This window comes from Cetorhinus maximus, chromosome 26 (genome assembly GCF_964194155.1).
Source record: "Cetorhinus maximus chromosome 26, sCetMax3.hap1.1, whole genome shotgun sequence".
Classification (NCBI taxonomy): domain Eukaryota; kingdom Metazoa; phylum Chordata; class Chondrichthyes; order Lamniformes; family Cetorhinidae; genus Cetorhinus; species Cetorhinus maximus.
In genome coordinates, this window is record NC_135904.1 from 39,268,714 (window position 1) to 39,340,802 (window position 72,089).

The 72,089-nt window shown below is 46.3% G+C and overlaps 2 protein-coding genes across 2 annotated transcripts; one reads left to right on the forward strand and one right to left on the reverse strand.

Annotated features, from left to right (window-relative positions):
* Positions 1–10,552: 10,552 nt before the first annotated feature.
* LOC144668446 (uncharacterized) lies at positions 10,553–48,251 on the forward strand. Its single transcript, XM_078530502.1, has 3 exons — positions 10,553–10,589; positions 36,443–37,337; positions 44,746–48,251. Exons 2-3 carry the CDS (start codon positions 36,476–36,478, stop codon positions 45,039–45,041), a joined length of 1,158 nt encoding a protein of 385 aa, XP_078386628.1. The 5' UTR covers positions 10,553–10,589; positions 36,443–36,475; the 3' UTR covers positions 45,042–48,251.
* A 10,094-nt stretch (positions 48,252–58,345) lies between these two features.
* slc39a1 (solute carrier family 39 member 1) lies at positions 58,346–69,540 on the reverse strand. Its single transcript, XM_078530503.1, has 3 exons — positions 69,412–69,540; positions 62,720–62,850; positions 58,346–59,461 (listed from the first exon to the last, which is right to left on the reverse strand). Exons 1-3 carry the CDS (start codon positions 69,518–69,520, stop codon positions 58,778–58,780), a joined length of 924 nt encoding a protein of 307 aa, XP_078386629.1. The 5' UTR covers positions 69,521–69,540; the 3' UTR covers positions 58,346–58,777.
* Positions 69,541–72,089: the final 2,549 nt, after the last annotated feature.

A 72,089-nucleotide genomic window follows, 5' to 3' on the forward strand; every position in this document is an offset into this window, starting at 1 on the left:
ACCCAAAGCACATTACAGTCATGAAGCACTTTTGAAGTCTAGTCATTACAATAATGTTTGAAACACGGCAACTAATTTGTGTACAGTAAGCTCCCTTATAACGACCAAATAAGGTGTTTTGTGATGTTGATTGAGGGATGAATATTGGCCTATTATATATTATTCTTCAAAATGATGGTATTAGAAGCTTTTAGATCTAGTCAAGAAGGCAGACGGCTTCAGTTTAACATCTTATCTGATAGCAGCTCCTCCAACAATGCAGCAATCCCTCAGCATTGCACTAAAGTGTCAGCCTCCATTTTTATGTTCAAGTCCTGCAGGCAGACTTGAACGCACAACCTTCTGATCCAGAGTTGAGAGTGCTCCCCACTGAACCGCTGTCGCACAAAGTAACCTGGGTTCCATCATTTTGCTGTTTATTTAATTAATGAAAAGGAGACACTGGGATGTTCCAGTGTCATCAAATGAGAGATAAAATCCAAACAAAAACACCCTTTTTGGAAGGGCACAGCTATTAGAAAACATGAACAAAGGATAATTTAAATGCTAATATTTACACTGTTCATGACACACTGCAGTCCCTGCCAGTGCTCACCTGCCATGGAAAGCCTCGTTTGTACTGGTGGATATTCCATATTCCTTCTCAAGACCACCCAGACACTGCTGCAGATAAACCATGGTGATACCACCCCAACTTCTAGCAGCTAGCCTATGCCCATGAACAGCCAGTCGCAGGAGAAGACACACAAGCAGATCCTCTGAACCAGCTGGCCAAAAATCAGGAGCCTGGGACTGAAATACAGCCAAAAATTGAAGAGCAACCCCTTCAAACACTAGAAGGGGATTGCAACCTCTCACACTCTCTGTGCGCATAGAACATGGACTCACCAAGCTGCTGCAATTAGGCTTAAAAACCTATTAGGTGGAATTGTTCTGTGCAAAATCTCTCCGCCCAGGATTCCCAATGGGCCAGTGCGGACTCTTGTGTAGAGAGTGTCCACCGGAGACCACCACCTCCACCTGAGGGCAAGATGGTGTATCAGAGAGTGTGCGGACAGTGTGGTGGGCATCAGGGGTGTCCAGATGGTGGCATGAATGTGAGGGAGTGTTTAGACAGTAAGATGGATGCCAGGAAGTGTCTGGACAGGAGACTAAGTTGAGGAAGTAGAGTTTAGGAGCAGTCCATTCAGAAAATCCTGCTATACAGAATGGAATGGGACAGAGGGGATTTCCATGAGATAGCTCAAGCTGCGAGGTGGAGGTCCCCGAGGGAAGTTTCAAAGCCTCAGACCAATGAGACGTTCTGCCTGATGAGGGGTAAGATGGGCAGGATCACTCCACACTCTTGAGCTTCCTGGACACATTGAGTGGAGTCAGAGCCAAGTGCAGCTTTAGTGTTTCAATGACATAAGATTCAAGCTGGATTTAATGCCCACATGATGTTCAAAATGCTCAGACACCATGAAGCCCTCAAGGGTATGTGTCATTGCTAATTAAGAGCACACTTCAGCTTCAGTACATCCTTGCTCCTAAACCACTGCTCCCGTCCACATTGTCTAAGGCAAGCATGTGTGCCTCCAGACCTTGCTCAAAGCCTCTATTGGCCGTCAGAAATCACCATTTGGAATTAGCATCAGTGACCTCAGCAAGTGCTCAGGTGAGAGGATGCACAGTGCTTCATCATTAGTTTGTGACAAGAGCCTTGTCCCCACAATACACACAACTACAGGGTGACAGACTCTCCAGGTTGGACGTTCGAGCACCAGGACAATAATGTGGCTGAGGGGGGCTGAGCTTCATCACCTTGAGGTGGCAAAATGCCCCCACTTATTGGTGAGTTTAGCATATGTACATCTGAAAGTAGACAACACAATTGGCTGACAGCAGCACACACAAGCTCTGAGTATGGGCACATAGCATGATAGCCCTACTGGAAGATAGAGAACACATGGAATTGACAATATATGTCCCTTCTCCATGTGTGACCACATCTCTCCTTGTACACTGCATCTTCACCTTTCAAGAATGCAGACGTTTGGAGAACAGTTCTGCCTCAATCTTACACAGCCAATAATAAACATAACATGACCCTGCAAAGCACGTGAACAAGGGTCATTCCACAAGCACACTTAGCATTAAGGTCGAGGCATCACTGATATCGAGAATGATGTGCAAAAGGGGCACACGCTCAGGTGATATGGGAGCACACTACATAGATAAGGGGCCCAAGAGAGTGACATATGCGATAAGGGGAGGGACCGTGGAATCACACTTGATTGACAATATCACAGCTCATCATAAAAATGAGGAATACACAAGAGGAGTTGTGAAATGGGGCAATTCTATTTATGTTTGTGAATGTTATATACATGTTATGAAGACCCATGCCACCACTGTGCTCCTAAATCTTTATAATTTTCCTAACCCTCATTGGTGCTTCCCCGACATCCAAAGTGGAGGTGGAGATGAGACGAAAATCCACCATTGCAGCTGACGGGTAGAATGTCATTTGTCATGCCTGCTCCCACACTTAGGGCAGGATTTCCCCCCCACTGCACTAAGTGTGGTGGCGGGCAGGTTAAGTGGCATGTTTCCCACTGTGCAGAGGGGCAGGATTTTGCACCTAATTTTACACTTGGAAGCTGATTAATTTTGCAACGGTGAGCAGCTCTCCAAATCACATGGTGGGGCAGGCACTGATTCATCCACCCCACTGTCACCTAATGGAGTCGAGGGCCCTGGTGCCATATTTAAACACCACCTGAATGTTCACTGTCTGCAGCCCAGCTCAGATGGTTCCCAGGGCAAAGAAGAATGTATCCCTGAGGTTTAATCATGACTCCCTGGAGGCTTTAATAAGAGGTGTCCGCCAACACCAAGATGTCCTTTGTCGAAAGGATGGTTCCAAGAGATCCACCAACCTCACCTCACTGGCATAGGAGGCAGTTGCAGAGGAGCTCTGTGTCACGGGCAACTACCAACAAAATGCCCTGCAGTGCAGGAAGAGGATCTCATCCGCACCACCAGAACAAGTCAACCTTCAGCTCACTCCCAACTCACACTCTCCGAACGGCATCAGGCACTCCTCAGCGATCTCACACAATATTAGCAGGGAAGATATCAGCATTGAATGCCTCACTGACAGTTTAACATCACCAGCATCTCACCCATCATCCTGCACAAACAGCATCTTCAGCCCTTAGTGGGGGAGGGCTCAGCACACAGGGCAGGCATGGATGCTTCCCAACCTCTCCTCCATCTCTTCTCATCACATTCCACCTATTTGTCTTCATGCAATCCAAGCTGTCCACGCCAGGAGGGAGAGATCCCAGACTGGAGGAAGGACAGCCGACAACATTTTGAGGAGGTTGCCACTGAGTTGGCAAGAGAGGACAGGGATTGTTCCTGTGGCGGTGATGAGACTGGCCTCTCCCCGCAGGCCAGTATGGATGAGCCCTCCATTAGTTGATCACACCCTGACATTCACAGTGAGTGATATGCAATGCTGTATTCAGCCTGCTCATGAACTAAATCCATCTTCCCTCGCACCAACAGGTCCAGACAGACACCAGAACAATCATAAACCCCAGCCCCAGGCCACCTCAGAGGAAGATGCTCTGGATGAAGACGTGTCACAGTGTCCATCTGCGCCCTCCAACAGCGCAGAGACACACCCCAGCGGGTCATCATTCTAGATTAGGCTCGGGGTCACATTCTGGGGAACACCTCACAGACACGTCTCCACAGCTATCGGAGGCAGTGACAGCCCAGGTCCCTGGCACTCAGAGGACTGCTGGAGATCAGGCGCCTGCTGAGTCAGATTATGAGCCTCTGGTAATGACTGTAGCACAGATGCTGGGGATGCAAAGACAGGCGGCAGAACATCAGGTAAAGCGGCGAGAGGAAGTCAATAGACTAGAGTGAAGGACGGAGGAGTCTGTCTGTGTACTGTCTGAAGTCGTGGCTCCGACATGCGAGCACCTCGAGGTATCCATGGGAAGGGTGGCAGCGTCTTGGAGACCTTGGTCCAGTAGATTCTGCCGGATTTGTGCTCAGCCCTGCACTCCATCACGATAGACGTTGGTGGGATCCATCACTGGCCAGGCGAGATGGGGCCTGGGCACCTCAACTTCCCTCCAGGAGCCTCTTCTCCTCAAGGAGTCAGCCAGGGGCCCTTGGGCACCCACAGGGAGGAGGACCATCAGCTGGACACCCCAGGGGCATCACCCAGGTGATTCTGGGAGTGTCCAGTTGGTCCTAATCTCCTCTGCCTGTGACCCCATCACCTCCAGCTGTACAGTCTGAGGATGGTGCACCTGCTTTGGCCCTCCAGGGAACGTCCACCAAGGTCATCACAGTCAGCATGCTGCCTCCACCTCTGCTGCAGATATCAGGCTGCACCAAGATGTGGCAGTAGAGTTTTAAAAAGTTATATATTTTGAGATCGCTATGGGGGCATGGGTGTTCACTCACTGTATATAAAATGCACTTTTGTATATACATCTCCTGTTCATTACAATGGTCTTGTGATTTGAATGCATGATTCATATGTATCTATGTTGTCCCTTATTGCGAGTGTGACCCAAGACCCCATTCTGTGATTGGCTCCTTTTGTAAGCTGTAGATTCACGTGATGTTTTGAGGACTCATGTTAGTTACTCATCCCTTGTGTAATGTCAGGGAGATGTGTCAACCTCTTTCCTGAAAGTGCCTGTACCTTGAGTTTGGAATCTTTAGGCCTTAAAACACATCATAGAGTTGTGTCAGCTCATGTGTCTTTGGGGGATTACAAGTGATGTTGTTTGCTAGGAACTAGAGATAGTTTAAGTAAGTTATATTTGTATTTGTGGGTGTTAGGAATGAGTTTTAGCTTTAATGTTTAAGTTTGATTTGTATTTCTGTATGTGTGTGTTAAGAAAAGGAGAACTTGAGTTTCAGTTTCACTTTAAAAGATGCCGGCATTTTAATGAGGTTTACGACTCTTGAAGGGGAGTTAAAACAAACAAACGAGATTTTTTTAAATTGTGCTGTTGCCTAGCAACAGGGGTCCAGAGAGAGAGGCCCCACACAGACAAGGGAACTGAAAGCAGTTTGAGTTCAGTTGGTCATTCTGCTCTAAGGTGAAGGGAGCAGTTTCAGTCTCTCTCTAGCTGGCATACTAGCAGATTGTGGAGGAGAATAAGTCTAAGAATCTTAGATGAGTTGGTCTAAAGTTAAAGTAACAGTGAATGTCAAGTGAGTTCTGGATCTCAAGGGAGATACCTAATTGTCAGCAGCCTACGGAGTGAGGGAACTATAGGGAGCAGGTTCTAAAGGAAAAAGAGGCCCAAGAAGCCCTTTAAGTTCAGTCATTGCGGCGTTAGATCCTCACACAGAATGTGGCAGATATAAGTCACTACATCTCTTGACAATTGCAGACATGTGTGGCACTGTCTGTCTCTCTCTCTCATCTCCAAATGGGAAAAACATCTTCATATAACCTTGGTATTGCCACTCGCCTCTGTGGGATGAGTCTGACTTCCCCAGCCTCTGGTTCTTCTCGGGCCTCCCCTGGACAACGCACCTCAGGCTGGGGCTCCTCTCTAGGCAGTGCTAGATGATCTTCTCCTCCTCAATCTGAGACTGCCATCAAGTAGGCAGCATTAAGCGCAGTCTCCATTATTAAATCCTCCTTCCTGTAGACAAATAGATGCAACAGATGAATTTAGATTGACCAACTATAGAACACCTCCCACTCTCAGCCAGAAAGCCACTGCGATGGCCTATTGCTGCATCTGCACAACTCGACTTTTCCTGTTGCAGCCTTGTAGCTGAGGCGCTCCCTCACAGGTTACAGATGCCCAAGGAGCCACCCCAACAACCTGATACTTCAAACCCATAGAGGATGGAAGATGCTGAGCACAGCCATGCTATGGTCACCCTCACTAAAGGCACTCATACGATGCCTGATTTGGATTCAAGATTAAGCCTGCCTTGCACTTTCAGAATGACTGATGCCTTTGGGCCCCTCATCCATTTGACAAGGGCAATGCACTTTATAGGGTTTGACTGAACATCTTGCAGGTATCCAGCAGCTGTGGTCCCTTCGTGGCTGGATGCCTCTTCCCTTCTCACATCCCTGACACTTAAATGCTCAATGAGACCACCTCTAATGTGAGCCCATTGACTATTGCTGTCTTGTATAAAAACGCAACATTGCTTTGTGGTTCCAACTCTCAGTTCTCAATAAAGCATTCATGAGCTCTGTAAGGTGATTCTTCATGTTGAGAATTTAATAAGTATGAGGCTGGCTCCTGCCACACTGCCTCAGACCCCTCCCGTGCAGAATCCTTTACAGTTTCATTTTTAAACTGCATCACTGATCCGGACTCTCAACATGGTGGTGCTGCACCAGATTTGATCCTCCCCCTGTCACCGTTCATGTCCCTCTGCTCATCCTGGAACACCATGATGTTTTTTTTTTATTCATTCACAGGATGTGGGCTTCGCTGGCTGGTCCAGCCATTTATTGCCCATCCCTAGTTGTCCTTGAGAAGGTGGTGGTGAGCTGCCTTCTTGAACCGCTGCAGTCCATGTGGTGTAGGTACACCCACAGTGCTGTTAGAGAGGGAGTTCCAGGATTTTGACCCAGCGACAGTGAAGGAACGGCGATATATTTCCAAGTCAGAATGGTGAGTTAACTTGGAGGGGAACTTCCAGGTGATGCCCATGATCCTTTGTTAGGAGAGGCTAAGCAAAAAATTTGGCAGATGGAATATAATGTGGAGAAATATGAGGTTATTCACTTTGGTAGGAAAAACAGAAATGCAGACTAATTCTTAAATGTTGAGAGGCTGGGAAGTGTAGAGCTTCAAAGGGACTTGGGTGTCCTTGTTCAAGAGTCACTGAAAGCTAACATGCAGGTACAGCAAGCAATTAAGAAGGCAAATGGTATGTTGGCCTTTGTAACAAGAGGATTTGAGTATAGGAGTAAAGATGTCTTGCTGCAGATGTTTAGAGCCTTGGTGAGACCGCACCTAGACTATTGTGTGCAGTTTTGGTCTCCTTATCTAAGGAAAGATAACTTGCTAATCCTTGGGATGGAGGGATTGTCCTATGAGGAAAGATTAAATAGACTGGGCCCTTATTCTCATTCAAACTATAAAACTTTTACATGTCTCAACAGGGTCGATGCAGGAAGGATGTTTCCCTTGGCTGGTGAATCTAGAACCAGACGACACAGTCTCAGAATAAAGAGAAAGCCATTTAGGATTGAGTTGAGGAGGGATTTCTTCACTTAGAGGGTGGTGAATCATTGGAATTCACTGTCCCAGGGGGCTGTGGTGGCTCAGTCATTGAGTGTGTTCAAGACCGAGATAGATAGATTTCTACATATTAAAAATATCAAAGGATACAAGATAGTGCAGGAAAATGGTGTTGAGGTAGAACATCAGCCATGATCTCATTGAATGGCAGAGCGGCTCGAAGGGCTGAATGGCCTCCTGCTGCTCCTATTTCTTATGTTCTTATAATTCAGAGTGCACTTTGGGCAGGGGAGAAGTGCATGGAGAAGACTACCACAGAGCTCAGTACTAGCCCCAACACTGTTCAACATATATACCACCTCTCAGCAACCACGTCCCACAACATCTGTTGTGTCAACCAAGCTCCATCCTCCTGGACTCTAGACCAGATCCTTTATGAAGATGTTACAAACTTGATGGACTGCTGGACCACATGGTGTCTGATGTTGATTCCCTCTAAAACTATATCCAGTGTATTCCATCTCCACAATGCCAGTGCAAAAAAGAATTGCATATCTACAGGGATGGCCAAAAACTAAAGAATGATCCTAAACCAACCTACTTGGGAGTGACTCTAGATAGGACTTTGTACTTCTGGAACATCTGAAGAAATCAGCAGCATAGGTCAAAACCAGAAACAATCTACTAATCAAACTTGCTGGATCCACATGGGGCGCTGCTGCCATAACACTCAATGCTTGCACAATCACACACCACAGCAGATCACCGTGCACCTGTCTGGCAAAGGTCATCTCACACATACACACACATGCACGCAAACACACGGACACAGATACACACACCACGTGCACCCACGCACGCAAGCATCATAAATGGAACTCTATGCTCAACACCCCTCCCCTGGCTTCCTGTCTTCACAAACATGATTTCCCCACACATATGTCAATCGATGCAAAGCCACAAGCTGGTTGAAACCATCTGTGCTGTAACTTATTTACCACTCCATGATGACCTTTTTAACCCACCTACTGCTTGCCTTCTATCTCAGCACCCCATATGGAGAACCCTCCCTGAACAAGCTCTACCAGCAAACATCCTTGGGATCAAGGAATGGGAAAAACAGGTCACTAACAAGTTCCTTGTAACAAAACCCATCTGTCGAATGGTAGGTTTTGAACTACCATGACGTGAGTGGTCCTTGCTAAGCAGATACAGGACAGGACAGGGCCTCTGGAGGCAGCCAACCTCCACCATTGGGGTCTCAGTACAAACCCCTTATGCACTTGTGGAGAGGCACAAACAATTCTGTACATTACCCTCTAAAGACTAGGTGGTAGACTAATCACCTTAAACTCAACAAGTGAGGAGGCTATCACTTATCTTTAGGGATGTACATTCGGTTAATAAATCATTGGGCGGAACTAGTCGCAGGTCATATGCCCCATTTTCATTGCTTCACTTTACCTTGATTTAAGGAGACAGTTTAAAACATGGCCATGGTATAAAACATCACATTTGTAACAATCACCAGCTTCTGGAACCCCAAGCCTGTCTCATTCATAGTCATAACCTCTTGTCCCTGAGCATGAACCAAATCTGAAGTACCTAAGGCATACCTAAGACTACCTCCTGGAACAAAGTGCCTAGGTAACTTCCCCTCCCTGGTGCATCACACTGAACTGCAGACACTTACTGCAGGTGTGGTTGCTGTGGATCACACTGATGTCCACCTGCTCTCACGTGCTTCCTGCCAGAAGAAACAGTTCTCCTTATCTACTCTACCAACAATGTTTATAATTTTAAATCTCCGCCATCTCTTCTATACCTCATTTGCTTTCAGGAGAACAATTCCTGATCTTTTAGTTGGTCCACACTACTGAAGTCCACTTGTCTCACTTCATATTCCAAACAAGATCCAGCACTGCCTTTCTTCCTCATTAGCCTAGAAAAATACTGATCAAAAAAGTTCTCTTGTACACATTGCAGAAATTCTTTGTACTCTTTGCTCTTTACACGATTGTGGGGCAAATGGAGCATGTTTCAGTGTGTGTGCAGTGGGGAAAGAGTATTCATAATATCATTAGGTTTAGAGTATTTATAAAAAGTTATGAGGAACAATCAAAGATGAAGCTACTTGGTTGGAGGAGGGCTAATTTCAATGAATTACAAATAGATCTCCTCCAGTTTGAATGGAATCAAAGATTTTAAAGGGAGATGCTGGTGTGGTGGTAATGTCACTGGACAAGTAATCTCAAGGCCCAGACTAACGCTCTGGGTACCCCCTTTTTATCCCCTTTTTTCAATATTCATTTTCATTTTTATTTTTTATCCACTTATTTTTATTTTATTTATCTTCATTTTTATTCATTATTTTATCCCCACCCTGTATCCTGTTTTCAATCTTTTTCCCCCACCACCGTCCCCTCCCCATCCCACCCTCACAAGGGCCATCTGTCACTTGTTCATGTTGTTCTTTCCAGAGTGATTACCCTCATTCTGCTATTATCACATCCTACTTTCTGACTTTAATGCCACCATCAGTACCTCCTCCAGCCAGTATCACCTTTTGTCCATGACATCTCTGACAATCTCTCCTTTGCCTCTACCTATCACTAGCCTTCTACCCAGCTTAACATGTTCCACCCCCCTTAAACAATATAATTTCATCACATCTTTACTTCCCTTTAGCTCTGAAGAAGAGTCGTATGGACTTGAAACGTTAACTTTTTCTTCTCTCGAGAAATACGAAGAGATAGTTGTGGAGATGAAGGTGGGGGTGGCGGGAGAAGAGCATCTACAATCAGATATCTTTATCTGACTAAAAAACAGAATAAAATAAAGCAGTAAAACATTAGATTCATGATTAATGTTAGTTTCATGGCTCATTGGCATACCAAGCTGAATGCAAAAATCCACAGTGCACGTTGCAGAAAACAATGAAAACCAAAGATTCTACACAGAAAGAAAGAATTGCAATTATATAGCGTTTCTCATGGACATCTCAAAAAGCTTTACAGCCAATCAAATAGTTTTGAAGTGTAGTTACGAATGTAGGAAATGTAAGGGGAGCGAAATACACATTGATAAGTCAAATATTTATTTGGTAATCTTTTAGGCTGGAGTAGTTTCGTAGCAGTTTTTCCTGTGCTTGTCCTGTTGCAGAAGGGAAATATTCTCCAACTGAGCAAACCGAATGAAGCATCAATGGAAGCATGTTATTCCCAGAGGGCCGAGCGCACGGGAACGTGCTCCATCAATTAACTAAAAGGCGCATGCGCGGCAACACCAGGCAAAGGGAAAGTGCGCATGTGCGGAGAGCTGGACCGGGGCTGGCGCCATTTTGAGGTAAGGAGGCGGTGGCTCAGTTCCCAATATCCAGGGAGGGAGAGAGAGAGAGAGAGAGAGAGAGTATCCCCAATACCCATGGAGAGAGTATCCCCAATACCCATGGAGAGAGAGAGAGAGTATCCCCAATATCCATGGAGAGAGAGAGAGAGAGTATCCCCAATACCCAGGGAGAGAGAGAGAGAGTATCCCCAATACCCAGTGTGAGAGAGTATCCCCAATATCCAGGGAGAGAGAGAGAGAGTATCCCCAATATCCAGGGAGAGAGAGAGAGAGTATCCCCAATATCCAGTGTGAGAGAGTATCCCCAATATCCAGGGAGAGAGAGAGAGAGTATCCCCAATACCCAGTGTGAGAGAGTATCCCCAATATCCAGGGAGAGAGAGAGAGAGTATCCCCAATACCCAGTGTGAGAGAGAGAGTATCCCCAATACCCAGGGAGAGAGAGAGAGTATCCCCAATATCCAGGGAGAGAGAGTATCCCCAATATCCAGGGAGAGAGAGAGAGAGTATCCCCAATACCCAGTGTGAGAGAGAGAGAGAGAGAGAGTATCCCCAATATCCAGTGTGAGAAAGTATCCCCAATACCCAGGGAGAGAGAGAGAGTATCCCCAATATCCAGGGAGAGAGAGTATCCCCAATATCCAGGGAGAGAGAGTATCCCCAATATCCAGGGAGAGAGAGAGAGAGTATCCCCAATACCCAGTGTGAGAGAGAGAGAGAGTATCCCCAATATCCAGTGTGAGAAAGTATCCCCAATACCCAGGGAGCGAGAGAGAGAGTATCCCCAATACCCAGGGAGAGAGAGAGAGAGTATCCCCAATATCCAGGGAGAGAGAGAGAGACAGAGTATCCCCAATACCCAGGGAGAGAGAGAGAGTATCCCCAATATCCAGGGAGAGAGAGAGAGTATCCCCAATATCCAGGGAGAGAGAGAGAGTATCCCCAATATCCAGGGAGAGAGAGAATCCCCAATACCCAGGGACAGAGAGTATCCCCAATATCCAGTGTGAGAGAGTATCCCCAATATCCAGGGAGAGAGAGAGAGAGAGAGTATCCCCAATATCCAGAGAGAGAGAGAGAGTATCCCCAATATCCAGAGAGAGAGAGAGAGTATCCCCAATATCCAGGGAGAGTATCCCCAATATCCAGGGAGAGAGAGAGAGTATCCCCAATATTCAGGGAGAGAGAGTATCCCCAATACCCAGGGAGAGAGAGAGAGTATCCCCAATACCCAGGGAGCGAGAGAGAGAGTATCCCCAATACCCAGGGAGAGAGAGAGAGAGAGAGAGTATCCCCAATACCCAGGGAGAGAGAGAGAGTATCCCCAATACCCAGGGAGAGAGAGAGAGTATCCCCAATACCCAGGGAGAGAGAGTATCCCCAATACCCAGGGAGAGAGAGTATCCCCAATACCCAGGGAGAGAGAGTATCCCCAATACCCAGGGAGAGAGAGTATCCCCAATACCCAGGGAGAGAGAGAGTATCCCCAATACCCAGGGAGAGAGAGAGTATCCCCAATACCCAGGGAGAGAGAGAGTATCCCCAATACCCAGAGAGAGTATCCCCAATACCCAGGGAGAGAGAAAGAGAGAGAGTATCCCCAATACCCAGGGAGAGAGAGAGAGAGTATCCCCAATACCCAGAGAGAGTATCCCCAATACCCAGGGAGAGAGAGAGAGTATCCCCAATACCCAGGGAGAGAGAAAGAGAGAGAGTATCCCCAATACCCAGGGAGAGAGAGAGAGTATCCCCAATACCCAGGGAGAGAGAGAGAGTATCCCCAATACCCAGGGAGAGAGAGAGAGAGAGTATCCCCAATACCCAGGGAGAGAGAGAGAGAGAGAGTATCCCCAATACCCAGGGAGAGAGAGAGAGAGAGAGAGAGTATCCCCAATATCCAGGGAGAGAGAGAGAGAGTATCCCCAATATCCAGGGAGAGAGACAGAGAGAGAGTATCCCCAATATCCAGGGAGAGAGAGAGAGTATCCCCAATATCCAGTGTGAGAGAGTATCCCCAATACCCAGGGAGAGAGAGAGAGTATCCCCAATACCCAGAGAGAGAGAGAGTATCCCCAATACCCAGGGAGAGAGAGAGAGAGTATCCCCAATACCCAGGGAGAGAGAGAGAGAGAGTATCCCCAATATCCAGGGAGAGAGACAGAGAGAGAGTATCCCCAATATCCAGGGAGAGAGAGAGAGTATCCCCAATACCCATGGAGAGAGAGGGAGAGTATCCCCAATACCCAGGGAGAGAGAGAGAGTATCCCCAATACCCAGGGAGAGAGAGAGAGTATCCCCAATACCCAGGGAGAGAGAGAGAGTATCCCCAATATCCAGGGAGAGAGAGAGAGTATCCCCAATATCCAGGGATAGAGAAAGAGAGAGAGTATCCCCAATACCCAGGGAGAGAGTATCCCCAATACCCAGGGGGAGAGAGAGAGAGAGAGAGAGTATCCCCAATACCCAGGGAGAGAGAGAGAGTATCCCCAATACCCAGGGAGAGAGAGAGAGTATCCCCAATACCCAGGGAGAGAGAGAGAGTATCCCCAATACCCAGGGAGAGAGAGAGAGTATCCCCAATACCCAGGGAGAGAGAGAGAGTATCCCCAATACCCAGGGAGAGAGAGAGAGTATCCCCAATACCCAGGGAGAGAGAGAGAGTATCCCCAATACCCAGGGAGAGAGAGAGAGTATCCCCAGTACCCAGGGAGAGAGAGAGAGTATCCCCAATACCCAGGGAGAGAGAGAGTATCCCCAATACCCAGGGAGAGAGAGAGAGAGTATCCCCAATACCCAGGGAGAGAGAGTATCCCCAATACCCAGGGAGAGAGAGTATCCCCAATACCCAGGGAGAGAGAGAGAGAGAGAGTATCCCCAATACCCAGGGAGAGAGAGAGAGTATCCCCAATACCCAGGGAGAGAGAGAGAGAGTATCCCCAATACCCAGGGAGAGAGAGTATCCCCAATATCCAGGGAGAGAGAGAGAGAGAGTATCCCCAATATCCAGAGAGAGTATCCCCAATACCCAGGGAGAGAGAGAGAGTATCCCCAATACCCAAGCAGAGAGAGAGAGAGTATCCCCAATACCCAGGGAGAGAGAGAGAGAGTATCCCCAATACCCAGGGAGAGAGAGAGAGTATCCCCAATACCCAGGGAGAGAGAGAGAGTATCCCCAGTACCCAGGGAGAGAGAGAGAGTATCCCCAATACCCAGGGAGAGAGAGAGTATCCCCAATACCCAGGGAGAGAGAGAGAGTATCCCCAATACCCAGGGAGAGAGAGTATCCCCAATACCCAGGGAGAGAGAGAGAGAGAGAGTATCCCCAATACCCAGGGAGAGAGAGAGAGAGTATCCCCAATACCCAGGGAGAGAGAGAGAGTATCCCCAATACCCAGGGAGAGAGAAAGAGAGAGAGTATCCCCAATACCCAGGGAGAGAGAGAGAGAGTATCCCCAATACCCAGGGAGAGAGAGAGAGAGTATCCCCAATACCCAGGGAGAGAGAGAGAGTATCCCCAATACCCAGGGAGAGAGAGAGAGTATCCCCAATACCCAAGCAGAGAGAGAGAGAGTATCCCCAATACCCAGGGAGAGAGAGAGAGAGAGTATCCCCAATACCCAGGGAGAGAGAGAGAGTATCCCCAATACCCAGGGAGAGAGAGAGAGAGTATCCCCAGTACCCAGGGAGAGAGAGAGAGAGTATCCCCAATACCCAGGGAGAGAGAGAGTATCCCCAATACCCAGGGAGAGAGAGAGAGTATCCCCAATACCCAGGGAGAGAGAGTATCCCCAATACCCAGGGAGAGAGAGAGAGAGAGAGTATCCCCAATACCCAGGGAGAGAGAGAGAGAGTATCCTCAATACCCAGAGAGAGTATCCCCAATACCCAGGGAGAGAGAGAGAGTATCCCCAATACCCAGGGAGAGAGAAAGAGAGAGAGTATCCCCAATACCCAGGGAGAGAGAGAGAGAGTATCCCCAATACCCAGGGAGAGAGAGAGAGAGTATCCCCAATACCCAGGGAGAGAGAGAGAGAGTATCCCCAATACCCAGGGAGAGAGAGAGAGTATCCCCAATACCCAGGGAGAGAGAGAGAGTATCCCCAGTACCCAGGGAGAGAGAGAGAGTATCCCCAATACCCAGGGAGAGAGAGAGAGTATCCCCAATACCCAGGGAGAGAGAGAGAGTATCCCCAATACCCAGGGAGAGAGAGAGAGTATCCCCAATACCCAGGGAGAGAGAGAGTATCCCCAATACCCAGGGAGAGAGAGTATCCCCAATACCCAGGGAGAGAGAGTATCCCCAATACCCAGGGAGAGAGAGAGAGAGAGAGAGTATCCCCAATACCCAGGGAGAGAGAGAGTATCCCCAATACCCAGAGAGAGTATCCCCAATACCCAGGGAGAGAGAGTATCCCCAATACCCAGAGAGAGTATCCCCAATACCCAGGGAGAGAGAGAGAGAGAGTATCCCCAATACCCAGTGTGAGAGAGTATCCCCAATATCCAGGGAGAGAGAGAGAGAGTATCCCCAATACCCAGGGAGAGAGAGAGAGTATCCCCAATACCCAGGGAGAGAGAGAGAGTATCCCCAATACCCAGTGTGAGAGAGTATCCCCAATACCCAGGGAGAGAGAGAGAGTATCCCCAATATCCAGGGGGAGAGACAGAGAGAGAGTATCCCCAATACCCAGGGAGAGAGAGAGAGTATCCCCAATACCCATGGAGAGAGAGAGAGAGAGTATCCCCAATACCCATGGAGAGAGAGAGAGAGAGTATCCCCAATACCCAGGGAGAGAGAGAGAGTATCCCCAATATCCAGGGAGAGAGAGAGAGTATCCCCAATATCCAGGGAGAGAGAAAGAGAGAGAGTATCCCTAATACCCAGGGAGAGAGAGAGAGTATCCCCAATATCCAGGGAGAGAGAGAGAGTATCCCCAATATCCAGGGAGAGAGAAAGAGAGAGAGTATCCCCAATACCCAGGGAGAGAGTATCCCCAATACCCAGGGAGAGAGTGAGAGAGAGAGAGTATCCCCAATACCCAGGGAGAGAGAGAGAGTATCCCCAATACCCAGGGAGAGAGAGAGAGTATCCCCAATACCCAGGGAGAGAGAGAGAGTATCCCCAATACCCAGGGAGAGAGAGAGAGTATCCCCAATACCCAGGGAGAGAGAGAGAGTATCCCCAATACCCAGGGAGAGAGAGAGAGGATCCCCAATACCCAGGGAGAGAGAGAGAGTATCCCCAATACCCAGGGAGAGAGAGAGAGTATCCCCAATACCCAGGGAGAGAGAGAGAGTATCCCCAGTACCCAGGGAGAGAGAGAGAGTATCCCCAATACCCAGGGAGAGAGAGAGTATCCCCAATACCCAGGGAGAGAGAGTATCCCCAATACCCAGGGAGAGAGAGTATCCCCAATACCCAGGGAGAGAGAGAGAGAGAGAGTATCCCCAATACCCAGGGAGAGAGAGTATCCCCAATACCCAGGGAGAGAGAGTATCCCCAATATCCAGGGAGAGAGAGAGAGAGAGTATCCCCAATATCCAGAGAGAGTATCCCCAATATCCAGAGAGAGTATCCCCAGTACCCAGGGAGAGAGAGAGAGTATCCCCAATACCCAAGCAGAGAGAGAGAGAGTATCCCCAATACCCAGGGAGAGAGAGAGAGAGTATCCCCAATACCCAGGGAGAGAGAGAGAGAGTATCCCCAATACCCAGGGAGAGAGAGAGAGTATCCCCAATACCCAGGGAGAGAGAGAGTATCCCCAATACCCAGGGAGAGAGAGAGAGTATCCCCAATACCCAGGGAGAGAGAGTATCCCCAATACCCAGGGAGAGAGAGTATCCCCAATACCCAGGGAGAGAGAGAGAGAGAGAGTATCCCCAATACCCAGGGAGAGAGAGAGAGTATCCCCAATACCCAGGGAGAGAGAGAGAGTATCCCCAATACCCAGGGAGAGAGAGTATCCCCAATATCCAGGGAGAGAGAGAGAGAGAGTATCCCCAATATCCAGAGAGAGTATCCCCAATACCCAGGGAGAGAGAGAGAGTATCCCCAATACCCAAGCAGAGAGAGAGAGAGTATCCCCAATACCCAGGGAGAGAGAGAGAGATATCCCCAATACCCAGGGAGAGAGAGAGAGTATCCCCAATACCCAGGGAGAGAGAGAGAGTATCCCCAGTACCCAGGGAGAGAGAGAGAGTATCCCCAATACCCAGGGAGAGAGAGAGTATCCCCAATACCCAGGGAGAGAGAGAGAGTATCCCCAATACCCAGGGAGAGAGAGTATCCCCAATACCCAGGGAGAGAGAGAGAGAGAGAGTATCCCCAATACCCAGGGAGAGAGAGAGAGAGAGAGTATCCCCAATACCCAGGGAGAGAGAGAGAGAGTATCCCCAATACCCAGAGAGAGTATCCCCAATACCCAGGGAGAGAGAGAGAGTATCCCCAATACCCAGGGAGAGAGAAAGAGAGTATCCCCAATACCCAGGGAGAGAGAGAGAGAGTATCCCCAATACCCAGGGAGAGAGAGAGAGAGAGAGTATCCCCAATACCCAGGGAGAGAGAGAGAGTATCCCCAATACCCAGGGAGAGAGAGAGTATCCCCAATACCCAAGCAGAGAGAGAGAGAGTATCCCCAATACCCAGGGAGAGAGAGAGAGAGTATCCCCAATACCCAGGGAGAGAGAGAGAGTATCCCCAATACCCAGGGAGAGAGAGAGAGAGTATCCCCAGTACCCAGGGAGAGAGAGAGAGAGTATCCCCAATACCCAGGGAGAGAGAGAGAGTATCCCCAATACCCAGGGAGAGAGAGAGAGTATCCCCAATACCCAGGGAGAGAGAGTATCCCCAATACCCAGGGAGAGAGAGAGAGAGTATCCCCAATACCCAGGGAGAGAGAGAGAGAGTATCCTCAATACCCAGAGAGAGTATCCCCAATACCCAGGGAGAGAGAGAGAGTATCCCCAATACCCAGGGAGAGAGAAGAGAGAGAGTATCCCCAATACCCAGGGAGAGAGAAGAGAGAGAGTATCCCCAATACCCAGGGAGAGAGAGAGAGAGAGTATCCCCAATACCCAGGGAGAGAGAGAGAGAGTATCCCCAATACCCAGGGAGAGAGAGAGAGAGTATCCCCAATACCCAGGGAGAGAGAGAGAGTATCCCCAATACCCAGGGAGAGAGAGAGAGTATCCCCAGTACCCAGGGAGAGAGAGAGAGTATCCCCAATACCCAGGGAGAGAGAGAGTATCCCCAATACCCAGGGAGAGAGAGAGAGTATCCCCAATACCCAGGGAGAGAGAGAGAGTATCCCCAATACCCAGGGAGAGAGAGAGAGTATCCCCAATACCCAGGGAGAGAGAGAGTATCCCCAATACCCAGGGAGAGAGAGTATCCCCAATACCCAGGGAGAGAGAGTATCCCCAATACCCAGGGAGAGAGAGAGAGAGAGAGTATCCCCAATACCCAGGGAGAGAGAGAGTATCCCCAATACCCAGAGAGAGTATCCCCAATACCCAGGGAGAGAGAGTATCCCCAATACCCAGAGAGAGTATCCCCAATACCCAGGGAGAGAGAGAGAGAGAGTATCCCCAATACCCAGTGTGAGAGAGTATCCCCAATATCCAGGGAGAGAGAGAGAGAGTATCCCCAATACCCAGGGAGAGAGAGAGAGAGTATCCCCAATACCCAGTGTGAGAGAGTATCCCCAATATCCAGGGAGAGAGAGAGAGAGTATCCCCAGTACCCAGGGAGAGAGAGAGAGTATCCCCAATACCCAGGGAGAGAGAGAGTATCCCCAATACCCAGGGAGAGAGAGTATCCCCAATACCCAGGGAGAGAGAGTATCCCCAATACCCAGGGAGAGAGAGAGAGAGAGAGTATCCCCAATACCCAGGGAGAGAGAGTATCCCCAATACCCAGGGAGAGAGAGTATCCCCAAAATCCAGGGAGAGAGAGAGAGAGAGTATCCCCAATATCCAGAGAGAGTATCCCCAGTACCCAGGGAGAGAGAGAGAGTATCCCCAATACCCAAGCAGAGAGAGAGAGAGTATCCCCAATACCCAGGGAGAGAGAGAGAGAGTATCCCCAATACCCAGGGAGAGAGAGAGAGAGTATCCCCAATACCCAGGGAGAGAGAGAGAGTATCCCCAATACCCAGGGAGAGAGAGAGAGTATCCCCAGTACCCAGGGAGAGAGAGAGTATCCCCAATACCCAGGGAGAGAGAGAGAGTATCCCCAATACCCAGGGAGAGAGAGAGAGTATCCCCAATACCCAGGGAGAGAGAGTATCCCCAATACCCAGGGAGAGAGAGAGAGTATCCCCAATACCCAGGGAGAGAGAGAGAGAGTATCCCCAATACCCAGGGAGAGAGAGAGAGAGTATCCCCAATACCCAGGGAGAGAGAGAGAGTATCCCCAATACCCAGGGAGAGAGAGAGAGTATCCCCAATACCCAGGGAGAGAGAGAGAGTATCCCCAATACCCAGGGAGAGAGAGAGAGAGTATCCCCAATACCCAGGGAGAGAGAGAGAGAGTATCCCCAATACCCAGGGAGAGAGAGAGAGAGTATCCCCAATACCCAGGGAGAGAGAGAGAGAGTATCCCCAATACCCAGGGAGAGAGAGAGAGAGTATCCCCAATACCCAGGGAGAGAGAGAGAGAGTATCCCCAATACCCAGGGAGAGAGAGAGAGTATCCCCAATACCCAGGGGGAGAGAGAGAGAGAGAGTATCCCCAATACCCAGGGAGAAAGAGAGAGTATCCCCAATACACAGGGAGAGAGAGTATCCCCAATACCCAGGGAGAGAGAAAGAGTGTCCCCAATACCCAGGGAGAGAGAGAGAGAGAGTATCCCCAATACCCAGGGAGAGAGAGAGAGAGTATCCCCAATACCCAGGGGGAGAGAGAGAGAGTATCCCCAATACCCAGGGGGAGAGAGAGAGAGAGAGTATCCCCAATACCCAGGGAGAGAGAGAGAGAGAGAGTATCCCCAATACCCAGGGAGAGAGAGAGTATCCCCAATACCCAGGGAGAGAGAGAGAGTATCCCCAATACCCAGGGAGAGAGAGAGAGTATCCCCAATACCCAGGGAGAGAGAGAGAGTATCCCCAATACCCAGGGGGAGAGAGAGAGAGTATCCCCAATACCCAGGGGGAGAGAGAGAGAGTATCCCCAATACCCAGGGAGAGAGAGAGAGAGAGAGAGTACCCCCAATACCCAGGGAGAGAGAGAGAGTATCCCCAATACCCAGGGGGAGAGAGAGAGAGAGAGAGAGAGTATCCCCAATACCCAGGGAGAGAGTGAGAGAGAGAGAGTATCCCCAATACCCAGGGAGAGAGAGAGAGTATCCCCAATACCCAGGGAGAGAGAGAGAGTATCCCCAATACCCAGGGAGAGAGAGAGAGTATCCCCAATACCCAGGGAGAGAGAGAGAGTATCCCCAATACCCAGGGAGAGAGAGAGAGTATCCCCAATACCCAGGGAGAGAGAGAGAGGATCCCCAATACCCAGGGAGAGAGAGAGAGTATCCCCAATACCCAGGGAGAGAGAGAGAGTATCCCCAATACCCAGGGAGAGAGAGAGAGTATCCCCAGTACCCAGGGAGAGAGAGAGAGTATCCCCAATACCCAGGGAGAGAGAGAGTATCCCCAATACCCAGGGAGAGAGAGTATCCCCAATACCCAGGGAGAGAGAGTATCCCCAATACCCAGGGAGAGAGAGAGAGAGAGTATCCCCAATACCCAGGGAGAGAGAGTATCCCCAATACCCAGGGAGAGAGAGTATCCCCAATACCCAGGGAGAGAGAGTATCCCCAATACCCAGGGAGAGAGAGAGAGAGTATCCCCAATACCCAGGGAGAGAGAGAGTATCCCCAATACCCAGGGAGAGAGAGAGTATCCCCAATACCCAGAGAGAGTATCCCCAATACCCAGGGAGAGAGAGAGTATCCCCAATTCCCAGAGAGAGTATCCCCAATACCCAGGGAGAGAGAGAGAGTATCCCCAATACCCAAGCAGAGAGAGAGAGAGTATCCCCAATACCCAGGGATAGAGAGTATCCCCAATACCCAGGGAGAGAGAGAGAGAGAGAGTATCCCCAATACCCAGTGAGAGATAGTATCCCCAATACCCAGGGAGAGGGAGTATCCCCAATACCCAGGGAGAGAGAGAGAGAGAGAGAGTATCCCCAATACCCAGGGAGAGAGAGAGTATCCCCAATACCCAGAGAGAGTATCCCCAATACCCAGGGAGAGAGAGAGTATCCCCAATACCCAGAGAGAATATCCCCAATACCCAGGGAGAGAGAGAGAGAGAGTATCCCCAATACCCAGTGTGAGAGAGTATCCCCAATATCCAGGGAGAGAGAGAGAGAGTATCCCCAATATCCAGAGAGAGAGAGTATCCCCAATACCCAGGGAGAGAGAGAGAGAGTATCCCCAATACCCAAGCAGAGAGAGAGAGAGAATCCCCAATACCCAGGGAGAGAGAGAGAGAGTATCCCCAATACCCAGGGAGAGAGAGAGAGAGTATCCCCAATACCCAGGGAGAGAGAGAGAGAGTATCCCCAATACCCAGGGAGAGAGAGAGAGTATCCCCAATACCCAGGGAGAGAGAGAGAGTATCCCCAGTACCCAGGGAGAGAGAGAGTATCCCCAATACCCAGGGAGAGAGAGAGTATCCCCAATACCCAGAGAGAGTATCCCCAATACCCAGGGAGAGAGAGAGTATCCCCAATACCCAGAGAGAGTATCCCCAATACCCAGGGAGAGAGAGAGAGAGTATCCCCAATACCCAGTGTGAGAGAGTATCCCCAATATCCAGGGAGAGAGAGAGAGAGTATCCCCAATATCCAGAGAGAGAGAGTATCCCCAATACCCAGGGAGAGAGAGAGAGAGTATCCCCAATACCCAAGCAGAGAGAGAGAGAGAATCCCCAATACCCAGGGAGAGAGAGAGAGAGAATCCCCAATACCCAGGGAGAGAGAGAGAGAGAATCCCCAATACCCAGGGAGAGAGAGAGAGAGTATCCCCAATACCCAGGGAGAGAGAGAGAGAGTATCCCCAATACCCAGGGAGAGAGAGAGAGAGTATCCCCAATACCCAGGGAGAGAGAGAGAGTATCCCCAATACCCAGGGAGAGAGAGAGAGTATCCCCAGTACCCAGGGAGAGAGAGAGTATCCCCAATACCCAGGGAGAGAGAGAGTATCCCCAATACCCAGGGAGAGAGAGAGAGTATCCCCAATACCCGGGGAGAGAGAGTATCCCCAATACCCAGGGAGAGAGAGAGAGTATCCCCAATACCCAGGGAGAGAGAGAGAGAGAGTATCCCCAATACCCAGGGAGAGAGAGAGAGAGTATCCCCAATACCCAGGGAGAGAGAGAGAGTATCCCCAATACCCAGGGAGAGAGAGAGAGTATCCCCAATACCCAGGGAGAGAGAGAGAGTATCCCCAATACCCAGGGAGAGAGAGAGAGAGTATCCCCAATACCCAGGGAGAGAGAGAGAGAGTATCCCCAATACCCAGGGAGAGAGAGAGAGAGTATCCCCAATACCCAGGGAGAGAGAGAGAGAGTATCCCCAATACCCAGGGAGAGAGAGAGAGAGTATCCCCAATACCCAGGGAGAGAGAGAGAGAGTATCCCCAATACCCAGGGAGAGAGAGAGAGAGTATCCCCAATACCCAGGGAGAGAGAGAGAGTATCCCCAATACCCAGGGGGAGAGAGAGAGAGAGTATCCCCAATACCCAGGGAGAAAGAGAGAGTATCCCCAATACACAGGGAGAGAGAGTATCCCCAATACCCAGGGAGAGAGAAAGAGTGTCCCCAATACCCAGGGAGAGAGAGAGAGAGTATCCCCAATACCCAGGGAGAGAGAGAGAGAGTATCCCCAATACCCAGGGGGAGAGAGAGAGAGTATCCCCAATACCCAGGGGGAGAGAGAGAGAGAGAGTATCCCCAATACCCAGGGAGAGAGAGAGAGAGAGTATCCCCAATACCTAGGGAGAGAGAGTATCCCCAATACCCAGGGAGAGAGAGAGAGTATCCCCAATACCCAGGGAGAGAGAGAGAGTATCCCCAATACCCAGGGAGAGAGAGAGAGTATCCCCAATACCCAGGGGGAGAGAGAGAGAGTATCCCCAATACCCAGGGGGAGAGAGAGAGAGTATCCCCAATACCCAGGGAGAGAGAGAGAGAGAGTACCCCCAATACCCAGGGAGAGAGAGGGAGTATCCCCAATACCCAGGGGGAGAGAGAGAGAGAGAGAGTATCCCCAATACCCAGGGAGAGAGAGTATCCCCAATACACAGGGAGAGAGAGAGAGAGTATCCCCAATACCCAGGGAGAGAGAAAGAGTATCCCCAATACCCAGGGAGAGAGAGAGAGTATCCCCAATATCCAGGGAGAGAGAGAGAGTATCCCCAATATCCAGGGGGGGAGAGAGAGTATCCCCAATATCCAGGGAGAGAGAGAGAGTATCCCCAATATCCAGGGAGAGAGAGAGAGTATCCCCAATATCCAGGGAGAGAGAGAGAGTATCCCCAATATCCAGGGAGAGAGAGAATCCCCAATACCCAGGGACAGAGAGAGTATCCCCAATATCCAGTGTGAGAGAGTATCCCCAATATCCAGGGAGAGAGAGAGAGTATCCCCAATATCCAGAGAGAGAGAGAGAGTATCCCCAATATCCAGAGAGAGAGTATCCCCAATATCCAGGGAGAGTATCCCCAATATCCAGGGAGAGAGAGAGAGTATCCCCAATATTCAGGGAGAGAGAGTATCCCCAATACCCAGGGAGAGAGAGAGAGTATCCCCAATACACAGGGAGAGAGAGAGAGAGTATCCCCAATACCCAGGGAGAGAGAAAGAGTATCCCCAATATCCAGTGTGAGAGAGTATCCCCAATATCCAGGGAGAGAGAGAGAGTGTCCCCAATATCCAGGGAGAGAGAGAATCCCCAATACCCAGGGGGAGAGAGAGTATCCCCAATATCCAGGGAGAGAGAGAGAGAGAGTATCCCCAATATCCAGAGAGAGAGAGAGTATCCTCAATATCCAGGGAGAGAGAGTATCCCCAATATCCAGGGAGAGAGAGTATCCCCAATATCCTGGGAGAGAGAGAGAGTATCCCCAATATCCAGGGAGAGAGAGAGAGTATCCCCAATATCCAGGGAGAGAGAGTATCCCCAATACCCAGGGAGAGAGAGAGAGAGTATCCCCAATATCCAGGGAGAGAGAGTATCCCCAATACCCAGGGAGAGAGAGAGTATCCCCAATATCCAGTGTGAGAGAGTATCCCCAATATCCAGAGAGAGAGAGTATCCCCAATATCCAGGGAGAGAGAGAGAGTATCCCCAATATCCAGGGAGAGAGAGCATCCCCAATATCCAGGGAGAGAGAGAATCCCCAATACCCAGGGAGAGAGAGAGAGTATCCCCAATATCCAGTGTGAGAAAGTATCCCCAATATCCAGGGAGAGAAAGAGAGTATCCCCAATATCCAGAGAGAGAGAGAGAGAGAGAGAGTATCCCCAATATCCAGAGAGAGAGAGAGACTATCCCCAATATCCAGATAGAGAGAGTATCCCCTATACCCAGGGAGAGAGAGAGAGAGAGAGAGAGTGTCCCCAATATCCAGGGAGAGAGACAGAGAGAGAGAGTATCCCCAATATCCAGGGAGAGAGAGAGAGTATCCCCAATATCCAGGGAGAGAGAGAGAGTATCCCCAATATCCAGAGAGAGAGTATCCCCAATATCCAGAGAGCGCGAGTATCCCCAATACCCAGGGAGAGAGAGAGAGTGTCCCCAATATCCAGGGAGAGAGACAGAGAGAGAGTATCCCCAATATCCAGGGAGGGAGAGAGAGAGAGTATCCCCAATATCCAGGGAGAGAGAGAGTATCCCCAATATCCAGGGAGAGAGAGAGTATCCCCAATATCCAGGGAGAGAGAGTATCCCCAATATCCAGGGAGAGGGAGTATCCCCAATATCCAGGGAGAGAGAGTATCCCCAATATCCAGGGAGAGGGAGGGAGTGAGAAAGAGGGGGTATCCCCAGTACCTGGGGAACAGAGGGAGAGAGTATCCCCACTGTTTCATGGACGCGCTAAGCTCTGTACCTTGTATAGGTCAACTGTAGCATAACCGTGGATACTTTTGTTCTCGTTAAGGACCACACCTTCTGACTTAAGATCGTAGATCCGAACTTCTGACTCAGACTTAAGGGTGTTGGATCTTGGCCTTTCGTCTGGAATTGTGACTGTTGTTTCTTACGGAGGCCCTTCTCCCTATTTCTCACCACTTTATGGTCAGTGGGGGTAACATTAGGCTGGAGGTTCCTAGGCAGTAGAGTAAGGTGCATCTTTTAGATGTCGGCCCATGAGCAATTCAGTTGGCTAGAATCCATTAGTGAGAGTGGAAGCTCAGTATTGCAGCAGGGCTAAATTCAATCGGGATTCTTCGACATCAGGGTCTTGTTGGTCCTGACTGCTCGCTGAGCCTTCCTATTAGCTTGTGGATGAAGAGGGGATCTGGTGATATGGGTGATTCCATTGTCAGAAGTGAATTTCCTGAAGTGCCCATTCCCAATCGTGGACCGTTATGCAAGATGATTTCATCAGGGAAGCCGTGTGTATAGAAGATAGTCTGCAGCACCTGGATCACTGACTCGGCTGTAGTGGTGTGGAGTCTGACCACTTCCAGCCATCTAGAGTGATATTTTGCAGCAATGAGGTATGTCTTGCCTTGATGATCAAGGAGGTTGAGCCCCAATGTCTGCCAAGGTCGTTGTGGGAAGCTGGATGGCACCAGGGTTCAGTGGATGTCTTGCTGTTAATTCAGCATTTATGGGCAGACAAGGACAAAATTCTGAGCATCCTGCGTGATGCCCGGCCACCACATAGATTGCAGTGCGCATGCTCTGCACCTTGCAATGCCTGCCTGGCCTCCATGGAGCCTGTGCAGGCGCTCTTCTCGCATGGACTTAGTCTTTGATCACCCCATGGTCATCCCTAACAGGTCCTGCACCATGGCTAAGTGTTTGCGTTGCTTGTATTTGTGGAGCAGCTGTTCTGTAGGACTATATTTAGATAAAACTTTCAGGCAGAAATTTCGTCCTTGGGCATGTTCCACATCCTCTTTTTGTGCTCTTTGGATGTCTTGGAGCTTTGTGGCAGAGATGGGCAAGAAGTTCATTATGGTGAAAGAGAATACTTCCACTTCTGAGACACGTGTGGAATCCAAGGCAATAGTTTGGCCTACTGTAGCTCTGAAGAGGACATCAGCCATGGTTTGTGACTTGCTTGGAACATAGACGTCATGTATTGATAACACATCAGGCAAAGGCGAAACCATTGAACATGTAGGGGCATTTTAATGATCCCCGTGGAATTCAAGAGAGTAATCGTGGTCTGTCTCTGCATGGACTACCTGATGGGCTTGTCCTTCCAAGAACCTCTCAACAGCTCATTTAACAGCCAGTGCTTCCTCCTTGATGATGGTGTAGCATCATTCTGTTTCTGTTAATGCTCTGGAAGCAAAGTATACAGGCCATTCTTCTGGAGTTGGATAAGAACAGCGCCAAGGCCAGTTGATGAATCGTTGGCAGCCACTATAGTGGGAAATGTTGAATTGTATTGTGCCAAATCATGACGAGACTCGCGTGTCTTTAATAAAAGCAAAATACTGCGGATGCTGGAGATCTGAAATAAAAACAAAATGCTGGAAAACCTCAGTAGCTCTGGCAGCATTTGTGGAGAGAAAAGCAAAATCAACATTGAGTCTCTTCAGAACTCGAGAGAGGTAGCAGCATGGGTATTATGCTGTTGAATAGAGGAGGGAGGGGCAGATGGAGCAGAAGATCAGGGGCAGGTTAGAGGGCAGAAGAGGTTAAATGACAAAATGTCATGGTATACATGATAAAGGGAGTGGAAATGATAAAGTCTAAAGCAGAATAAAGGGGAGCACTGTCTGAAAGCAATGTAGCAGAATGTGCTAATAGCAGAAAAAGGGCCAGCACTGTCTGAAAGCAAAACATGAGAACAAGATACAACTCTAGGGGGGAAAACATTCAAGAAGCAAGACAAGAGTTCGTGGCCTGAAGTTGTTGAACTCAAAGTTGAGTCCAGAAGGCTGTTCCTCCAGCTTGGGATGGGCTTCACTGGAACACAGCAGCAGGCTGAGGACAGAAATGAGAGAATGAGAGTAAGATGGGGAATTAAAGTGATAAGCAACAGGAAGGTTGGAATCATGCTCATTCTGCAAATACCCACTCATCCAGCGTGCGTTGTCTCCCCAATGTAGAAGAGACTGCATTATGAGCAGTGAATATAGTAGACTAAATTAAAAGAAGTAGCAGTAAATCGTTGCTTCGCCTGGATGGAGTGTTTGGGGTCTTGGTCGGTGACGATGGGAGAGGTAAAGGGGCAGGTTGCATCTCCTGCAATTACATGGGAAGGTGCAGTTGGAAAGGATGAGGTGATAGGGGTGATGGAGGAATGGACTGGGGTACCATGAAGTGAATGGTCCCTTCAGCATGCTGACAGAGAAGGTGAGGGGAAGGTGTGTTTGATACTAGCATCATGCTGGAGTTGGTGGAATGGCAGAAGATGATTCTTTTAATATGAAGACTAGTGGGGTGTGGAAGGCGAGAACCATGGGGACCTTCTCATGGCTCTGGTAGGGAGTTGGAAGGACTGAGGGCAGGAGTGCGGGAAATAGATCAGAGACGTTGATGAGCTTGCCAGGCAGTGTGGCGGTGCGGTGGGGGGTCCTCAGCTGAGGAAAAAGAAAGACCTGTCAGAAGCACCATTAAGAAAGGTAACATCATCAGACAGATGCGACAGAGACTGAGATACTGGGAGAATGGAATGGAGTACTTGCTGGAAACAGGGTGACGAGATGTAGTCCCAGTCACTCACCATCCTGACTTGGAAATATAAAGCCGTTCCTCCACTGTGGCTGGAACTCTCTCCCTAACAGCACTGTGGGTGTGCCTACACCACATGGACTGCAGCGGTTCAAGAAGGCAGCTCACCACCACCTTCTCAAGAGCAACTAGGGTTGGGCAATAAGTGCTGGCCTAGCCAATGATGCCCACATCCTGTGAATGAATAAAAATGTCGAGGCAGCTGTGGGAGTCGATGGGCTTATAATGAATATTGTTAGACAGGGTGGAAATTGGAAGCAAAATTGATTAACTTTTCCAGTCCTGGATGAGAGCAGGAAGTGGCACCGATACAGCCATCCATGTAATGGAAAAGGAGTTGTGGGTGGGCCTGAGTAGGACTGGAACAAGGAATGTTCCACATACCCAACAAAAAGACAGGTATAACTAGGGCCCATGTGGGTAGCCATAGTCAAGTTTATTTGGAGGAAGTGAGACAAGTTAAGAAATTTTCAGTGAGAGAACAAGTTCAGCCAGGCGGAGGAGGTTGGTGGTGGATGGGGATTGTTTGCGCATCTTCAAGGAAGAAGCAGAGAGCCCTCAGACCATCATGGTGGGGGATGGAGGTGTAGACTGAATGGTGGCTAGAGCAGGTGGTTTGGGCCAGGAAACTGGAAATTGTTGTAATGACATAGGGCATCAGAGAATCACGAATGTAGGTGAGAAGAAACTGGACAAGGAGAGAGAAAATAGTCAAGATAGGAAAAAATGAGTTCCGTGGAACAGGAACAGGCTGAAATGATGGGTCAACCAGGACAATCCTGTTTGTGGATTTTGGAAAGGAGGTAGAAAGTAGGCTGTGTGGCATTGGGGAACTATGAGGTTGGAAGCTGTGGAGGGGAGACCTCCAGAGGAGATGAGGCAAGTGGCAGGCCTGAAAACAGTGGCTTGAATACATTGACTTTATTACTTTGAAAGGCATTGCATTGTTCAATTCCCCAGAACCATTGCTGGCCTTTCCATTGGAGATCCCTTAAAGATTTGTGACTATAGAAACTAGGAGCAGGAGAAGGCCATTCGGCCCTTTGAGCCTGCTCTGCTATTCATTATGATCATGGCTGATCATCCAACTCAATAGCCTGCTCCTGCTTTCTCCCCATACCCTTTGATCCCTTCCACCCCAAGAGCTATATCTAATTCCTCCTTGAAAACATGCAATGTTTTGGTCTCAACTACTTTCTGTGGTAACAAATTCCACAGGCTCACCACTCACTGGGTGAAGTAATTTCTCCTCATCTCAGTCCTAAATGGTCAGCCCCGTATCCTCAGACTGTGACCCCTGGCTCTGGACTCCCCCACCATCAGAAACATCCTTCCTGCATCTACCCTGTCTAGTCCTGTTAGAATTTTATAGGTTTCTATGAGTTCCCCCCTCATTCTTCTGAACTCCAAATATAATCCTAACTGACTCAATCTCTCCTCATATGTCAGTCCCGCCATCCCATGAATCAGTCAGGTAAACCTTCGCTGCACTCCCTCTATAGCAAGTACATCCTTCCTCAGATAAGGAGACCAAAACTTCACACAATATTCCAGGTGTGGTCTCACCAAGGCCCTGTACAATTGCAGCAAGACATCCCTGTTCCTGTACTCAAATCCTCTGGCTATGAAGGCCAACATACCATTTGCCGCCTTTACCACCTGCATGCTTACCTTTAGCAACTGGTGTACAAGGACACCAAGGTCTCGTTGCACATTCCCCTTTCTCAAGTTATAGCCATTCAGATAATAATCTGCCTTCCTGTTTTTGCTACCAAAATGGAGAACCTCACATTTATCCACATTATACTGCATCTGCCATGCATTTGCCCACTCACTCAGCTTTTCCAAATCATACTGAAGCATCTCTGCATCCTCCTCACGGCTCACCCTCCCACACAGCTTTGTTCATCTGCAAATTTGGAGATATTGCATTTAATTCCCTCATCTAAATCATTAATGTATATTGTGAATAACTGGGGTCCCAGCAACAATCGCTGCAGTACCCCATTAGTCACTGCCTGCCATTCGGAAAAAGACCCGTTTATTCCTACTCTCTGATTCCTGTCTGCCAACCAGTTTTCTATCCATCTCAATACACTACCCCCAATCCCGTGCGCTATAATTTTACACGCCAATCTCTTATGTGGGACTTTGTCGAAAGCCTTCTGAAAGTCCAAATAAACCACATCCACTGGCTCCCCCTCATCAACTCCACTAGTTACATCCTCGAAAAATTCCAGTAGATTTGTCAAGCATGATTTCTCTTTCATAAATCCATGCTGACTCTCTCCGATTCTGCCACTGTTTTCCACGTGCTCAGCTATTAAATCTTTTATAATGGACTCTAGAATTTTCCCCACTACCGACGTCAGGCTGACCGGTCTATAATTCCCTGCTTTCTCTCTGCCTCCCTTTTTAAATAGTGGGGTTACATTAGCTACCCTCCAATCTGTAGGAACTGTTCCAGAGTCTATAGGATCTCGGAAGATGACCATCAATGCATCCACTATTTCTAGGGCCAATTCCTTAAGTACCTGGGATGTAGATTATCAGGCCCCGGGGATTTATCGGCCTTCAATCCCATCAATTTCCCCAACACCATTTCCCTACAAATACTGATTTCTTTCAGTTCCTCCCTCTCACTAAACCCTGTGTTCCCCAACATTCCTGGTATGTTATTAGTGTCCTCCTTTGTGAAGACAGAACCAAAGTATGTGTTTACTTGAAACAAAAACAAAAATACCTGGAAAAACTCAGCAGGTCTGACAGCATCTGCGGAGAGGAACACAGTTAACGTTTCAAGTCTGTATGACTCTTCATCAGAACAGTATTTAGTTGGTCAGCCATTTCTTTGTTCCCCATTATAAATTCCCCTGTTTCTGACTGTAAGGGACCTACATTTGTCTTCACCAATCTTATTCTCTTCAATGAGACCGGTTAATAAAAATAAAAGCCCCTGGGATCCAAGAGAATGTAGGAAGCTGGATGCAAAGTTGGCTCAGTAGCAGGAAACAAAGGGTAATTGTTGACAGATGTTTTTGTGACTGGAAGGCTATTTCCAGTGGAGCACCACAGGGCTCAGTACTAAATACCCTGCTTGTGGCATATATTAACGATTTGGACATTAATGTCAGGGGAATGATCAAGAAGTTTGCAGACGACACAAAAACTGGCCAAGCGGTTGCCAGCGAGGAGGATTACTTCATACTTCAGTACTTCAGGAAGATATCAGTGGACTGGCCAGGTGGGCAGAAAAGTGGCAAATGGAATTCAACCCGGAGTGTGAGGTGATACATTTGGAAAGGTCAAACAAAGCAAAGGATTGCACAATAAATGGGAGGATACTGAGAGGTGTAGAGGAAGTGTGGGACCTTGGAGTCCTGAAGGTTGAACAGGTTGATAAGGTGGTTAGGAAGGCATTTGGAAATCTTTCATTTATTCACTGAGGCATAGAATGTAAGAGCAGGGAAGTTATGCTCGAACTACTTAAAGCATTAGTTAGGTCACAACTTGAGTACTGTGTGCGGTTCTGGTCACCTCATTACAGAAAGGATGCAGTTGCGTTAGAGAGGGTACAGAGGAGATTTACGAGGATGTTACCAGCACTGGAAAATTGCAGCTATGAAGAAAGATTGGATAGGCTGGGGTTGATTTCCTTGGAACAGAGGAGGCTGAGGGCAGATTTGATTAAGATGTACAAAATTGTGAGGGGCCTGGATAGAGTAGATGAGAAGGGCCTATTTACTTTAGCAGAGATGTCAGTGACTAGGGGGCATAGATTTAAAGCAATTAGTAGAAAGATTAGAGGGGAGATGAGGAAAAATATTTCACCCAGAGGGTTGTGGGGGTCTGGAACTTACTGCCTGAAAGAGTAGTAGAGGCAGAAGCCCTCAACTCATTTAAAAGGTGTCTGGATATGCAGCTAAAGTGCTGGAAAGTGGGATTAGGCCGGGTGGCTCGTTTTTCAGCCAGCACAGACACGATGGGCCACGTGGCCTCTTTCTGTGCTGTAAACTTTCTATGATTCTTTGTTGTGTCTCTGCGCCACAATGTAAACATCTCAAGATGGCTGCTGCACAGTTTCACACCTTTTAGGCCAGTTTTGGGGGTTTCTATGTGGGCGGGACTACTGTGCTCAGGCCTAAACTGTGAATGACATCCCCGACGCCTCAGTTTGTCGGAGGGCAATAGGCTGACTTCGCGTACTTGGGCCAGCTTGACTATTGCCATGAAATGCTTGAGTATGAATGCGATTGTCTTTCAAGGGCTCCTGTTGGCGAGAACTAGCTTCCATGAATGAGGTGGTAAGAGGCAATTGGACAGATTTTTTTGCTTTGTGGGATCCTTCAGTTGAAGGGCATTTGCTCAGCATTGGCATGCTGTGTTGAAGTAAAAGTGTGTCAAAGGCTTTTAAAACACAGTCGAAGTCTGTGGAAGTCGACAGTCAACCTCCTGGCTGAGAAGGATCTGGTTGGCGGGGGGCCCTATGGTGTCAAGGTATGAACTGACCTGGAGTTTCTGCTCTTTGGCAAGGACACCCAAGGCTGCCCAGTACCTCAAGAAGCTATCGCGCCACATGTTCCAATCTCGGCCTTTGTGCCCTTAAGACTTTCGAATGGGTGGGGTAGTGGCAGTGACTGCTTGTTAAGTGCTGCCATCGCTACCCTTTGTTGGCCTCCTGCTTAAGCACACTTGCGGGATATCGGTCCAACCAGGGCCCATTGCCACTGTGGATGTTCCATCAATGGCACCAACTCTTGGTTAGATTGGTGTCATCCCCACTGCTACCATGTTTCGTGCACATGCTAGGTTATGTATCTTGTTTAGAGAGACTGTAGCCTGACTCAGGTAATTACTGAAAACAATGGAAGAGGGCATCAACAGCACTAACAAACGACACTTGCTTAGCAATAACCTGCTCACTGACACTCAGTTTGGGTTCTGCCAGGGTCACTCAGCCCCTGACCTCATTACAGCCTTGGTTCAAACATGGACAAAAGAACTGAACTCGCAAGGTGAGGGGAGAGTGACCGCCCTTGACATCAAGGCCACATTTGACCAAGTGTGGCATCAAGGAACCCTAGCAAAACTGAGGTCAATGCGAATCAGAGGAAAACTCTCTGCTGGTTGGAGCCATATCTAGCACAAAGGAAGATGGTTGTGGCTGTTGGAAGTCAATCATCTAGTTCTAGGAAATCACTGCAGGAGTCCCTCGGGGTAGTGTCCAAAGCCCAGTCTTCAGTTGCTTCATCAGTGACCTTCCTTCCAATCAAAAGGTCAGAAGTGGGGATGTTCGCTGATGGCACGATGTTCAACACCATTTGCAATGACTCATACTGAAGCAGTCCATGTCCAAATGCAGCAAGACCTGAACAGTATCCAGGCTTGGGCTGACAAGTGACAAGTAACATTCGCACCACAGAAGTGTCAGGCAATGACCATCTCCAACAAGAGAGAATCTAATCTAACCATCACCCCTTGACATTCAATGGCATGACCATCACTAAATTCTGCACTATCAACATCCTGGGGGGTTGCCATTGACCAGAAACTGAAATACTGTGGCTACAAGAGCAGGTCAGAGGCTAGGAATCGTGTGACACGTAACTCATCACCTGACTCCCTAAAGCCTGTCCACCATCTACAAGGCACAAGTCAGGAGTGTGATGGAATACTCTCCACTTGCCTGGATGAGTGCAGCTCCAACAACACTCAAGAAGCTTGACACCATCCAGGACAAATTAGCCCACTGATTTGCACCTCTTCCACAAACATTCAGTCCCTCCACCACCAACAACACAGTGGCAGCAGTGTGTACCATCTACAAGATTTACTGCAGGAACCCACCAAGCCTCCTTTAGACAGCACCTTCCATACCCACAACCACTACAATCTGGAAGGACAAGGGCAGCAGATAGATGGAAAACCACCACCTGGAAGTTCCCCTCCAAGTCACTCACCATCCTGACTTGAAAATATATCGCCGTTCCTTCACTGTCTCTGGGACAAAATCCTGGAATTCCCTCCCTAACAGCGCTATGGGTGTACCTACACCACATGGACTGCAGCGATTCAAGTAGGCGGTTCACTACCACCACCTCAATGGCGGTTGGGAAATAAATGCTGGCCTAGCCAGTGACCCCCACATGCCAAATATGAATTTTAAAAATACCCAATACCCAGGTAAGGTGGTGTGGGGGGGTGGAGAAAAGTATCCCCAAAACCCAGGAAGGGGGGAGTAGGGGGAAAGGCACCCCAAAAAGAGCATCCCTAAAACTCAGGAGAGGGCGGGGAGGGGGAAAAAATATTCCCAAAACCCATGAGGTGGGGAGGGGGGAAAGAGTAACCCCAAAACCCATGAGAGAGCGGAAGGGGAAACAGTATCCCCAAAACCCAGGGCGGGGGAGGGAGGAGGAGTATCCCCAAAGCCCTGGGTGGGGTGGAGAAAGAGTATCCCTAAAACCCGGGGTAAGGGGGTGGGGCAGAATATCCCCAAAACCCAGGAGAGAGAGTATTCCCAAAACCCGGGATGGGGGGTGTGGGGAAGAGTATACCCAAAACCCAGGGGGAGGGGGGAAGGGAAAGAGTATCCCCAAAACTCACGAGAGGGATGGGCGGAGAAAGAGACCCCCAATATCCGAAAGAGAGAATCTCCAATAACCAAGAGGGAGTATCCCCAGTATCCAGGGAGGAGAGAGAGAAGTATCCCCAATATCCAACAGGGAGCATCACCTGTCCCTGGAGGAGAGAAATGGCCCCTAATAACTGACGGTTTGGGGGGAAGAGCAAGTGAATATGCCCCCAATACACACGGGTGCGAAGGGGAGAGTATGTCTCTACCTGTTTAGGGGTGAGTGGGTGGGGAGTGATGGTGATTGTGTGGAGGAAAGAGTGCCCCCATTGCCTGGAGGGGTGGAGAGAGAGGGACAGTGTTCCAAGTACCTGGAAGGGGCAGGGCTTGGAGGGGGTGGGGGAAAGTGTGGGTTTGGCTGGAGAGTGAGTACCACAGGATATAGGGTGTGGGTGGGAGCTTGTATCTTTTTGATGTCTCACTGTCTTGTTTAGACTTCTAAGTTTCTTATCTGTAAATTTCAAAATTAGCCCTTTTATCTGAAGTCATTCATGTATTGGCTTGGTCATAGAAGACAGAGGGTAGCAGTGGAAGGATGCTTTTCTGAATAGAGAGCTGTGGCTAGTGGAGTTCCGCAGGGATCAGTGCTGGGACCTTTGCTGTTTGTAGTATACATAAATGATTTGGAGGAAAATGTAACTGGGCTAATTAGTAAGTTTGCAGATGACACTAAGGTTGGAGGAGTTGCAGATAGTGAAGAGGATTGTCAAAGGATACAATGGGATATAGATCGGTTGGAGACTTGGGTGGTGAAATAGCAGATGGAGTTTAATCTGGACAAATGCGAGGTAATACATTTTGGAAGGTCTAATACAGGCAGGAATTATACAGTAAATGGCAGAACCCTTAAGTGCATTGACGGGCAAAGGGATCTGGGTGTACAGGTCCACAGGTCACTGAAAGTGGCAACGCAGGTGGATAAGGTAGTCAGGAAGGCATATGGCATGCTTGCCTTCATTGGCAGGGGTATTGAGTATAAAAGCTGGGAAGTCATGCTGCAGCTGTACAGAACCTTGGGTAGGCCACACTTGGAATATTGCGTGCAATTCTGGTCACCGCATTACCAGAAGGATATGGAGGCGTTGGAGAGGGTGCAGAGGAGGTTTACCAGGATGCTGCCTGGTCCGGAGGTTATTAGCTACGAGGAGAGGTTGGAGAAACTCGGATTGTTCTCACTAGAGCGACGCAAATTGAGGGGTGACTTGATAGAAGTTTACAAAATTATGAGTGGCATGGATAGAGTAGATAGTCAGAAGCTTTTTCCCAGGGTGGAAGAATCAATTACTAGGGGACATAGATTTAAGGTGAGAGGAGAAAACTATAGAGGAGATGTGTGGAGCAAGTTTTTTACGCAGAGGGTAGTGAGTGTCTGGAATTCGCTGCCAGAGGAGGTGGTGGAAGCAGGTACGATAGTGGTGTTTAAGAGGCAGCTTGACAAATACATGAATAGGATGGGAATAGAGGAATACGGACTCCGGAAGTGCAAAATGTTTTAGTTGACTGGCAATATGATCGGCGCAGGCTTGGAGGGCTGAAGGGCCTGTTCCTGTGCTGTACTTTTCTTTGTTCTTTGTTCTATCTCAAAACCACATTGGTCTTGGTATTATATTTGGGAACTTTGTTTGTATAACTCCCTCCAGTCCGAAAAACAATCTTTCACCACAACTCAATTCCCTATCATTTAGCCAGTTTTGCACCCCTGCTGCTCCTGTGCATTTTATCCCATGGGCTTCGATTTGGCTAACAGATCTGTTGTTTGGTACTTTATCAAACGTCATTTGCAAGTGCATATATACATCAACTGCACTGCCCTCATCCACCCTCACTGTTACCTCAACAATAAACACTCAAATTATTTTAGATACATACGATTATTGCTAAACAGATCTATGCTGCCTGTCCATGCTTTTCCAAGTGGCTGTTAATTTTCTCAGATTATTGTTTCTAAAGGCTCCCCCATCACAAGTGAAACGGACTGGCCTGTAATTGCCAGGTTTATCCCCCTCTCCTTTTTGAACAAAGGTGTAATGCTTTCCAGTCTTCTGGCACCACTCCTATGCCTAAGAGGAGTTGGTAGATTGTGGTCAGCTGTTCTGCAATTTTCACCATATTTCCCTCAGTAATCTAAGGTGCATCCCATCCGGACAAGGTGAATCCACTTTTAAGTACTACCAGTGTTTGTTAGTACCTCTTTATCTATTTTTATCTCATCCAGTATTCAGATTCATTTAATGTGGCAGACAGCTCTGAGTTCAATGCAATACAGAACTAACTGCACAAAATTTGTTCTATTCCTTTAGGTTTGGGAATCAGCAGGGCATACAGCTACCAATATGGAAGTGCTGAAAGAATCTGAGATATTAATTGATGAACAGCCTGCATCGTCTGGCATGCCTGGGTCCAGCCAACTTCCCTTGGGAATCCCAGGGGGTCATGCTTTTTGGTGCATGACGTGTGGGAAGGGGTTCAGGTGGCGCTGTCTTCTGGATGTTCACCTACGGGTCCATACAGGGGAGAAACCTTTTGAGTGCCTCCTGTGCATGAAGCGCTTCAGCAAGTCCAACGAGTTGCGGGTTCATCAGCGCATCCACACTGGTGAGAAGCCTTTTGAGTGCATTGTGTGCCAGAAGCGTTTTTACCGTTCCAGCCACCTAAACAGGCACCAGCAGTTCCACACAGGGGAGAAGAAGTTTGAATGCCAAGTCTGCACAAAGCGCTTTTTCACCTCCAGCCACCTGACCCGGCACCAGCGCATCCACACTGGCGAAAAGCCCTTCGAGTGCCCGGAGTGTGGCAAGCGGTTCAACAGCCCCAGTGAATTAACGGTGCACCAGCGGGTTCACACGGGTGAGAAGCCATACGAGTGTGTAGACTGCAAGAAACGTTTCAACCGACCCGGTGATCTGACAGTGCACCGGCGGATCCATACTGGTGAGAAGCGGCTGGAGTGCCCTGAGTGCAAGAAGCAGTTTAGTCGGCCCAGTGAGTTGGTTGTCCACCAGCGGGTTCACACTGGGGAGAAGCCCTTTGAGTGTGCAGTGTGCAAGAAACGCTTTTACACGTCCAGTCACTTGATTCAGCACCAGGGAATCCACACTGGCGAGAAACCTTTTGAATGTCCCCTGTGCAAGAAGCGTTTTTACAGATCCAGTAACCTGACGAGGCACCAGCGAGGAGAAGGACATGATGAGAAAGGTAAAGCACACCGCAATCATCTTGCACTGGTGATTGGAATCGTTCAAAGGATGCAGATATGTTTCCACAATTTTGCCATAGCTGATTTTATTATTTTTCAGGATGTGGGTAATACTTGCCACGTTATAGTCCATTTTCTCTCCACCCTTCCCACCGTTGCCAAAAGAAAGTGAAGGTGAGCCTTCTATTGCAAAGGCTTGTCAGACCACTTCAGAACCACTTAGCCAGACTGAATGAGGGTGCTAGATTCCCTTCCCTGAAGGACGTTAATGAACCTGGTTCGCATTATCTGGTGCCAGTCTATAAATGAGCAGATTTATTGAATTCACTGACAACTTTCCAGGATGGATTTGAACTTGAAATCTCTGATTGTAAACACTTTATTGAAAATACTTGGTTTTATTGTATAGTTATGTCTTTGATCGTTACTGCCATATATATTGATAAGTTAGTTTTTTTATCATTAAGACTTAACTCAGTTTGTGTTGCTTTCCACCTTCCAATTGGAAGATTGTCAGTCACAAATCTAGCATAGCCCAGAACGATACTGTGGTGCCAGCCACTCATGTTGGAAGTAAAATATTCCCAGATCAGGTTTAACAGGGCCAGATGTGCCTGCAGACTACCCCAGCAATGTGCCAGAGTGTCTCATGCACTCTCAAATAAGAATGAAATACTGCCGATGCTCCCATAGCTACCTCAACTACACCTCTTCACACCTTTCCTGTAAGGAACCATTCCATTCTCCCGGTCTCTCCATCTCCATCATAACTGTTCTGATGATGCTACCTTCCACAACAGCACTTCTGACATGTCAACTGCAGTGGGGTGGTGGGGAGTGGGGGGGAATCCTCGGCTGAGGAAAAAGGAAGACATGACCCTCAACCATGTCTGATCCATTTCTCACACTTCTGCCCTCACCCCTTCCTTCCTCCTATAACCATGGAAGGTTCTCACCTTCCACCCCACCAGCCTCCGTATTCAAAGGATCATCCTCTGCCATTTCCGCCAACTTTAGTATGATGACACCACCAAACACATCTTCCCTTCACCCCTCCTGGCGGCATTCCGTAGGGATCGTTCCCTCCGCGACACCCTGGTCCACTCCTCCATCACCCCCTACACCTCAACCCCCTCCCACGGCAGCTTCCCATGCAAACGCAGAAGATGCAACACCTACCCCTTCACTTCCCCTCTCCTCACCGTCCAAGGGCCCAAACACTCCTTTCAAGTGAAGCAGCATTTCACCTGTACTTCCCTCAACATAGTCTACTGCATTCGTTGCTCCCAATGCGGTTTCCTCTACATTGGAGAGACCAAACGCAGACTGGGTGACCGCTTCGCAGAACACCTTCGGTCTGTCCGCAAGCATGACCCAGACCTCCCTGTCACTTGCCATTTCAACATTCCGCCCTGCTGTCATGCCCACATGTCCGTCCTTGGCCTGCTGCAATGTTCCAGTGAAGCTCAACGCAAACTGGAGGAACAGCACCTCATCTTCTGACTAGGCACTTTACAGCCTTCCGGACTGAATATTGAGTTCAACCATTTTAGATCATGAACTCTCTCCTCCATACCCACCCCCTTTCTGATTTTTCCCCCTCCTTTTTGTTTTTTCCAATAATTTATATAGATTTTTCTTTTCCCTCCTATTTCCATTATTTTTAAATGTATTTCCATCCATTGTTTTATCTCTACCTTTTAGCCTATTTCGATTCCTTCACCCCACCCCACCCCCACTAGGGCTATCTGTACCTTGCTCGTCCTGCTTTCTACCCTTAATTAGCACATTCCTTTAGATAATATCACCACCTTCAACACCTCTTTGTCCTTTTGTCTGTGACATCTTTTGGTTATCTCCACCTATCACTGGCCCTCTATCCAGCTCTTCTTGTCCCAATCCCCCCCTTTAAACCAGCTTATATTTCATCCCTTTTCTATTTTTCCTTAGTTCTGTTGAAGAGTCATGCGGACTCAAAACGTTAACTGTGCTCCTCTCCACAGATGCTGCCAGACCTGCTGAGTTTTTCCAGGTATTTTTGTTTTTATATCGTTCTAGGAAACTGTCCCGAATACACCCTATGAATTCTTGCTTGTGGCTACCTCTGCAAATTTGATTTTCCCAATCTACATGAAGATTAAAGTCACCCATGATTATTGAACTGACTTTTTTACATGCCCTCATTATTTCCTGATTTATTCTCTGTCCTGCAGTATAGCTGCTATTAGGGCATCTATAAACTACTCCCACCAGTGTCGTCTTCCCCTTGTTATTTCTTACCTCCACCCATATGGATTCTACATCTTCCGATCCAAGATAATTTCTTGCTATCATACTTATTCCATCTCGTACTAACAAAGCTACCCCACCACCCTTTCCTTCCTGCCTGTCCTTTCGAAAAGTCACATACCCTGAATATTTAGTTCCCAGCTTTGATCTCCTTGTAACCATGTCTCTGTAATGACTATAAGATCATACCCATTAACCTCTATTTGTGCCATTAAATCATTTATTTTGTTCTGAATACTACGTGCATTTAAGTAAAGAGCCATTAATTCTGCCTTTTTACCATTTTTCCCCCTTTGACCCTATTTGCTGCTTTTTTTATGTTTGTACACTCTGTCCCTTTGAACACACTTCATTGAAACTTACAAAGTTCTTACAGGGCGTGACAGGATGGATGTAGATGTTTCCTCTGGCTGGCGGGTCTAAACCTAAGGGACAAAATAAGGGGTAGGCCATTTAAGACGGAGATGAGGAGGAATTTCTTCACTCAGATGGTGATCAATCTTTGGAATTCTCTACCCCAGAGAGCTGTGGAAGCTCGATCATTGAGCATGTTCAAGACAGAAATTGATAAATTTCTGGAGTCTAATGACATCAAGGGATATGGAAATAGCGCAGGAAAGAGGCATTGCGGTGGATGATCAGCCATGATCTAATTGAATGGCAGAGCAGGCCCGACAGTCTGAATGGTCTACTCCTGTTCCTATGTAAGAATGGAATCAGCAGAACTTATAATGGGGAATAAGGAAATGGCTGAGAAATTAAACAATACTTTGTCCGTCTTCATGGAGGAAAATACTAAAACCTCCCAGAAATAATGGAGAATCAAGGGACTATTGCAGACAAGGAACTGCAAGATATTATTAGTTTATAAAAAGTACTAGAGAAATTAATGGGACTTAAAGTAGATAAATCCCTTGGAGCTGATCTACATCCCAGAGTGTTGAAGGAGATGGCTGTAGTGATAGTAGATGCATTGGTGCTTATCTTTCAAAATTCTATAGACTCTGGAATCGTCACTGCAGATTGGAAAGTACCAAATGTAACCCCACCATTTAAGAAAGGAGGAAGAGAGAAAACTTGGAACTGTGGACCTGTTAGCCCGATAGCAGTAATAGGAAAAATGCTAGAATCTGTCACAAAGGATATGACAACAGGACACTTAGAAAAGAATGGTAGGATTGAGCATTATCAACATGAATTTATGAAAGGGAAATCATGTTTAACAAACATGTTGGAGTTTTTTTGAGGATGTAACTAACAGAATAGATAAGGGAGAACAGGTAAATGATATATACTTAGATTTTCAGAAAGCTATTGATAAGGTCCCACACAAGAGGTTAGTAAACAAAATTAAAGCATTTAGGATTGATGTACTACATGGATTAAGAACTGGTTAACTGGCAGAAAACAGAGTAAGAATAAATAGGTCATTATCAGGTTGGCAGGATGTGACCTAGTGAGGTACCAGAAGGATCAGTGCTTGGGCCCCAGCTATCCATAATTTATATCAATGATTTGGATGTAGGGATTAAATGTAATATTTCCAAGTTTGCAGATGACACAAAACTAGGTGGAAGAGTGAATTGTGAAGATGGTGCAAAGACATTTCAAGGGGATTTGGAGAGGCTAAGCGAGTGGGCAAAAATTTGGCAGATGGAATATAATGTGGAGAAATGTGAGGTTATTCGCTTTGGTAGGAAAAACAGAAATACAGACTAATTCTTAAATGTTGAGAGGCTGGGAAGTGTAGAGCTTCAAAGGGACTTGGGTGTCCTTGTTCATGAGTCACTGAAAGCTAACATGCAGGTATAGCAAGCAATTAAGAAGGCAAATGGTATGTTGGCCTGTAACAAGAAGATTTGAGTATAGGGATAATAATGTCTAACTGCATTTATAGAGCCTTGGAGTATAGTAAGCCCCTGGAGTATCATATGCAGTTTTGGCCTCCTTGTCTAAGGAAAGATATACTTGTCATAGAAGGAGTGCAACAAAGGTTCACTAAACTAATTCCTGGGATGGAGGGATTGTCCTATGAGGAAAGATTAAATAGACTGGGCCTTTATTCCCTGGAGTTTTGAAGAATGAGAGGTGATCTCATTCAAACTATAAAACTTTTACATGTCTCAACAGGGTCGATGCAGGAAGGATGTTTCCCTTGGCTGGTGAATCTAGAACCAGACGACACAGTCTCAGAATAAAGAGAAAGCCATTTAGGATTGAGTTGAGGAGGAATTTCTTCACTCAGAGGGTGGTGAATCTTTGGAATTCCCTGTCCCGGGGGCTGTAGCAGCTCAGTCATTGAGTGTGTTCAAGACCGAGATCGATAGATTTCTACATATTAAAAACATCAAAGGACACAAGATAGTACAAGAAAATGGTGTTGAGGTAGAACATCAACCATGATCTCATTGAATGGTGGAGTGGGTTCGAAGGGCTGAATGGCCTCCTGCTGCTCCTATTTCTTATGTTCTTATGTAACCACATGACCAATCTTTATATCATTTGCAGGTTCCTTAATCATAACCCTTACAGTCTAAATTAAGATTTATACCATGAAAAGCATGGGACCTAGTAATGAGAACTGTGCAACCCCAATGAAAAAAGCCTTTTAATCATATAAAAAAAAACACCTGTTGACCATTACCTTTTGCTTCCTGCCACTGAGCTAATTTTGGATTCAACTTGCTTTTCTATCTCATGGGCCAATCTTCCATATGGAACCTTGACAAAAGCCCAGTTAAGGTAGTTGAAACCCCCACTGTTCCTGACCTTTAGCTTCTGCATTTCTTCGCAGTTTATCTACATATTTGCTTCTCTATCTCCCTCTTACTGGAGGTCTCTAGTCACTTTGTTCCTCAGGTCAACCCATATGGCCTCATTGGATGTTTCTTCTAGCATATCATTCCTCCTCACAGCTATAATTGTTTCGTAACCAATGATGCACCCTCCCCATGTCATTTGAAAATCCTGTAACCAGGAATGTTGAGTTGCCATTCCTACTCTTTAAGCCGTGTTTTAATAATAGCTATATCATCATATTTCAAGTGTGTGTGTGTCCTCAGCTCATCTACCTTACTTACTAGTCTCTTTGCACTGTAAAGTATATACCATTAAGCACTGAACAGCTCCTTTGTAGTCTACTTTCTGGCCTTTGTTTTCTTAGCTTTCCATACTTGCTTACTAATGTTCTGCTTTTCTTTTCAAGCTTTGATTCTCTTCCTTCTGAATCTACGCCCAAGTTTCCATTCCCTGCCTAGCTAATTTAAACCCTCCCCAACAGCGGTTGCAAACCTCCACACGACAATATTGGTCTCTGCCCTGTTGAGGTGCATCCCGTAGGCTTGCATGGGTCCCGTCTCCCCCAAAACCCATGCCAATGCCTCAGAAATCTAAAGCACTACTGCACCATATCTGTAGCTGTGGATTCATTTGCCCTGTCTTTTTAGCTGTGCCCACAAGCACAGGGCACTGGGAGTGATCCAGAGATTATGATCTTCAAGGTTGCATTTTGCTAACTCCCTAAAATCTGCCTCATTTCTCCTACTCTCTATTCACATACTTTTTAAATCTCCTATCAAAATCAACAACAATGGACTGGATACTGTGTCCAAATGGCTGAGAAGTGTCTTCCCCACCAGGTCCTGTATTTTCAAGTCTCAAATGGCCAGTATTCCAGGGGAGGACAAAAAAAACGCTTGAAAAACACATTGAAACTCACCTTGAAATGCAGCAGCATTAATGTTAATGACTGGGAGGAGCTTGCTACCAATTGTTCAAAATGGCAACAACTTGGCCATCAAGTTGCATCGTGCTTTGAGCCCAAATGCCTTAATGATGAGGCAGAACAGCGGCAGAGAAGGAAAGAAAAGGAAGCAAAACCCTGCACTCCGAATCCCACTACTTTGTGAAATGTCCTGCTCCATGTGCCCAAGGGCGTGTAGTTGAGAATCAGCCTGTTCAATCACATGAAGACCCATGGCAGAAACTCGAACCTGAGTAGATAACATCCTCAAATTGAGGGATAGCCAACAACAACGACTATGTTTTCCTGACCACCGGCCCCCCAAGTGAGATATACTTGGGGGTCCTTGTCTGCCACTTATTCCCTCAGCCTGCGTAGTGTTAAGGTGTGACCAGCCTAGCTCAGCCTCACTGACGCACCACAGTGATGCCAGCTACTGTTGAAGCTCTGAAACCCAGAGCTCGAGCTCCTCCAGCTGAAACACTTCCTACAGATGTGTTAACCTGGAATTCCTACATGGTACAGGATGTGCATTCGATGGGACCAAGGTGTCCTGCCATGCCTTTATTTACCAGACTATTAACTAAATGTTTTAACTTAACCCGCTGCCCTAACTTAGTGAAAAATAAAATATTCAACAATCACCCACCTGCTATCCTGTGATGTCACTCCTTGATTTTTGTTTTTGGATTTGCTAAATATACCCTGCCACCTTTGTTCAGGTCCACGCTCTGTATTGGGCTTTCTCTCCCACCGTCCATACTCCTGCCACTTCATAGAACAAGAACAAAGAACAAAGCAAAGTACAGCACAGGAACAGGCCCTTCGGCCCTCCGAGCCTGCGCCGATCATATTGCCCGTCAACTAAAACATTTTGCACTTCCGGGGTCCGTATCCCTCTATTCCCATCCTATTCATGTATTTGTCAAGCTGCCTCTTAAACACCACTATCGTACCTGCTTCCACCACCTCCTCTGGCAGCGAATTCCAGACACTCACTACCCTCTGCGTAAAAAACTTGCTCCACACATCTCCTCTATAGTTTTCTCCTCTCACCTTAAATCTATGTCCCCTAGTAATTGACTCTTCCACCCTGGGAAAAAGCTTCTGACTATCTACTCTGTCCGTGCCACTCATAATTTTGTAAACTTCTATCAAGTCTGGTCTGCGCTCTGTGAAATTCAAATCTTGAGATGATTTGCTACATTGTTCCACTGAGGATTGCCTATCCGTTATTTTGCACCTCTGAAAAACTTGAGCCCAGAAACTTGCCAGCCTTTTTGCATAGGTTCTGACTGACCTGCTGTGTGTTTGCAGCTTTGCTTCAGAGGACAGTCTGAAGCCTATATGTTAATCTATTGATTTTATTTGTTCAGGTCTGCTGGATGGGACATGTGCAAACAAAATAAAGAGAAGAGCCAGGAAAGAAAAAGTGAAAGAAAGCGAATCCTCTGATGCGCCAATGCCCACCCCTAGCCAGTGTGTATCCGGTGTCAAGGAGGGGAAAGGGTTCCGTTGTACTGTGTGTGGGAAGAGATTTCGCTGGCCCAGTCTCCTGGATACACACCTGCGTGTTCACACTGGAGAGAAACCATTTGAATGCACCTTCTGCACAAAGCGTTTCTGCACCTCCAATGGGCTGCGGATGCATCAGCGAACTCACAATGAGTAGGGGACAGCTGGTCAAGCAGCATGACAACCATGAATTGACGCCACTGACTGCTGATGCTCCTTGCATGCAGTTGTACCATTTGTGGTACAGAACTTGAATATTGCTGGAAAAAGAGTCACGCTGTTGAAGCTGTTCTTGTAATCATCAGGACAGATGCAAGAATGCCCACTTTCAAAGGGAACAACAATTTATACTGCATGAGAAAAGGGATGCTAATTTGTTGACAAGTCGGCTCTGATTGGTCGAGACATTGTCATGGTGAATTCACCTGGGAGCTATTGTCCCCCATGCTTTAGTTTATTCAAAAAAGATGCACTGTCTGGGCATATTCCTTTTGCCTGTACAGGACAACCCTGCGTATGAATATATTTAGTGTCTAGCAAACAAGCTACATTGAAATCCCAACTGAATTTTAAATTGGTTGTTAGTATCATTCGTAGCACACTTGGGATTGTGCAGGAAATGATGCCCAACTGCAGAATCACATCTAATGTTGAGCATTATGTTCTGGGTTTTGCAAGCACGGGCTGGTTGAGTATGGTCAGTATTCCACCTATTGTGAACAGCCAAAGGGATGTGCTGTTTGACACAGTCCACCAGTCATTGGGATGTAAGGCCTACATACCTGGCATCACACCAGCACTGAAATTCATATAACACATTCCTCTTGTGTGTGATGGGCAGAACGTCTTTTTGGCTTGACCACAGCATCCTGTTAGTGGAAGACACCACTTGTGTTGCCCCTGCACAGCAGCAGTGTAAAACGGCAAGCTTCACCTGTTGCTCAAATTTTTTTCCAGGGTAATTTGAGGCAGGCTGGGCACTTTTTAGGTCCAAAATTGGTGGCCTTAGGCCCATTTCTGAGCATGCGTGATGCAGAGTGAGCAATGATCTGATCGGAATAGCTATTATCCCACAGGATGGCTTTGATGCACCCTATTTCGGCATCAAGCTTGCATGGTTAGCAAATGACTCAGACCCTGTTTGAGATTGCTGGTAAGGCCAATCCTGTAGTGCGTGGAGCTGTAGGAATCCCAATATACATATTGAACAGTGAAGGTAGGCTTACAGCAGACATTAGGAGAGAACCCATTAGCAAATTGCTCAACTAACACATCAAGCAAAGGAAGCTCATTAGGCTGCTCTATTTCAAAGGTGAATTTGAGTGCAGGAAGGAATACGTTAAGGTGTGTAAGGAAATTCTTACAGCAGCTATAAGTTCAAATAAAGCAAATGTGTCATCTACATATCGTCATTCCATCGAAAATGTGTTTCTATGTTCCACATCAAATAGGAAGAGGTATTCGCAGAGTTTGAGCTCCCCTATTCTCAGCTGCCCTGTCTAATAAAAAGCTGAGTCCTTGAAAGCATATCCAACTGACCTAGCACATCCATACTGCGGGATACCCAATGATCTGTCTGATTTTCAAATACGTCAAATAAGAGGGTCTCCCTTTTAAGACAGAGATGAGGAAAAATTTTTTCTCCCAAAGGGTCATTGGTGTGTGGAAATTTTCTTCCCCAGAAAGTAGTGGAGGCTGGGCCTTTGAATCTATTCAAGGCAGAGTTAGGCAGATTTTTTGTTAGGCAAGGGAGTTAAAGGTTATGGGGACAGAGGAAAGTGGAGCTGAGACCATAACCAGATCAGCCATGATCTTATTGAATGGTGGAGCTGGCTAGAAAGGCCAAATGGCCTATCCCTGCACCAATGTTCCTAGACCTCAAGGCCAACCTAGACATATGAGCTGGACAACCTTAACAAGCATGACTATATTGACAAAATACACACTGTTATTGATGACGGATCCAAATTCGTATCTATTGGATCCATCGCCAAGCATGATCTCGCAGCCCTGTCGGAAGCAGGTTACTAAAATGTTTGTTAGACGTGTATAAGAGTAACAAGCTGCCTGGCTGTATTTATGTTGGGATTCATCCTCGTGGTTCACTACATCCACGTATGTACGGGCTTCCCAAGACATGCACAAGTGATGCCCTATCACACCCTATCTTTATGACTGGTTCTGTACAACATGAATTGGCCAAATGGTTGAGTGAGTACTCCACAAAGACATTGAAGGATTCCTTTACTTTTGCAAAGACTGACATGACCTGCATATCGACAGCAATGCTGTGTCTATATACTAGTTTCACATTGCAAGCCTATTCATTAATGTGCTTCTTAAGGAGGCCATAAACATTTACACCATATCACTAGATTTCCCCATGGAAATCTAAACCTGCCGCCGTTGAACTTAGCAACTCACGCAGTTGAGTTTAGCTTTAATGACACTACGTATGCACAAATAGATCGTGTTGCTATGGGTTCCCTCTAGGGCCAGTGCTCTCTAACATTTTCCTCACTTTCCATGAGAAACCTGTTTTCGATGGAATGGTTCCTAATCTCCTACCTTGCATATATTTCTGATACATAGATGATACATACGAACATACAAAATAGGAGCAGAAGGTCATTCAGCCCCTCGAGCCTGCTCCACCATTCAATTAGATCATAGTTGATCTGTTTGTGTTTCGAGTTCTACATCCCCATCTACCTTGATAACCTTTGATTCCCTTACCTAACAAGAATCTACCTCTGCCTTAAAAATATTGTGACCCCGCCTCCACCACCACCTGAAACGGAGAGTTCCAAAGTCGCACGACCCTCTGAAAGAATGAAATTCTCCTCATCTCTGTTCCAAAATGGTGACCCCTAATTTTAAAATAACATCCCCTCGTTCTGGACTCATCCACAAGAGGAAACATCCTTTCCACATCCACCTCGTTAGGACCAATCAGAATCTTATATACTTCAATCAAGTCACTCCTCACTCTTCTACACTCCAATGGAAACAAGCCCAGCCTGTCCAACCTATCCTCATAAGACCACCCGCTCATTCCAGATAGCAATCTAGTAAACCTCCTCTGAACCGCCTCCAACACATTTACACCCTTCCTTAAATAAGGAGACCAAAACTGCACACACTATTCGAGATGTGGTCTCACCAATGCCCTGTATAACTGAAGCATAACATCCTTATTATTATGCTCAATTCCTCTCATAATAAAGGATAGCATTCCATTTGCTGCCCTTGATCACTTGCTGTACCTGCATACTAACTTTTTGTGACTCATGCACGAGAACACCGAGATCCCTCTGCATTCTGCAGCCATTCTCCATTGAAGTGATACTCTGCTTTTTCATCCTTCCTGCCAACTTCACATTTTCCCACATTATGCTCTGCCAGATTTTTGCCCACTCACTCAACTTATCTATATTTGTCTGCAAACTCTTTACGTCTTTTTCACAACAAACTTTCCTACCTATCTTTGTGTTGTCTGCAAATTCAGCTACCATGCCATTGCTCCGCTCACCTTAAGTTATTGATGTAAATTGTAAAAAGCTGAGGTCCCAGCACAGGTCCCTGCAAGCCTCCACTCTCCACATCCTGCCGATCAGATAAAGACCCATTTATGCTTACACTCTATCCTCTGTTATCTTCTATCCAGGCTAATACCATGAGCTAAGAGTCCATACACCATGAGCTTTTATTTTCTGCAATAATCTTTAAAGTGGCACCTTATCAAATGCATTCTGGAAATCCAAGTACAGTACGTCTACAGGCTCCCCTTTATCCACTGCACATGACCTGCATATCGACAGCAATGCTGTGTCTATATACTAGTTTCACATTGCAAGCCTATTCATTAATGTGCTTCTTAAGGAGGCCATAAACATTTACACCATATCACTAGATTTCCCCATGGAAATCTAAACCTGCCGCCGTTGAACTTAGCAACTCACGCATTTGAGTTTAGCTTTAATGACACTACGTATGCACAAATAGATCGTGTTGCTATGGGTTCCCTCTAGGGCCTTCAAAGAATTCTAATAAATTGGTTAAACATGATTTCCCTTTCACAAAACCATGCTGACTCTTCCCAATTACCATGTATTTTTTCAAGTGCCCAGTTGTAACCTATTTAATGATCGACTCTGACACCTTTTCCATGACAAACATCAAGCTAACTGGCCTAGAGTTTCGTGTTGTCTGCCTCTCTCCCTCCTTGAATAGACGGGTTATATTTGCTACTTTCCAGTCTGATGGAACCTTTCCAGAATCTAGGGAATTTTGGAAAATTAACACCAACGCATCTACTATCTCATTTGCCACCACTTTTAAGACAATAGGACGAAGTCCATCAGGATGCGGAGACGTGTCAGCCCGCAGTTCCATCAGTTTGCTCACTACCGCTTCCCTAATGATTGTAATTTCACCAAGTTCCTCTCTCCTTTCCACCTCCTAATTTTTAGCTGTTACTGGAATGTTTTTTGTATCCTCCAGAATGAAGACAGAAGATATATTTGCTATATTTGAATCTGCAACTGCATGTAAGAATTTCCTTATACATGTTAATGCACTCCATCCCACCCACATTCACCTTTGAGATGGAGCATTCTAATGAGGTCCCTTTCCTCAACGTTCCAGTTGAAAAACCCGCTCATGGATTCTCTACTACTGTCTACCACAAGCCTACCTTCACTGGTCCTTATGCACATTGGAATTCCTACAGCTCTAGGCGCTATTAGAATGGCCTTATTGGCAAACTTGTAAATAGGGCGTGAGCCATTTGCTCACTGTGCAGTTTTGATGCCAAAATGGGGCACATCAAAGCTACCCCAGTCAGATCATTGCTCGCTGTGTATCACGCATACTCATGAAAGGGCCTAAAGCTGCCAGTTTCAGACTTTTGGAAGGGTAAAGTACCTGGAAAATTTCGATGTCAATACAAGTGGTGTTTTCCACTAACAGCACTTTGCCATCAAACCAAAAAGACATTCTGCCTACCGCACAAAAGAGTAATGTGGTATACACTTACAGTGCCCGTGTGATGCCAGGTACATGGCTGTACATCCCAACAACTGATGGATTGTGTCAACAGCACGCCCCTGCAGCTGTTCCCAATAGGTGAAATACTGACCGTGCTCACCCAGCCCCTGCTTGCAAAACTCAGAACATAATGTCCAACATTAGATGTGATTCTGCAAAAAGAATATGTCCAGACATTGCAACTTTTTTGTATAAAGCATGAGGTGCATTTACCATAACCATGTTTTGACAATCAGAGCTGACTTGCCAACTAAACAGCATCCCTTTTTTCATGCAGTATAAATTATTGTTCCCTGTAAAATTTGGCATTCTTGCATCTGTCCTGATGAGTGCAAGACAAAAAGCTTTGACAGCATAGCCCTTTGTCAGCAATTGTTTCTTTCTTGTGACTTGTTTTCATAAGATCACCAGATAATGATAGATGAAGAAAGCTATTCAGCTTATAACTTATCCATCTAGAATGACCCTACTGTCTTCTCTCACCCCCATCTTCTGTTAATTATTTCTTAAATGATTCCAAGGTATTTGGTGCCTCTACTCCATTCAATAATTCAATGTGACTTTTCTTTGTGATGAGTTTCTTATCCGAAGTCTAAAATGCATATGGTCCCTAGTAATAAAATGGTATTAGTTTTATACAGCAATTTAAAAAGTAAAATTCCATATTTGCTTTTTAATTCTCTTCTTTATATATTTCCAGAAGGTCACCTTTCAAATGTTGCCAGTCTAGGCTAGAAAGCTCCCCCATAACTCAAAACCCCGATGCTACTCTCAGCCAGAGTTTCTTTACACTGCTTCCAGCAGTTATGTCTGCTTTGTATTTTTACTATTTTAGTCGTGTAGTTTAATATTCTCTTGGCTGGGTTTCCCCATATGTTTTAATAATGGATAGTGGAATAGAATAGAAATTAATGATTTAATAAAATTGATAGAATGTAATGGACTGAGAGATGGAATAAGTCTATGATGGATTAAAGTGATCGATGTAACTTAGTAGGAACAGAAGTATGCCATTGACCCCCTCAAGCCTGTTTGGTTAGATCATGTCTGTAATTTATGAAGTGGAATTGTTTGAAAGTAGAAATCGTTTGAATGAGTGAAATGAACAATATACATGAAGTGGAATGGAATTTTTGGACTGTGATATTCTATCCCAAGTTTTCGTGCTACAGCCCCCATCTTTGCTCTCTGAAGTCCAACTGGATTTTATGACCATGCAGCTGGTTCAACCATTCAATGCCAGATGCAGCTGAACCATCAGGTCCTGCTCACTACTATAAGGAATATCCTAGAATGGAACAAAACTCCAGTTTATTTTCTCCACTACTAACCACATCCTTAAACCCTCTCCCTTGCCTCCGCAGTCTCACTTTCAACAAATCCAAAGAGCCCATGGACTAATTTGTTACTAAGTTTGAGATCATCCATTCAGCTTTATTTTACAAGGCTGCCCACCTTCAAATACATCAGAAGAGTGGGCCCTTTTGTTCTTATGATCTTGACATGGTAGATTACATCATCCTCTAATGCATCTTTTCCATTGTCTAGTCGGTGGGACTCCATTCACCTGGTTTTATTCCTATCTATCCAGTCATAGCCAGAGAATCACTAGCAATGTCTTCTCTTCTTGCCCTTGTACTGTTAACGCTGGAGTCCCCCATTATTCATCACTAGTTCCTTCATGTTCCTTGCCTACACGCTGCCCCCATTACCCCCCTCCCCACCCCACCCCACAAACATCATCCAAAATCTCAGCATCAAGTTCCGCAAGTATACTAATGACACTGAGCTCTTCCTCACCACTGCCCCTTCACTGTTTAATTGTCTTGATATCGAGGCTTGGATGAACTAGTTTCTTCCAAGTAAATACTGGGAAAACTGAAGGTATTGTCTTTGGTTCCTGCCACACTGTTCTCCAACCACGTATTCCAGTCCTTTCCCTGGTTACTGGCTGAGGCTGAGGTCATTTGCATTGTTGGTGTCATATTTGACGTCCAGGTAAGCATTCAATATATCCACTCCACCAAGACTGCTTATTTTCACCTCAGAAATATTGCCTCTGCTTTGGTTCATCTGCTGCTGACACCCTGCTTTTGCTGCCTCTGGATTTGAGTTTGACCTAATGCATTCCTGGATGGCCTCCCTTCTTTCACCTTCTTAAATTTAAATTCATTGGAAACTCTGCCTATTTCTTAATTTCTATCAAATCCATCGCTCTTGTTCTTGCTGACCTTTGGTCCACCAATACCCTGATTTCAAAACACTCATTCCCAGGTTCAAATCCCTATATGGCCTCACCACCGCCCAAGGGTGTACCCTCCTCCAAGAACCCCATGTTCCTCAAGCAATGGCTTCTGGTTCATCTCCCACTCCGTTTACCCCACTTTTAGCCACCTAGATCCTAAACTAAACCATGTCTCTTTGGCCCAACTTTTAGTTACCTATCCTAATGTCTCTTTTGGCTCAAAGTAGCTTTTAGCCTGATTATGCTCCTGTGAAGCACCTTGAGATTTATTCCTACATTAGATATAAATACACTGTAACCTCTCCATTGTTCGGAAACATCAGTTATCCTGAAATTTTGTGAGCAGACCCAAGCGACCAAAGGCATGATTTTAGCCCAGGACTCTGGGGGCAGAAACGTGGAAGATGCATTACTTGGATAAGTGAAACAATTTTTATTACTGCTTTGAAATGTTTTATCATTGTTACGTGTTTCAGGTAAATATTTGTATCTAACAATGTTTTCTAGTTCACACAGTTGTGGTTAGGCATTCTAACATCATTCCATAAACCAAAAAATTCCAAAACCCAGAAATGACTTGGTCCTAGGCATTCCTGAATGGAGAGCTTACAGTGTATAAATACATTGGACAAGAATGACATGTCCAGTTCAGGATGGTGTCTTGGAAGTGAGGCTACTGCTCTTGAATTATCATCAGGTCTGAGGCATAAGAATGGAACCGCCGTGGTAATCACACAATGAGTTTCTGCAGTGCTAAAGGTTTTGTGCAAGTTAAAGGGTGGGGGAAAAAAACAAAAGGAAAGGTCTGGGATAGGGTGGAGGGCAGGAGAGAATAAATGACAAAAGATTTCATGGCATAAGGCCAAAAGGAATGGTAATTGGTCAAGTAGAGAAACAAAAGATGTGGAGGTGTGAATGGCAGGATAGCTGCCTTCTGAACACAAGGTAAATGAAGGAAAAAAGGGGGAAAGAAACCAAACCAGAAAAGAAACATGAAACAGGGGCAGAAGTTATGATCTAAAATTGTTACGCTCAACATGGAGTTCAGAAGGCTTTAGAGTGCTAAGTTGAAAAATAAGGTGTTCCTCAAGCTTGCTTTGAGCCTCATTGGAACACTGCTAGGCAAAGGAAAGAAAGGTCAGAATGGGAACAAAGTAGAGAATTCAAATTACAACTGCCAGGAAGCTCGGGATCATGTTTGGACAAAGCAGTCACCCCATGTGCATTTGGTCTTCCCAATGTAGAAGAAAATACATTATGAGCAGTGAATACTGTTTATTAAATTAAAAGAAATACAAATAAATTGCCGTTTCACTTTGGAGTTGGCATTTGGTCTTTGTTAGGTAGAGGTCAGAAACCAGACAACAATACCTCTCATCAGCAGATTTGACAACGATGCTAGGGATGGACCTGAGGGAATGAAGTGTTGCAAGTTTATAGGGAGATAGGTTGACGTGAGGGGACCAGAGAAATTGAGGCGGCTGATTTCACGCCAGCAATTCTCAATGAAACGATCTAGAGTGGGTGAGAGGCTAGAGTTAGTGGTCCAGGTGGAGGGAGAATATTGGAGATGGATAAAAGGGTCTGCCAAGTGGAGGAAGCACTCCTGGCCAAAGAAGTGGGCACAGAGGCAAAGGTGACAGAAGAGGAGTTCGGGGTCATGCTGAGCTTGAAATTCATTGAGGTGGGGTTGTAAGGGGATGAAGCTGAGATTGTTCAGCATCAGAGAAGAGGAAAAATCTTTTTATTTCCTTTCAGTTGTGAAGAATCACAAGCTTCAACAACTCATGGATAGCAACAAACCTCTAGGATCCTCCTCCCCCTCCTTCACTTTGAAAGGGCCATGTATTGACAATATCCTTCAACTATCTCCCCATGATATTTGATGGCATTACCATTGCCAAATCCCATCAAAATTTTGAATCTGGCATATTGCACTTTAATAATATTAATTACAGATTTTACAATAAATACAAGATTAAACAAAATCAGCAATGAGTTAAAATTCATCTCATCCCCAAGTATGGAAAATGAATACAGGATATATTGATTGTAAAGATCCAATTATCTTCAGATCCTTTCAAATGTTACATGGAATAAAAAAATACAAGGAATAATGAAAGGAAAACTTTTTCAGAAATAGAATTGAAGTACATTTGCCCTCTTGGTAAATCCACCTCATCCACAATAAGACAGTTTGTTCCATTTCATGGTGCAGTGAGGTCAAAATACTTTAAACTCTGGGTAAATCTACACTGGAAAATGACATACATACTTGGTGTGCTGGGTTAGGCTGTTCACCTGGTAAAATGCAAAACCTGTCACAAACTGCTATCTGAAGCTGCCAATCAAAATTCAGAAACAAATGAGATTTGGAAATCTCCAGGGAGAGAGATAGGGAGTTCTTTGTTTCATAAAAAGATCTCAACAGGACGCCCTCTCAACTTTCCAACCTCACTATCTCCATACTGAGAGCCTGGGCAAATCAGTTTTGCTTGAAAGATGGTACAAGACAGGAGGCTTTTCAAAATGCATTATCAGTTCTCTTGCATGTGATCTTATTATACAAACCTGCACCTCTGCTGGCCAACCAAATCTGGCAGAGAGCCTCTTTCACATATTGCTACATTCAACTTGGTTCCATTGCATTTGTAGTGACAGAGGTATTTCATATGTTTGTGATGTGAACAAGGTTTTCCACACTTATACTATTGGAACAATTTAAACTTTGATATCAAATTCTAAAAAGTATGTGTCCGAGTGTGGGGGAGGGGGTGGGGTGGTTATCATCCAGATATCTAATAAAATGAAAGATCAGAACATCTAATTGTTAAGATGATGCTGCAATTAGTTGCTTAAGATAAGCATGGTTAAGAATCTTATCAATGGAACATTCAGTAGAAGAAAGAGAGAGGACCAACACCCAACTACTCAATTAAATGATCACAAGTTCAATTTATTTGACCCACCTAATTTAAAAATTACAATCCTTTTAAATCCTTAGAAATAAAAGTGTTACATTTATTTTTTACTCATGTCTCACTCAATGTATAAATCTAAAAACATAATTCTCTACTAACTTGCAGCATTCCATCTCACAATTCATACTGGCATCTGAATGTTCTAGTCTATTGTCCTTATTTTTAATACTTATTTTGATTATTTGTCCTCACTCCCATTCCTAATTACTATTTGTTTCCTTTCAATGCTTCACCCTTATTCATTTTGTATAAATATAATTGTATTAGAACCATAGAACACTACAGCACAGAAAAACAGGCCATTCGGCCCTTCTAATCTGCGCCGAAATATTATTCCGCTAGTCCCATTGACCTGCACCCAGTCCATAACCCTCCAGACCTCTCCCATCCATGTATCTATCCAATTTATTCTTAAAACTTAAGAGTGAGCCCGCATTTACCACGTCAGATGGCAGCTCGTTCCACACTCTCACCACTCTCTGAGTGAAGAAGTTCCCCCTAATGTTCCCCCTAAACCTTTCCCCTTTCACCCTAAAGCCATGTCCTCTCGTGTTTATCTCTCCTAATCTAAGTGGAAAGAGCCTACTCACATTTACTCTGTCTATACCCCTCATAATTTTGTAAATTTCTATCAAATCTCCCCTCATTCTTCTACGCTCCAAGGAATAAAGTCCTAACCTGTTTAATCTTTCCCTGTAACTCAACTCCTTAAGACCCAGCAACATCCTAGTAAATCTTCTCTGCACTCTTTCAATCTTACTGATATCCTTCCTGTAGTTAGGTGACCAGAACTGCACACAATACTCCAAAGTTGGCCTCACCAATGTCTTATACAACCTCACCATAACATCCCAACTCCTATACTCAATACTTTGATTTATGAAGGCCAGTATGCCAAAAGCTTTCTTTACAACCTTGTCTACCTGTGACGCCACTTTCAGGGAATTATGTATCTGAACTCCCAGATCCCTTTGTTCCTCCGCACTCCTCAGTGCCCTACCATTTACTGTGTATGTCCTACCTTGGTTTGTCCTTCCAAAATGCAACACTTCACACTTTTCTGCATTAAATTCCATCTGCCATTTTCTGGCCCATTTTTCCAGTTGGTCCAGATCCCTCTGCAAGCTTTGAAAGCCTTCCTCGCTGTCCACAACGCCTCCAATCTTAGTGTCATCAGCAAACTTGCTGATCCAATTTACCACATTATCATCCAAATCATTGATATAGACAACAAACAACAATGGTCCCAGTACAGATCCCTGAGGCACACCACTAGTCACAGACCTCCAGTCTGAGAAGCAATCATCCACTACCACTCTCTGTCTTCTCCCACACAGCCAATTTTGAATCCAGTTTACAACCTCTCCATGGATACCAAGTGTCTGAACCTTCTGAACTAATCTCCCATGTGGGACCTTGTCAAAGGCCTTACTAAAGTCCATGTAGACAACATCCACATCCTTTCCTTCATCTACTTTCTTGGTAACCTCCTCGAAAAACTCTACAAGGTTCGTTAAACACAACCTACCATGCACAAAGCCATGCTGACTATCCTTAATCAGCCCTTGGCTGTCCAAATAATTGTATATCCGATCTCTCAGAACACCTTCCAATAATTTACCTACTACTGACGTCAGGCTCACTGGCCTGTAATTACCTGGTTTACTTTTGGAGCCTTTTTTAAACAACGGAACAACATGAGCTACCCTCCAATCCTCCGGCACCTCACCCGTGGCTAAGGACATTTTAAATATTTCTGCCAGGGCCCCTGCAATTTCTACACTAGTCTTCCTCAAGGTCCGAGGGAATATCATGTCATGCCCGGGGGATTTATCTACCTTTATTCGCTGTAAGGCAGCAAGCACCTCCTCCTCTTTAATCTCTATATGTTCCATGACATTACTGCTTGTTTCCCTTCCTTCCTTATACACTATGCCAGTTTCCTGAGTAAATACTGATGCAAAAAAACTGTTTAAGATCTCCCCCATCTCGTGAGGCTCCACACATAGACGACCACTCATCTTCATGGGGACCAATTGTGTCCCTTACTATCCTTTTACTCTTAATATACTTGTAGAAACCCTTCGGGTTTACCTTCACATTATCTGCCAAAGCAACCTCATGTCTTCTTTTTGCCTTCCTGATTTCCTTCTTTAGTATTTTCTTACATTTTCTATACTCTACAAGTACCTCATTTGCTTCTTGTTGCCTATACCTGCTATACACCTCTCTCTTCTTCTTAACCAGATCGCCAATATCCCTTGAAAACCAAGGTTCCCTATGCCTGTTAACTTTGCCTTTAATCCTGACAGGAACATGCAAACTCTGCACTCTCAAAATTTCGCCTTTGAATGCCTTCCACTTACTGAACATATCCTTGCCAGAAAACAACTTATGCCAATCCACTCTTCCTAGATCCTTTCTCATTTCCACAAAATTGGCCTTTCTCCAATTTAGAATCTCAACTCGAGGACCAGACCTATCCTTATCCATAATTAACTTAAAACTAATGACATTGTGGTCACTGGACCCAAAATGTTCGCCTACACATACTTCTGTCACCTGACCTGTCTGGTTCCCTAATAGGAGATCAAGTATTGCATCCTCTCTCGTTGGTACCTCTATGTATTGATTTAGAAAACTTTCCTGAACACATTTGACAAACTCCAAGCCAACCAGCCCTTTTACAGTATGGGAGTCCCAGTCAATATGTGGAAAGTTAAAATCTCCTACTATCACCTACTGTTTCTTATTCATATACAAAAATGCCCAGAAATGAGGATTGTGTAAACCAAAGTGAACAAACTGAATAAAAAGATCTTTTTCAAATCACTGAAAATAAATTACCAAAAGAGACAGAGCATTTTCCACAGCAAGGCCCTGCAAACAACCATGAAATAAACGACTAGATAATCTTTAAATGGCTAAATAGTCTTAGGTATGAGGTTAAAGAATAAATGTCAATCAGCACACTGCAACCCATTAGATGCCTCCACTGTCAGTGCAGCTCAGTACTAGACTTGTAGTGTCAGCTCAATTCTCTAGAGTAGGACTTGAACCCAAAACCTTCTGACTCACTACCCACGGCAAACATGCCCCAAAGCTACTTATGCAAAGCAAATGAGACAAACAGGCAACAGTTTTGCTTGTAAATTGGGTACAATATGGGGCATTCAAGAAATGCTGATTATTTGTTACCGTACTCAGATTTTTAATTTCTGTTGAAAGAGATACAAATCTAGATACTATTTTATCTTAAGAGCCATCTTTAAGTTGTGAACACTGGTGCAGAATTATGATCATTGATGTATAAATGTCATTTCCAGGCAGCAGGATCCCAGCACCGGCCATAGGCCCGAGTTTCACTGGGTGTCCCAACATGGAATTACCCAGTTAGCAAGCAGTGGAAAATTGAGGGGTAAAGCTGGGAATTCCGATTAGCAACAGACTTGCAATGGGTGCACTTCAAGCCCCAGGCAACATAAAGACAGACTGGCAGCAGGGGGACCAGAGATCAGAAAAATCTCACCTCATCTTTCAAGATTTGCTATGAATTAACAAATATATAATCAAAAAATAATTAAAATTTATCACTAAAATGTTCAAACATGGAGTGTTTTAAGGTATGAAGGACAGCATGGTCATTATTGAGAAACCAAAGATAATGCCCAGAAGCTTCAACAGGCGCTGATCAGTGGAATTTAATTCATGAGGTAAAATTTCTAAAAAGGTGATGTAAATGAACGTTCCTGCAGTGATCCCTTCAAGGATACTCTGTGCCAGGACAGTGCTGGCTGACTTGACCTGTGTGATTATAATGCCAATGACAATACCCAAAGGGGACATTATTGCAAAGATTATAATGTATAATATCACATAGCCTTGTGGCACATTGCTCTGTACAAGCTTCAGGGCCAAGCTGAAAACAATTATACTTTTATGAATTAAAATGGCAGCAAAGATATGCAAAACCTTTGACTCTGTCTGCTGTAGACCAATGGGCAAACCTTCAAATAGAGAGTGTAAGGATAGAGAAAGGAAGAGAATAAAAGAACGGAAAGCAGGATGGGCATTGACATCAATGTGAACATGGTAATCTGTAGTTTCCACACTGTTGCAGTTTATCTGTAAACGGTGGTTAATGTCATCATCAGTGCAGTGGGTTGCTGCTGGAGTACGATGTGCAATAAGAGGGGTGGTCTCACTCAAACTGCTGCTATGGCACTCCAGAACTATTCGCTCAATGATGAGAGCCAGAAAAAAACCAAGTGCTATGACAAACTCTGGAAGTGGAAAGGTCATCTGCAAATAATCAAACACAAACTGCGGTTAAGGGCTTTAATGTTAATACAGTGTAGCTTTTGTTTTATGTTCTATAAACTTCAGAAGGCAAATCATCTGAGAGACAATGTTAATTTTAGTTCATATTTCAAAACTAACTGATTGAAATTTGAGCTAACAGAAAACTTCTGTGGTTTGGACTGAGTAACCACAAGCATCTGGGTAGAAAATTTCAAAAATTGATGACTCAGTGAAGAAATTTCTTTTATTGTTTAAATCATAAATGGCCAACTCCTTCATCCTTAGGCTATGAACCCTAGTTTTGACTCTCCAGCCAGGGGGAAACAGCCTTTCAGCATCAACCCCATCAAACCCTCACTTCAATGACATAATCTCTCAATCTTCTAAACTCTGGAGAATACGGACCCAATCTATTCAACATCTTCACAGGACAGCCCTCAGCCCAAAAATCAATCCAGTGAACCTTTATTGCACCCCTTTAAGGCACGTAGATTTTTCCTTAAGCAAAGAGACCAAAACTGTAGACAGTACTCCAGGTACAGTCACACCAAAGCCCTACACACAACTGCAATAAGACTTTCTCACTCATACTCCAACCCCCTTGCATTGAAAAATATACTGTTTGCCTAACTGATTACTGTTTGTTAACTTTGTGATCTGTGTACAAGGACACCCAAATCCCTTTAAATACCAAAATTTCCTAGTCTCTCCATTTAAGAAAATACTCTGCTTGTCTCACCTTCCTATCAACGTGGATAACTTCACATTCCCCATATAATACTACAACTGGCATCTTCTTGCCCAACAACCTAACAAATCCATATCTCTCTGCAGCTTTTCTGCGTTCTCCTCACAGTATACTTTCCCAATTAGCTTTGTATCATAAGCAAATTATGGTATTCTTCCACCCCACCCCACCCCCCCCATCCAAGTCATTGATATAGATTGTAAGTAGCTAAGGCCCAAGCACTGATACATACAGCAGCACCTTCCCTCTCCAGTTATAAACTGCCAAAATGAAAATAAGCCATCTATTCCTGCTGCCTGGTTTCTGTCTGTTAACCAATCCTCAATTGCTGCTAATATATCATCCCTAATCCCATGAACTCTAATGCTGCAGAGCAATCTTGTGTGTATTTTTCAAATGTTTTTTTGAAAATTCAATATACTATATCCACCACCCATAGTATGCCCTCAAGATACTCTTAACAGATTTGTCAAACATTACTCCCCTTTCATTAAACCCAGGGTGACTCTGCCTAATCATATTATGATTTTCTAAGTGCCCTGTTACAACTTTCCCAATGACAAATTCTAGCATTTTGCCTACTATTGATGCCAAGCTAACTGACATGTAGTTCTCCAAATCCTTCCCAGCCCTCAAGCTTACTACTTCCTTTGGCAACATTTTTTCAATCTAATACTATCCTTAACTTTTCTAATTAGTTATCATTGGACCATTTTTCCTATGGATTATTTCTTCCTCAAGGGAATATATGTTCATTGAGAATTATGATTTTTTAAATGTTTGCCATTGCTTATCTTCTGTACCTTTTAATATCATATCCTTTAATCTATTTTCACAATTTCTTTCAGCCAATTTACCCCTCATACCTTTGTTTAAATTTGAGACCCTAGTGTTGAAATTAACCACGTTACCCTCAAACTTAATATGAAATTCTACCATATTATCTTCCCCAGAGGGTCCTTATAAAGGTTATCTGTTGTAAGGTTACCTGTTTCTAACACTAGATCCAAAATTGACTGTTTCCAACTTGGATCCTTGACAGATTGATCTATTAATCTGGAATGCATTCTATGACTCTTCCTCCAAACAGATTGCTTTAGCTGATCTTTATCTCTACCAGATTTCTTGTGGTCAGAAAAGTATTACCCTCATTCCCTGCCAAGGCACCAACTTTACTGATAAGGAAGCACAATGGACAATTTCACCACACGTGTGGTTTATTTTTAAAGCATCGATTACTGGCCTTGAAGAAAAATGTTTGGCCATTTTTGCTTAATTTATTTGCAAACACATTGCATGAAAAGCATTTTGGACAACAGGGCATCATAGCTACAGGAAAAGGCCATTTGGCTATCAATTTTGTTTGGTTAAATCAATTCCAGCTTCTTGCTTTGTCACTATATCCCTCAGTCCCTTCTTTCACAACTGAATTATAGATTTGCTTAAATAATGGGTTAGGAGTCTTACTCTTTACTGGGTTTCCCATGCAAATAACCCCTGCCTAGTTTTTAAATCCTTTGTCAGTGTGAATTTGTCAGGGTGAGCTTCGGAATTTCTTTTGGAATTTTGAAAATTTGTATAAATGTTATAATGTTTTGCAATCTCAGTGCATCATTCCATTGTATTGTCACTATGGTAACAATGACAACTCAGACTTTTCCAAAGAAAAAAGTTGAAAGGTGCCAGTTAACAAAAACATAGCAGTAACAAAAATGCCCTTACTTGATCTTAAACTACCCCAAATTTAACAATCTCCCATTGTGTAATTTCACTAGACTACCGGATGAAAGCCTTCCCCAGGAGCTAATTGCAACTGGGCAACCTGGAAGTCCCTTAACAGACTTAGGACTGGTGTAGGTCGTTCAAAGGTGTCACTAAGTAAATGGGGATATACAACCAGCCCAACAACTTGTGTATGTGGAACTGAGCCACAGACTATGCAACATCTCCTGCAATGCCTATCGCTAGAGGAACCCTGCACTGTCGCAGATCTTGCCGAATTTAACAACAAGGCGCAAAAATGTGTCCCGTTCTGGCTGGGCTATGTATAGACTGTCCATGGATACGATAAGAAGACGACTAGACTAGTATTCCAGAGGGCAGCCTAATGTTCTGGGGATACAGGTTAAAATCCCAACATGGCAGCTGGTGGAATTTAAATTTAATTAATAAAAATAAATCTGGAATAAAGCTAGTCTGAGTAACGGTGACCATGAAACCATTGTCGATTGTTGTGAAAACCCATTTGGTTCACTAATGTTCTTTAGAGAAGGAAATCTGCCACCCTTACCTGGTCTGGCCTACATGTGACTCCAGACCCACAGCAATGTGGTGGACTCTTACCTGCCCTCTGAAATGGCCTAGCAAGCCACTCAGTTCAAAGGTAACTAGGGATGGGCAATAAATGCTGGCCTTGCCAGCGATGCCCACACCCCATGAAAGAATAGATTAAAAAGGCAAAAGTCCAAAAGAGCACCCGGCAATGACCATTAAAGAAAATGAAGTCATACATTAACTTGCAGTTTTTCCAGCTCTTCATTAATGCCAGAAAGATAATCTGGTAGGACATCCAGTAAGCAAGCAGCAAGAAAAACTCCTCCAGCAAAACAACTGCACAAGCTTAGCAACAGTTGATGGCTTGCTGCAATGAATACAAGGTGCAAGTATTAGTTCACAGATATGTCACAAGAGAGCAGTTACATAATATACTGCGCAACACGAGAAATCAGCTTTTTAAAAAAAAAAAATTCATGAGATGTGGACTTCACTGGCAAGGCCAGCATTTGTTACCATCCCTAATTGCCCTTGAACTGAGTGGCTTACAAGGCCTTTCAGAGGGCAATTAAGAGTCAACCACGTAGGCCAGGCCAAGTGAGGATGGCAAATTTCCTTCCCTAAAGGACATTAGGGAATCCAATAGGTTTTTATGACAATCAACGTTACTTTCAGTCAACGTTACTGAGACTAGCTTTAATTTCCACATTAATTGAATTTTAAATTCCACCATCTCCTCATTAATTGGCTCACTTCAGTTACCAGGAAGTGTCTTGACAGGAGACTAAGTTGAGGAAGTAGAGTTTAGGAGCAGTCCAGTCAGAAAATCCTGCTATACAGAGTGGAATGGGACAGAGGGGATTTCCATGAGATAGCTCAAGCTGCGAGGTGGAGGTCCCCGAGGGAAGTTTCAAAGCCTCAGACCAATGAGATGTTCTGCCTGATGAGGGGTAAGATGGGCAGGATCACTCCACACTCTTGAGCTTCCTGGACACATTGAGTGGAGTCAGAGCCAAGTGCAGCTTTAGTGTTTCAATGACATAAGATTCAAGCTGGATTTAATGTGAAGACACTGCTGCGCCATCTGACCTGGTCACGTTGGCTGTCTCTCCTTCAGCCACATGAACCCAAGTGTGTGTGGAAGTGCAGATTCCTGAGCAGTGACTTGCAGAGAATAGCTGCCATGCCCGATTGGAGATTTCCAGCTGGAGGTGATCATGTTCCAGATCCTGAGCAGATCCAGTGAAATAGAGGCAGTACCTCAAGGGAACGAGGAGGAGAAATGAGTGTTGTAAATCAGGCCTGGAATATGGCAGCATAACAGTAACGTTACTGAGCTAGTAATCCAGAGGCCCAGAAACTCGAGCTCAAATCCATGGCAGCTGGTAAAATAGAAATTCAGTTAATTAAATAAACCTGCAATAAAAAGCTAGTTTCAGTAATGGCAGGAGGCTTTGAAGATTTATGGATTAAGGCAGGAGTCATAAATCTGGTTCATTAATCCCCTCAGGGAGGGAAACCCATCGTCTGGACCAGTCTGGCCTACATGTGACTTCAGACCCAAAACAATGTGGCTGACTCTTAACTGACTCCGAAATGGCCGAACAAGTCACTCAGTTGTATCAAACCATATACATGCTTTCATAAGAATCAAACTGGACTAACACTCAGCATCAACCTAGGTAGCAGGCATAATAAAGGCAACCCTGCAAAGTCAGGTTATGACAGGTGTCAGGTAGAAAATACAACTGAGAACCAGGCTGAATATAAAAGGTTCAGAGGAGAGGTGAAGAAGCAAATAAGAGAAGCAAAGAGGGACTATGAAAAGAGGCTGGCAGCTAATATAAAAAGGTATCCCAAGGTCTTCTATAGTCACATAACTAGTAAAAGGGTGGTAAAAGGAGGAGTAGGGCTGATTAGGGAGCAAAAATGGGGATTTATACATGGAGCCATGGCTGAGGTAAAATGAATACTTTGCATCTGTAGTTACGAAGGAAGAAAATGCTACACAGGCCGTGGTAAAAAACAAAGAGGCAATTCAGACACTAGATGGGTTTAAAATTGAAGAGGACAATGTATTGGATTGGTTGTCTGCACTTTAAGTTGATAAGCTACTGGGACCGGATGAGATGCATCCAAGGATACTGAGGGAAGCAAGAGTGAAAATTTCAGTCTTCCTTACACTCAGGGGTGGAACCAGGGGACTGGAGATGTTATACTCTTGTTCAAAAAAGGGTGCAAAGGTAAACTCAGCAACTACAAGCCAGTCAGTTTAACTTCGGTGGTGGGGAAACTTCCAGAAACACTGGGCCGTAACTTCCGAGCTCCCCAGTGTTGGATTTGGGGGTACCCCAGAGATGCGCTGGGAAGTGCCCTTCAGAAGTTCCCAGGTAAGGGTTTGCATGGCAATTGCCCAGAAGCACAAACTTTCTCTGGGCAATTACCCTTACTGGGAGCCACCCTAAAATGCGATTTAAATCGCAAACTTCGGATGGATCCAACAGTGTTACACCAATAGTTACAGTTAAAATACTTCCAGGTATGAAGAACTTCAGTTATATGGATAGATTGGTGAAGCTGAGGTTGTTCTCCTTACAGAAGAGAAGGTTGAAAGGAGATTTGAAAGAGGTGTTTAAAATCATGAGGGGTCTGGACAGGGTAAATAGGGAGAAACTGTTCCCATTGGTGGAAGGGTTGAGAATCAGAGGGCACTGATATAAGATGATTGGTAAAAGAATGAATGGTGACATGAGGAAAATCATTTTTTTGCAGTGAGTGGTTAGGATCTGGAATACATGGCCTAAGAGGCTGGTGGAGGCAGATTCAATCGTGGCTTTCATGTGGATAAGCACCTGAAGAGAAAAGAAGTTGCAGGGTTAGAGGAAAAAGGCAGCGAAGTGGGACTAAGTGTGTGGCTCTTGCAGAGAGCTGGCACAGAGACACCGGGCCAAATGGCCTCGTTTGTGCTGTAGTCATTCTGTGATTCTATGATCCTTATCAAACTACACCAGGCCCCACTCAATGGTCACACCATCCTACTTTACCTTTCACTACACTACACTAGTCCACATTACTCACAGGAACATAACAACAGGCTTAAACCAATTAGATCCTCAAGCTTTTCCACTATTCAGAGAGATGGCTTATCAGTGACTGAACTCCACATACCCAGCTTTGCCCCACATCCCTTAATACCTTTGGTTAACAAAAAAAAATCAAGAATTAAAATTAATAACTGATCCAGCATCAATTGCCATTTGCAGAACAGCATTTCAAATTTCTAACACTTGTGTGTGCAGGCGTGTTTCCCAATTCAAATCTTGAAAAGTTTGACTCCAATTTTTAAACTATGATATGTAGTCTTAGTTTCACCCAACCAATAGAAATAATTTCTCTCTTTCTACCTTATCAATTCCTCTTAATACCTTGAAAAGTTCTATAAAAATACTTTAAACTTCTAAACTCCAGGTAATATCAAGCCCATTTGTGCAATTTCTCCTCATAATTTAGTCCTTGGAGTCCACATATCATTCTGCACCCCTTCCAAGGCCAAAATAGATCTTTCCTGAAGTGTGGTTTCTAGAACTGCTCACAGTGCTCCAGAAGTATTCTAACCACGGTTTGAACCACTAACTGAAACATGACTGCTACCGCTTGTATTCTAGCCCTCTAGGTGGAAAAGCCAGCATTCCATTAGCCTTTTGGATTATTATCTGTATCTGTTCATGACATTTTAATGCTCTGTGTACCTGGACCCCTCCCCCACATTGAAAGTGTCCTGTTCTATTCTTTTCAGGTCAAAGCGGATGACCTCACATTTGCCTACTTTGAAATCCATTTGCCAGAGTTTTGCCCTTCAATTAATCCATCAATCCCTCTGTAATTTTGCTTCCATTCACACTGCTTAGAATGTCTCCTGTCATTGGCAAATTTAGAGATGAGACTTTCTATCCACTGTAATCAGTAATAAATACAGTGAATAGCTGAGGCCCCAACACACATCCTTACAGGACATTGAGAATCCAAAGAATAATAGAGCAATTAGTCTAATGTCTGTTTTCAGAAAATTACTCGAGTCTGTAATTAAGGCTAGGGTGAGTGAACACCTTGAACATTTCCAGCTGATCAGAGAGCCAGCATTGGTTTGTGAAGGTGCAATTTTCTAATCTAAGGGGATAGTTCTCAAATCAAGAAAAATGTGGAAGATTATAACTAGATTATAATTAGAGCATCTTCATTGTTCTCAACCCAGAGATGGAAACCCTCTGTCCCTGGAGATTTGTCATTATTTTCTTCATTACTGTTATTTTGCTTATGTTAATTTTGGTGAGTCTCTATCCCGATTCAGTATTAGTGTCCTCGGGATGTCTAACACATGCTGACCTCTTCCGCCACTGTAAATACTGATTCAACATGTCTGCCATTCTGTTATTTTTATTGGCTATATCTGTTATCAGTTTTCAAGTGGTCCACATTACGAGTATATTAGGAAAAGAGCAAATATTTGTAATAATTTTGATAGATTTGGTGTAAACCAGCTATTACATTTTTTTTATCTGAACATCTCCCACTATCTTCTGTTGGGCACAGTTCACCACTGGCAAGGGTACAGAAAATGACGAATGTATATGCAATAGATTTCCTCTTTTATCCTCCAAACAATGAAGAAATCTACTATTAATACATTAACCTTGTGTGGATTATATGCAATTAACACTTGCCATGAGACTGTCCACATTCTCACTGCCTGAAAACGTTGCTTTAATAGGATTTTCTGAGGTGTCACGGGCTCTTGACCAGCAAGTCCAGCAGATGGGGCTCTACCACCTCCTCCTCCTCTTCAAGCACACAATTTCTCAGCCATTGCCCCCACTTGAGACAAGATTCAAATCAATCATTTTATCCAATCTGTTTAATAACATTTCAATTGATGCCTGTGTTTTCCCCAGCTGCTCTCTACATCTGCCTTCTCTCAGGCCTGGTCACACCTTGTATCCCGCTCACCTCTGGTCTCTGACCTGTTGGATCTGTTACCTGAACAGTTGTGGTGCCATCTTTTGTTTCGAACCAGGAATTTTTGTTGAAAGAGGCTTTGGGCCAAATTGTTGTCTCTGCCTCTGAGTCAGCATTCTAGCAAATGACCTCACACTAATACCCCTCCTGACCCCCATGGTGACCTCCTCCTACCTTACTACACACTCCCAATTTCAGCCAAAACAGAAACAGAAATACCTGGAAAAACTCAGCAGGTCTGGCAGCATCGGCGGAGAAGAAAAGAGTTGACGTTTCAAGTCCTCATGACCCTTCAGCAGAACTGAGTGAAGTTAGGAGAGGGGTGAAGTATAAGCTGGTTTAAGGTGGGGGGGGGGGTGGTGGGGGTGGTTTTGGGACAAGCAGCCAGTGATAGGTGGAGATAACCAAAAGCTGTCACAGACAAAAGAACAAAGAGGTGTTGAAGGTGGTGATATTATCTAAAGGAATGTGCTAATTAAGAGCAGAAGACAAGACAGATAAGGTACAGATAGCTCTAGTGGGGGTGGGGGAATACTGAAAGGTAGAAATAAACAATGGGTGGAAATACATTTAAAAATAATGGAAATAGGTGGGAAAAGAAAAATCTATATAAATTATTGGAAGAAAGAAAAAGGAGGGGGAAGAAACGGAAAGGGGGTGGGGATGGAGGAGAGTGTTCAAGATATAAGATTGTTGAACTCAATATTCAGTCCGGAAGGCTGTAAAGTGCCTAGTCGGAAGATGAGGTGCTGTTCCTCCAGTTTGCGTTGAGCTTCACTGGAAGAATGCAGCAAGCCAAGGACGGACGTGTGGGCAAGAGAGCAGGGTGGAGTGTTGAAATGGCAAGTGACAGGGAGGTCTGGGTAATGCTTGCGGACCGACCGAAGGTGTTCGGCAAAGCGGTCACCCAGTCTGCGTTTGGTCTCTCCAATGTAGAGGAAACCGCACTGGGAGCAACGAATGCAGTAGACTAAATTGAGGGAAGTGCAAGTGAAAAGCTGCTTCACTTGAAAGGAGTGTTTGGGCCCTTGGACGGTGAGGAGAGGGGAAGTAAAGGGGCTCAGTACCACTCACACTCCTGGAGGCTCAATGATCTTAGCTTCTTATTGTTCAGCCCAATCAGAAAAAGCTACTCTTCATTGTGGCAATCGCTCTCATCTTAATATCAGTGAAACCTATTCGCAGTACTTGCATCGAATAAATCAATGGCTACATAATCTTATATAACAGCATTAAACTTAACAATTCAACTTGATAATGAACACAGTCGTGGAATATTTAGAGAGAAGTTTTCCAACCTGTAGTCTGAATTCCACTCCCTGTACTCTGACCGACTGGGTATTTCAGTGCTTCTGATCAGCAGCCTCACTGCCCAGTTTCACTTTGCTCCGAACACCTTTCACACAGATTGTACCTCCATCTACCTGACCCACCTTTCACACAGATTGTACCTCCATCTACCTGACCCCCTTTCACACAGATTGTACCTCCATCTACCTGACCCCCTTTCACACAGATTGTACCTCCATCTACCTGTCCCACCTTTCACACAGATTGTACCTCCATCTACCTGACCCCCTTTCACAGAGATTGTACCTCCATCTACCTGTCCCACCTTTCACACAGATTGTACCTCCATCTACCTGACCCCCTTTCACAGAGATTGTACCTCCATCTACCTGACCCCCTTTCACACAGATTGTACCTCCATCTACCTGACCCCCTTTCACAGGAACATGCTGCAGCCCAACTCCCAGTGTTCCACTGACAGCCCGCAGGAGAAGCAGCGGGGGCGATGAGGGGCAACCAGCCTGACCCAGCAACTGATTCCCTGCACAATAAACCCCTGGAAAGACACACAGGCCAGGCCAGCCCAGACCACTGGACACCCCGAGTCCACTCGCCCTGCACTGACCTGTCGCTACTGCCAGCCTGGAGCGGGCTGTCACCAGGAGGAGTCCGCACAGAGCGGGCAGCAACGCCAGGGTCACCAGGCAGACCAACCGGACCATCAGCAGCTCCATCCCAGCTCGGAACCGGGAACAGCGGCCACTGACCCCGCCCACACTGACCCCGCCCACACACTGACACTGACCCCGCCCACATACGGTCACTGACCCCGCCCACACACTGTCACTGACCCCGCCCACACACTGACCCCGCCCACACACTGACACTGACCCCGCCCACACACTAACCCCGCCCACACTCTGACACTGACCCCGCCCACACACTGACACTGACCCCGCCCACACACTGACACTGACCCCGCCCACACACTGACACTGACCCCGCCCACACACTGACACTGACCCCGCCCACACACTGACACTGACCCCGCCCACACTCTGACACTGACCCCGCCCACACACTGACATCGACCCCGCCCACACCCTGACACCGACCCCGCCCACACACTGACACCGACCCCGCCCACAGAGTGACACTGACCCCGCCCACACACTGACACCGACCCCGCCCACACACTGACACTGACCCCGCCCACAGACTGACACCGACCCCGACCACACACTGACACCGACCCCGCCCACAGACTGACACCGACCCCGCCCACACACTGACACCAACCCCACCCACACACTGACACTGACCCCGCCCACACACTAATCCCGCCCACACTCTGACACCGACCCCGCCCACACACTGACACCGACCCCGCCCACAGACTGACACCGACCCCGCCCACACACTGACACCAACCCCACCCACACACTGACACTGACCCCGCCCACACACTGACACCGAACCCGCCCACACACTGACACTGACCCCGCCCACAGACTGACACTGACCCCGACCACACACTGACACCGACCCCGCCCACAGACTGACACTGACCCCGCCCACACACTGACACCAACCCCACCCACACACTGACACTGACCCCGCCCACACACTAATCCCGCCCACACACTGACACCAACCCCACCCACACACTGACACTGACCCCGCCCACACACTAATCCCGCCCACACTCTGACACCGACCCCGCCCACAGACTGACTCCGACCCCGCCCACACACTGACACCGACCCCGCCCACAGACTGACACCGACCCCGCCCACAGACTGACACCAACCCCACCCACACACTGACACTGACCCCGCCCACACACTGACACCGAACCCGCCCACACACTGACACTGACCCCGCCCACACTCTGACACCGACCCCGCCCACACACTGACCCCACCCACACCCTGACACTGACCCCGCCCGGACACTGACACTGACCCCGCCCGGACACTGTCACTGCCCGGACACTGACCCCGTCCGGACACTGACACTGACCCCGCCCACACACTGTCCCTGCCCGGACACTGACCCCACCCGGACACTGACACTGACCCCGCCCGGACACTGTCCCCGCCCGGACACTGACCCCGCCCGGACACTGACCCCGCCCGGACACTGACACTGACCCCGCCCGGACACTGTCACTGCCCGGACACTGACCCCGTCCGGACACTGACACTGACCCCGCCCACACACTGTCCCTGCCCGGACACTGACCCCACCCGGACACTGACACTGACCCCGCCCGGACACTGTCACCGCCCGGACACCGACCCCGTCCGGACACTGACACTGACCCCGCCCGGACACTGACCCCGCCCGGACACTGACCCCGCCCGGACACTGACCCCGCCCGGATACTGACACTGACCCCGCCCGGACACTGTCACCGCCCGGACACTGACCCCGTCCGGACACTGACACTGACCCCGCCCACACACTGTCCCCGCCCGGACACTGACCCCGCCCGGGCACTGACACTGACCCCGCCCGGACACTGTCACCGCCCGGACACTGACCCCGTCCGGACACTGACACTGACCCCGCCCACACACTGTCCCCGCCCGGACACTGACCCCGCCCGGGCACTGACACTGACCCCGCCTGGGCACTGACACTGACCCCGCCCGGACACTGACACTGACCCCGCCCACACACTGTCCCCGCCCGGACACTGACCCCGCCCGGGCACTGACACTGACCCCGCCTGGGCACTGACACTGACCCCGCCCGGACACTGACACTGACCCTGCCCAGACACTGACACCTTCCGGACACTGGCACTGACCCCGCCAACACACTGACCCCTTCCGGACACTGGCACTGACCCCGCCCAGACATGCTGACCACGCCCAGACGCAATGACCCTGCCTGGATATACTGATCCTAACAGGACATTCTGAAACCACTCACAAACTGATCCCGCCTACACACGAACCTCACCCGGATACAAACCTTACCCATAGACTGACTCCCCCCAGACACTGACCTCGCCTGCACACTGATCCCAAGTGCGTGAGTGACAGTGTCTGGGTGAGGGTGGCTGAGTGAGTGACCCCACCCACACACTGACCCCACACTCAAACTGACCACATCCACACATTGACCATGCCCAGACACTTTGACCCCGACCCAGACACTGACCACGCCAGGACGCACTGACCATGCCTTGATGGACTGACCCTGCCTGGACACATTGACCCAGGAGTAGGAGTAGGAGGAGGCCATTCGGCCCACGAGCCTGCTCCGCCACTCAATATGATCATGGCTGATCCT

Bases quoted from the DNA above. Each gene is read 5' to 3' on its own strand.
- slc39a1 (XM_078530503.1), bottom strand. From the start codon at position 69,520: ATGGAGCTGCTGATGGTCCGGTTGGTCTGCCTGGTGACCCTGGCGTTG. The intron at 62,851-69,411 runs GTCAGTGCAGGG...TATTCATTGCAG, and splicing joins CAGGCTGGCAGTAGCGACAG to CAAGCCATCAACTGTTGCTA. The intron at 59,462-62,719 runs GTATGACTTCAT...GATTATTTGCAG, and splicing joins TGGAAAAACTGCAAGTTAAT to ATGACCTTTCCACTTCCAGA.
- LOC144668446 (XM_078530502.1), top strand. From the start codon at position 36,476: ATGGAAGTGCTGAAAGAATCTGAGATATTAATTGATGAACAGCCTGCA. The intron at 37,338-44,745 runs GTAAAGCACACC...TTATTTGTTCAG, and splicing joins AGAAGGACATGATGAGAAAG to GTCTGCTGGATGGGACATGT.